The sequence below is a fragment of the Cryptomeria japonica genome, chromosome 1 (assembly GCF_030272615.1).
Source record: "Cryptomeria japonica chromosome 1, Sugi_1.0, whole genome shotgun sequence".
NCBI lineage: Eukaryota > Viridiplantae > Streptophyta > Pinopsida > Cupressales > Cupressaceae > Cryptomeria > Cryptomeria japonica.
Genome location: NC_081405.1, coordinates 451320316 through 451392404, shown reverse-complemented (window position 1 = coordinate 451392404; position 72089 = coordinate 451320316).

Here is a 72089-nt window from a genome sequence, read left to right as displayed (position 1 = left end):
AATGCATCCTTCCTTAATAACTTAATTTATTATGGCTCCTACTAATTATCTTAATACGCTAAACCTTGATTCAATGATACGTGGCAGCTCAAGTATCGACACTTTCATGTCTTACACACTCGGTTGATAGTTCGGTACAAAATTGACACTTGTTTACTTAGGACCACTAAGGATTTGTATAATGTAATCATATAATTTTACTAGGGACATCATTTGTTTTTCTTAGCATCTTATGCCAACTCCTTATATTTTCACCTCTAATATTCACTTGCTTTCATTAGGTGGGAGCTTGTTGCCAAAATTACTAACACTTATGGTTAAGAGCCATTTGGGGTGGAATTATTGTTAAGTAAGGTCAATAATGGTTGACAACAATTCCAACCCACACATTTCACGACATAATTCAAACAACTCGAAGAGTGGACTTATTCTCTCCTACTTTACTTAAGCAACTTTGAAATCAAGGGGGTGTGCACCCGAAAAGTGGCCAACACCCATCCTTTTAATTAAAATTTAGTAAAAAGGGAAGTTATCTCATTCCATATTACTTATTTATATTTACTTACTAGCCAAATCCAGCATATCACACCTTCGATCTCTTCAATCTAAATAAACCATCTTACCATCCTAATATCCAGCTACCCATTTATGGTATAACATAAGGATGTCCAATAATTACCAATGTCTTAGGACTCCCGTAACCTTCCTAGCTCTCCCTTTGCTAACCACATAATCTGGTTCCTTATCAATGTTCTCATAAAATATTTTATACTGCCAACTAATTCTCATTAAAACTTTAGTATTATATTATCGTTATACAATCTTTCCATAAGCCATTTCTATCTGCATGTTACTCCATCCATACTTAATGTGTTTCGCGTACCTTTACATTGAGTGCCATTATTTTCAAAACTTCTTCGATGGTGCCTAGTAGTTAAATTGTGGTACATACTGTCTTGTACCTAGCGACTAACCATGATTGGGTTGCACTTTCCTTCTTAGTTTCTGAACGACATCTAGTTACACATTCCTAGATTATAGGATCCTAATACTTTTACACTCCTTGCACTTCAATGGGGATTTTTTTTTGTATGATTCCTAAGTCAACTCTACTCTCTCTTCCATTATTTACTTTCTTCAAGATTATCTTCTCATAAAGGAACTATTTGAGGTTTTTACTTGCTTGTTCCCCAATTATATAACCCTGGATGAACTTAGGGTTTATTGTAAATATGTGTTTTTACCCAAGAAGTTCATGCCTCCTTTCTTCTTATTTAACTCACCTATAGTATTACTAGGGTTTTATGATCAAGGGGATTGTCATACATCAGTTTAGTTCTTACCTGCAGGATTATCCAACTCTAGCTCCACTATATTGCTACAATCATTATCTAACAAATGCTCTTAATAAGAAATTTATCATGACCACTTTCTTAAGGTACCTAGTCATTTGGATAGGTTAATGCTTCTTTCGAATATTCGCAAGAGTACCTCTTAACTCTCCTTCCTTGTTGTCTCCAATGGTGGCCTTGATCTTTTTAACCACCATAATTTCACATAGCCTAAAATTTTATTTTGAACTGTCTCGATTCTTATTTATCTTGTTTATGGTGCCTTCATCTTAGGTCTAACTACCTTACTTGACTTGCCATGTCAAGTACATATCTCGATTGATGGCATCCTGTTAGTTTACCATTTGAGGTATTTTATTGAAGAATTAACTCCTCATATTGATTTGATTAGGGAAATCATTGCGTTTAGGTTCAAATTGAATGGTAACCTCATACGTACTAAAGAACTAAATTCCGTTAATAATACTGAAATTACTTCATATGAATAAATAGTTGAATATTTTGCAGCCTTTGGGGTTTTATTACGCCATAAACCTTATGACTAATAAGTTCAAATTTTAGGGCTTTTAGTGACCCTTGGAATCCCCTTGAATTGATATTTGTTGATTTATTGATTTACAAAATTTTTTACTTATGTTTCACTTTGTTACTTTCGCAAGTTTTCCACCTATGTGTTATACTTCAAACCATAGTTTGTTTTCAACTAAGTTATGAATGCAGCCCATGTTCACCAGTGTATGAACCTAAGGCTCTGATACCAAAATGTCATGCCCAAAATTTAGGGGCAAGAACGGGAATTTTTTTTTTTTTTTAAAAGCGAGCTTAAGACATTAAAGTTACGAATATGAAATGCATTTGCAAGTCTGTCTCAACTATGTTTGAGTAACTTAAAACATTAACTCAAGTAGACGAGAATAATTTGAAAATTAAAAGCGGATTTACTATAAGATATCAATTTATTGACTCATCAAAGCTGGTCATTGGTTAATTAAATTAAACTTCCCAAAATATTTGGCGACGGTATTGTTAATCTCTAATAAGTCTAAATTGCCTAAAATACATTTTAATCAATTATTAAAATAAATCGACTAATGAGACAATTAATTTCAAGGGAATATCTTCCACCAGTTCATTACTAATATCATCTAAAAGCATCCCTTTAATTTTATATCCTTATGTTTAACAACAAATTTCTAATAAAAAAATATTTGACCTACCAGTTGCCCTTTAACAACAATATTATTAATGTTTAAAATAACCATTAATATATTTAATAAAATATATATAAATTATATAAATAATTTTTCTTAAACAAAAATTATACAACTAACTCAAATTTGCTCATAATATAAAAAAAACTCTACAATTTTGCCCAAACCATATTCATAACCCTATATATTTAATATGCATATATAAATATATAAAATTTAAAGAGATATTACCATCTAAACCCTAATCTTTATTATAAAAGAATCCTTTTATACTCATTTTTTAATAACACCTTTCTTTTATTTCTACCCTAGCCCTACCCGGGCTAGGGTTTTACATTCTTATTTTCTTGCAGGGTGGCCATGGCGGATGCGGCGGCGATTTTTGGTTTTGATGGGGCGATGAGTGTGCCGGGCACCGCCACTGTGCGTCCACACAGTGGTGCGCGGGCGCCACCCACTGTGTGCCCACACAGTGGAGGCACGAGGTGCCGGGCCACTGTGTGTTCACACAGTGGTGGCGCTCGACGCCACTCCACTGTGTGTTCACACAATGGCAGCCCACGGGCCGCCCACTATGTGCACACACAGTGGGGCCCTCGATAACCGCCCCCCCCCCCCCCCCCCCCCTTTTTTTAATGATATATATTTTTTTTAATTTTGCTTATATATATATATTTTGCACAATAAAAATCCATTTGCAAAAATCTTTATAAGGAAATTTTTAATCTCCTAATTTGTCAAAATATTGTGTTAAAAGCTGGATTTAGACAGTGTGATTTTTAAAAAAAAATACATTTAAAAGATTAAATATATACATATATAGATTATGTGCATCCAAACTTAGAGATCTCTGCAGTACAACATATACAGAGGTTATAAATTTACTTTTGGTACTTTTACATATTTGTTTTAAAAAAAGAAATAACCTGATTTACAACAATGTATCAATATATATATATTTTTTGTTTTGTTTGATTTATTTACTGTCAATAACCAAATTTAATAACCTTATGACCAACAACTCTAGAGACTATTTATTTCAATAAATCTGGTAAACTATAGATTTTATATTCTACGGTAAGTAAATATCAGAGCTTAATGATTTTAACAACAACTATATGCAAATGCGATTATTAAGGTTAGATAGCCATCTAGTTCCTATTTTTAAACCTCTGCCACTAAATATGAGAATTTATCTTCTGCAACTAGATAAGTATTATATTACTTAAAATAATTAGATCATCTAACTCTAGATTTACTTTTTGCAACAAATCCTAAAACAACAACTATCTTAAATTTAGAAATTGTTAAATTAAACTATAAAGATGGTTATTTTATCTCTAGACTTTATTTTCTGCAAATAACATAAAACCGCACATAACATAGAATCACAAATTTAATAGAAGATAATTTTTACTTTTTTATGTATAGATCTAAATGCTTTTATTTTCAGCCTCCTAAATGCATGCTAATTATTTCATTATTTCTCTATTTAAATTCATAAGCATAAAGGGATAAAATTATTCTCTTGCCTTACAAAATACTATGTACCCAACAATAATTTATTTCAACTATAGGAACTAAAACCTGAAATAATCATTTCTTTGAAGCAGTATAACATAAATGAATATTACCATTCTTTAGATCATATCTCTGAGACACTCTTATCACTTATACAATTAAACTCTCATCTCTAATAATGCGGAAAATAATAGGTACATCTCCAAAAGTCTTTCTACAACAATAACTCCAGCCACACCTACTTGTCCTATTCTTTTTCTTCCAACTACCTGCAAATAAATCATAGGCTATGACCATGGAGAGCTCACCTCCCAGCCTAGGCTAACTGGTAGCCACCCCCGAGCTCGAAGAACCAAGCCCTAGACAAGTAACAAACATGCAAACACAGAAGACATAATACACACAAACTCAAAACACACTCCCAAAGCTGGGCTACACTGCACCACACATTGGTGGTGTCTTTTCAAGGGTGGTAGTGGACCAAGTACCCTGAGGAGACTGCAAGTATGGTAAAACAAATAGCCACCTCATGGCAAACCGAAACATATAGCCACTTCATGGCAAACCAAATACATCAAGTATAACATAATCAACCCCTTATTCCTTATGCCCCCCAAAGCATTCATGCGTTATTTCCCTCCTTATGACCCCCAATGCATAAACAAGCCATGCAACAAGGGTCACATAAAATCCCCTTGTGATCGCTCTCACAATGAGAGTCTCTCACTCAAGGGTTGTCACTTCTACCACCCACAAGATCCTCCTCTCTCCGAAGAGTAAAAGGTCTTGATTACTCCCAAAACATATACAATGTATAAACATAAAATACCAAATAAGTTTCCAAGAGAACATGCACGAAAACTAGTCTTTTACACAAACATTACTTTCAAAACACACGCAGTAAGAAAATCATTATAAGAAAAATACAACCAACCTTAAACTTCCCAAAGGTATGCTAGTTTTGTTGAGGATGAGCAGCCCAATTCCACGGTTCTTCTCTTTCAACCCTTAGCCAAAATCCTCAAACCAAATTCTATCTTTTTCTTTTCAAAATTCCTTTGTCTCCAAAAATGGAGAGTGGGTGATTACCCACTAATTTTCTAATTCTTTCTTAAGAAGCCCTTTGTGAGAGTTCTCACAAGTTTCCAAAAACTGAAAAGGAAGGAAAGGTAAAATGGGAAAGGGAACTCTCATTCGAAAGGGAAGGTTTACAACTCAATCTGAGCCTTCTAATTTCCATTTTCGCACAACTTAGAAAAGTCACTTTTTAGGGAGTCTAAAAGGTCACATGGGAGTAGAAGCTTGCCTAAAATTACCCCTAACCCTTAGGTATACCTTATGGGCTTTAGGAAACCCTATTAAACTACCCCTAGGTGTCCATTTAACCCTTTTTTAACCCCTCTGAAGTTTATTTTCGGGTCAAACCTATGTTGACCATCCCAAAGATTCTTTACCCAAGGCATTTATGGAATCTCATTACATTAAATGAAAAAGCTATAGTTAAACAATTCCCACCAAGAGACAAATTTAAAAATCCAAACATAAATCCACACATGTGAAGTGACACAAAGAAAATACTTTTACGAATTATACATGAAATCATCTCTTGTGGATTTTACATAAATCAATTAAATAACACCTAACACACATGCATCATTTACTGTTATGAATAAAATACAACACAAACGGGGTGTTGTCTCTCCAAATAGATAAACACTGGCTTTATGAACATATATAGGTCTAGGTTTGGTTCTCCGTAATATTTCCATGGTCACATGAATATCTTTTCCTGCGCCACTCAAATACACATTAGTAATTTCCAATAACCTCGTATAATATTAAACACATGAATTAGAATACACACCAAACACTTCGCATACAATTTACATTTGAACAATTCAATATATCTCATATCCAATTAAATCCACATAAGCAATTATCATAATTCTCATAATTTTAGTCCACACATAAAACATACATCTTAACTCTATCATCATAATTAAAGTCCTGCAAATCCAATTATGACATACCTCATCTCCAATTTGTCCTATTCTAGAATCATATAGAGTTCTTTATCATAAAGCATATAAATGAAACATCAACATTCATCAATGTTATCCAATCACGAAATCATATAAGTGCTACATCCAGACATAGCTGACATACGTTAAATCAAGATTATCAAATCAATGGATCTTTTAGGATTTCAAATTCATAACACATCAAAATGTACACCACAAGGTGCGATAACTCTATAACTTGGTTCAATTACTTTTCTCACAAATCTATCTGCTTAACACAGTCCATTTTATTGAATTATAAGACATTTATTAATAGGGTCAAACATGGTCAACTAAGTTAATCAAAGCTTGGTTTTGGGGAAGGCCTTACATCTTTCTCAATAAATTGGATTTGTAATAGAGGTTTTGATTTGTAGATTGATGAATGACTCCATGCCCTTGGATAAGGCACTGATCTTGCAGATTCAGGTGATTCTCACAGAGTTTTAATAATCAAATATCATTTTACTTTTATGTTTGTAGTTTTTCCACCTATCTCATGCTCCAATCTAGTTGAGATATCAATGTAGATCTAGCCCATCTGTAGTGACCTCCTTTTTGTTGAGCCTTTTGAGATTCATTTGCTTTTATTGATGCCATATGTCTATAACTGGTTGTATTTTATGCATCAAAAGGGTGTCCCCTCCTAGGTCTAGCAAAACTTGAAGTGTAGGAGGATCATTAGGATCTTATGTTATGTTGTCCAAGCCCTGAAGCTTTTCATTTATTGAGGTTGGCTATTTCATAGATAGATTGCTGGTGAACTTGGGTTTCTCTTTTTTGAGAACAACAAAAATGGCGACTTTGCTGGGGAAATATGAAATTTATTGAAGATATTTTCCTCCGTGAAGGAGGTGGCAATTTTGTATGAAGATCAGTGTACAATGTTAGAAGGTCTAAGAAAGATCTCACCAAATATCAAAATAGCAGCTGCAATATCCAGGTATTTGCCAAAATTGATATTAAAGATTGTAAGAAATTTTGTTCCTTACCAAGTAAGTTTCAGCACTAAGAAGAAAAAAGAATAAGTTAGGTTGCATGCTCCTATCATCTTAAAAGCATGGTTGAAGTATTTTGAATAATAGTTAAGATAGACTCTAGCGGCAATAATTCTTATTGGTTGAAAATAGTGAATGTATTTAAGCAAGGTTGCAACTAGTAATGGATTGTTGTAGAAATTTATCTATTAAAGGTTATGTGCCATTTTGTTTTGATGGCATACCTGGTTACCCGAATTAGATTCCAAGTGACATTAGGAAGTACTTACCATTGTTTAATGGGGACCAGAAACAATCAGCAAGAATGCATGTGCAAAACTTTGTTGATTTAATGAATGACTATGATATCTACCATGAGGATATTTACATGAAGTTGTTTGTGCAGAGCTTGAAAGGGGATGCCAGGATTTGGTTCTCATTTTTGTAGGAAGCTTCTATTACCTCATGGGAAGAATTAGTTGCATATTTTCTTGAGAAATTTGCTGAGAGAATAAACTTTAATGATATGCTGAGGAAGTTGATGGAGATTAGAGTTGAGGAAGGTGAATTAGTGCTAGCCTTCAATGTCAGATTTTCCAAAGCACTGGCTGAGATCCCACAAGGGTATAGACTAAATGACAAAGTGTCTTTAGTGATTTATTTGGATGCCTTTGGAAGTAAGATGAGTTACAGGTTGAGGGATAAATAGCCAAATACATTACATTAGGCTTTTGTGACAGCCATGGACATAGAGAAAAACTTAAAATATGGTATTCCTAAATGATTTTTATCTGCCGGTGTCTGCTATCATAATGTTTGTAATGCTGCAATTAAGTGTGAAGTGAGAAGCAATGTTTAGAGCTTTGGTATTGATCCTTGTGATGGCAACACCAATAATTTATTTCCAAATGCAAATCAAAGTTATTTGGTGCAAACAATGGTTGATCCCCATATAGATATTGATAATGTCAATTGTGTTGAAGATGAAGTGAGAGTATTTTCAGATTTCACTTATTGTAATCATGTTGATGATCTTTCTAATATGAAAGTTGTGCACAAAATTAATTCAGAAAATTTTAATGGTACACATGATTGCAATGAAAATACAACCCACATTGATGAACAAATTTTTAAAGAATGTCACATTGAACAACAAAGTGCAGTGCGATTGCAGAGAATTGCAAAACTTAGAAAAGCTCTTGAAGTTGTGAATAAGAAAGTTCAAATGTTGGAGAGCCTTAGAGTTATGAACGAAGACCTTCTGCAATGTGGTGAAGAGGATTTTTCAAAAAAGGATTGTGAACTGAATGCCTATACACTTGATGAACAATATGCTGATCTAACAAATAGTTTTGTGACAAAAAATTTAAGTGAACATGTTGGAAACTCATAAGATGAAATAAATGGCAGTGATATTCACTTTTATTCTTTGACCGATGATGAGTGTTCTATCCGTAAAGAAGATCAATTGTGGCAAGATAAGTATGACTATCCTGATTCTCAAAATGATAGTCATAGGATAAAATTTTATGGTTGTGAAACATGGAATGCTGAAGATAGTTCTAGCCCAGTTTCAACTTCTTCTTTGTTTGATGAAGATGATTATGATGATAGGATGGATGATGTCTTTAGAAAATTTTCTAATATTCTATTTGACGTCGATATAGATATGGACCAGCCACTTTGTTGTCACAATGTTCATAAGGGGATTCTTCATTTGGTTTCTAACCCTTTGTATGAAGAAATAATTGACCAACCAGATGTTGTACATGATGAATTGGTTCATGATGCTGATACCATTCCATGCAGCAGTGACATATGTCAGGATAAAGATTTTTTTAATGGGTTGCTTACTAGTGTGTTTGAACCCCATCTTGAAGTTTTTCATGCAAAGATGAGTGAATGTTCCAATCTTATTTTAGATTATATGCTTGGGCCAAAGGTATGTTCAGTTTTTCAAGAGTGGGATATTAAAGATGTTGATTTATTGCATTTAGTAAATGATGAAAATAATGAATATGTTTCAGTAGTTGATCATGAAAGTAAGTTTCAAAATTATGTTCATGATGAGTATGCATATAATGCTGATTGGAAAAGCATGCTAGAAGATGTGTGTTATAATAGAAACATTTCTCTGATGATCAGTGTTTGCATCAAATTGTTCACATTTTTAAGTGATGAGAATCAGATTTTTTATAAGGGAAAGAGTTGGTTTCAACTTTGGTGGCTAGGAGCCATATATAAATAAATCATATATTTGTATAGTTGCTTTGTTTTCAGTTGTGTGGTTTTCAATAAGGAGCCCATTTGTTCGGGTAGAATAAGGAACCCTAGATTTTAAAAAGAAGAGAAGTGATCTATTTTTCGATGGTCTACGTAACCAAAGATTCTAGATTCTTGTGTTGATCTTGAAATCAACCATCCCCAGTCAGAGCCATTGTTGGGAGTCATAAAATTTGAGTCAATTTGAGAGGCCCATTTCAAAATTTTTGCTTCTGCACTTAAGATCACTTAAAAAATCTCACTCAAATGGTTAGTTTGAAGAAGGGTAAAATGGAGCCAGTTGATTATCAAGGGGTAGGCTTGGGAAATGTGTCCTACACCTTTAATTTGGCCTATGCAGTGTTCTCCAACTTTCAGATTTCATTTTAGATCAATTTATCAAGTACCCATTTCAAGGGGTGAGTTGAAAGTCCATCATAGGCACAAATTCAGATTTTACCAAGTGGCCTACTTTGAGGATTTTCATGTTATGACCAGTTGATCATCATATTGAAATTAAAGGTGAATTGAATTGTATGCATATAGATGTGTCTCCATGCCAATTTTGAAGTCTCTATCAATCCATTTGTTCAGTTTGGCAAGCTCAATCCATTTGCAGTTTGTATTGTTTGCATAAGTCCTTGTTTCAACAGCTAGTCAGAGCCCTACTTTGCACATGTGTAAAAGATGCCCCGGTGAGTGTCATGTCAGGATGTTTATTCTGGGATACTACTAGTTTGAAAGACAAGTTGTCTTTCCAGTTTGAAGCTCCTGCCAATCCGTTTGATCAGTTTTTCGAGATGGTTTCTTGAGCCATTTTATTCAGTTTTCTGCACTTTGCATTATTGCATCTATTAAAGTGGCCATTTTAATGAGCTCATCATTTGCACCCTATCAGCTTCGTGATCACACTGAATTTTCCATGGTCATCCTTGTACATCAAAGTAATCATGCCCTAGATTTGGGGATCTACGAAGACCATTTGATATTTTTAATGCGTGCACTTTGAGGTCCCTGCACATTGATTTTATCAGGTTCATAGTACTGACAGAGCCATTTGGTCATCTTTGACCATTAATATTTCTTCACTCGGGATCCTTCATGAGAAAAGGATTGGCAGAGTGAATGCCCATATATCAAACAATGCGCCCATCAGTTTGTGAAGTCCAGAAAGGTGTTCTAACTAGTTTTAAAATTGCATCTTTGGGTTTAAATGCGAAAATGTGGCACAGTTGCCAGTGAGTTGCACACATCCCAAGGCAACCAAATTTTGCAGCAGAAGGGTGAATTAACCAGCATGCAAGTTCGAGATGGATCAACGACTGTCGCTATACCGCAATGTGAAGATGTGTGACAGTTAACCATCACAACTTTGTAACTAGATGGTAGGCTCGGCAGGTGAGTAGCTCATGTGTTAAATATTGAGGAGGTTCGAGGAGGATCAACGATTGTCGCTATACCGCAAGATGAAGATGCTCGCCAGTTAACCCCCGCGACATTGCAACTGGTGAGGTGGCGGTCTAGTGGCAGATGAGGTATCATCCTGATGGATCTGCAAGTGAATCATAGGGTGCCATGTGGCAGAACGCAGATGGCAAATGGAGTAAAAATTAAAATTAATCATATAGTTTAGACTATAGTGGAAATTTGAAAAATTTAAATGAAGGATCTGCGTGAGTGATTAATTCGCCTGAGGGTTATTTTTTACCCAAATATGCAAGTATTATATATCGTTGGAAAGCTCCCGTTTCAGGGAATTGATTTCTATAGTCAAGTGTAACCCATGACAAGTATTTTTGGGGTAGTTACCTTGGGATCTCAATTGGATTTTTTTAGTTTGTCAGAAAGATTGGATTTTCTATAGGCCAAGTGTGTGGGTAGTTAATGCTGAAAGATTGGGCAGTTACCATTGTTAGGAATGCAATATGATTTTGTCCTGCCTTCCTTCTTATTCGAGAGTCTTCTTATTTTGTAAGGGTTCTAGATTTTTTGTGAGCAAGGCTCTTGAATCTTGGTTTCCAATTCTGAGTTTTTCCCAAATTGGTAATACAATCCCTTTTCAAGTAATAGAGTATCTTCTTGTTTTAGATTTTTTTTGTTGCAGGTCGCATAAATGTAAGACATACATATAGTTTATTGGACTATCTCTAGGCCTTCTCTTATTTTCAATAAATCCAGTCTTCAAGGGAGTTTGGGTTTGTCCTCTCAAAGTGGGAGTGTAATGGGTGTTCTTAGGTACTCTTCAAGGAAGAGTTTAAATTCAATGAACAATCATTTTGGAATCAGGATAATGGTTGGATATATATGATCCTCTATTAGAGTTTAGAATGTATTAATGTCAGGCATTAACTCAGGGATATCTTTCTCAATAAATTGGATTTGCAATAGAGGTTTTCATTTGCAGATTGATGTATGACTCCATGCCCTTGGATAAGGCACTGATCTTGCAGATTATGGTGATTTTCATAGAGTTTTAATAATCAAATATCCTTTTACTTTTATGTTTGTAGTTTTTCCACCTATCTCATGCTCCAATCTAGTTGTGATATCAATGTAGATCTAGCCCATCTGCAGTAACCTCCTTGTTGTTGAGCCTTTTGAGATTCATCTTCTTTTATTGATGCCATATGTCTATAACTGGTTGTATTTTATGCATCAAAAGGGTGTCCCCCCCTAGGTCTAGCAGAACCTGAAGTGTAGGAGGATCATTAGGATCCTATGTTATGTTGTCCAAGCCCTGAGGCTTTTCATTGATTGAGATTGGCTATTTCATAGATAGATTGCATGTGAACTTGGGTTTCTCTTTTTTGAGAACAATAGGTCTAGTGGATGTTCTTTTTCTATCTAAGTCTAAGTACTATGTATCTTTTGTAGATGATTATTAAAGAAGGGAATTTGTGTACTTTATTAGAGGTAAATACAAAGTGTTCAGTCGGTTTAAGGAGTTTAAGAACCTTGTTGAAAATTAGACTGGGAGAAGGATTAAATGTTTAAGAATAGACAATGGTGGTGAATATTGTAGTGCAAATTTTGACAAGTACTATGGTGATCATGGAATTAAGAAACATAAGACCGTACCTTACACTCGACAAAAAAATGGAGTTGCTGAAAGGTTGAATCGGTCTCTAATGGAGAAAGCAAGAAGCATGTTGAGCAGAGTTGGGCTTGAACAAAAATTCTGGGATGAAGCAGCTGCTACAGCGTGTTACCTGTTGAATCATTCTCCTACTTCAGCATTGGTTGACAAAACATCTATGGAAGCTTGGTCTGGTAAGAAACCTTCTTTAAAGAACCTTCGTGTTTTTGGTGTAGAGGCATATGCTCATGTGCCTAATGTTAATAGATCTAAGCTGGATAAAAAAGCTGTGAAATGTATCTTCATTGACTAAGGAGTTAGTGTGAAATGATACAAACTTTGGAATCCAGTGACTGGTAAGGTTATGTACAGCAAAAGTGTGATTTTTCATGAGCTGAAACCTATGTCACTAGATCACAACATAGAAAAGCAAGGAGAAGCTGAGGTTGAAATTCCTCTAGGTAAGGAAGAATCTCCATAGATACCTGAAGCTGAGGAAAGTTCAAGTAGTTCAAGTAGTTTTGAAGAAGAACTTGATGATGAGCCTCATGTTGAACCTCAAGAAGCCTCAACACCATAGTTGAGAAGATCTACTCGAGAAAGGTGTCAAACTAATAGGTATACACCTAATAAGTACAATCACTCTATGTTGAATGTTAATTGTGCTTATGCTTTACTTGAAGATACTGATGAGCCTAGGACTATCAAAGAAGCTATTAAAATACCTGATTTAGATTCCTGGTTAGAAGCCATGAATGATGGAATGCCATCATTGGATAAAAATAGAACTTGGAATTTGGTTGTTTTGCCTAAAGGCAGAAAGCCTGTAGGCTTCAAGTGGGTATTCAAAAAGAAGTATGGTCCAGATGGCAGAAATGACAAGTAAAAAGCAAGATTGGTTGCAAAGGGGTATCCTCAAAAGGAAGGTATTGACTATGGAGAGATCTTTTCTCCTGTGGCTAAGATGACATCTATCAGATTTCTCTTGTCACTTGCAGCAACATATGATTGGGAGATTGAGTAGATGGATGTGAAGATAGTGTTTCTTCATGGTGATCTTGAAGAAGAGATTTATATGTCTCAGCCTGAGCACTTTGTGGAAAAAGGTAAAGAACATTTGGTATGCAGACTCAAGAAGTCTTTGTATGGTTTGAAACAGTCTCCTAGAATGTGGTATCAAAAGTATGATACATTTGTTTTGTCCTTGGGATTTGTGAGATCAAAAGTTGATCATTGTTTTTACTATAAAACTGAAGGTGATAGGATTCTTATCATAGCTTTGTATGTAGATGACATGTTGTTCATAGGAAATACAAAAGGAATGATCTCATATTTAAAATCTCAGTTATCTAAGAAATTTGAAATGAAGGACTTAGGAGCAGCAAATTACATTCTAGGAATGGAGATCAAAAGGAATAGATCTAAGAGGAAACTTTGGCTCAGCCAGAGAAAGTATATAACCCATGTTCTTGACAGGTTTCATATGTCTGACTGTAAATCATAGGTTGTTCCCATCTTGCAGGGAACTAAGCTGTTTGTGCTTGACAGTCCAAAATCTCCAAAAGAGATAGAAGACATGAAAGGTGTACCTTATGCAAGTGCTATTGGAAGCTTGATGTATGCTAGGGTCAGTACAAGACCAGACATTTCCCAACTAGTGGGAGTACCTAGCAGGTTTATGTTGAATCCAGGAAGGCCACATTGGGATGCTATAAAGAGGGTGTTTAGATATGTGAAGGGAACTTCATATTTTCTTTGTGCTATCATGGTCATTTTGATGATTCAAAGAAAACTCTTAGTGTATGTCGTTTTGTGGATTATGATTGGGCAAGAGACATAAACAATAGAAGATCCACCAGTGGATATGTTTTTGTCATGAATGGTGGAGCAATTGGTTGGATGAGCAAGCGACAATCTGTAGTTACTTTGTCCACTACAGAGGTAGAATACATGGCGGCCACACATTCTTGTAAAGAAGTTGTTTGGCTTAGGCATTTGAGTTCAGATATCAGTTTTGATGCAAGGAAGGTTGAAATTTGGAGTGACAATTAGAGTGCCATATGTTTGGTGAAGAATCCTACTTTCCATGCTAGATCAAAGCATATTGATGTTCAGTATCACTTTGTTTGTGACATGGTGGAAGATGGAAAAGTTTATCTTAACAAGGTAGACACTCTAGAAAATGTTGTAGATGCCTTGACGAAACCTGTGAGCACTCACAAGTTTAGGTTGTGTTCTAATTATATGGGTTTTGATACCCATGTTTCTCAGTAACTTCTGGAATGGTAATCGGTCAAGTGAATTCCTTTTCAAGTGGGAGTTTCTTAGAAATTTGCCTCGAATTAACTTTACTTGTGTTCAGATTGATCAGAGTAACCTATCCCGATGGAAAAGCTATCGGTGTGACTCTTACTAATGGGCCGATGGAACCCTCTTCTTGTGATTGGGCTATCAAGTGAGCAAGTCCGAGATGATCCAATGACTGTCGCTATACCGTGGTGGGAAGATGATTGAAAGTTATTCCCTGTAGCTTGGTGAGAAAGTACGTGCAAAAAGAAGCGAGTTAAAGTCTGAGCAGATCACAGATGATCAGATGATGATCACAGATATCCTATGGTGGTCACTAGGTCACAATGGGAAATTGCTCATTAGACTTTCCATCGTGACCCAATGACAAAGAAGAGCTTCACTCTGATGGTTAGTGAGGTCGTGCTAAGGTGGCAGGATAGGGACTCTAGATCCAATCAGGAAGTGACACGTGGCATAAGTGAGCGGCCCAGGTAAGATAAGGGTCATGCAAATTGAGAAGATCCAACGACAGATCTGAGGAAGATCAACAGTGGAGTAAAATTCTGGGACTATCAGTGGTTGTCATTGTACCGAGGTTGTGAGGTTCCCAAAATGTTATCCCTCATGGCATGGTGACCAAGTGGTAGGGTCCAATAGAAGGAGTGAGCAGCCCAGGTGAGATAACGGTTGAGTAGATCAAGGTTTATCCAATGGTGGTCACTAGGTCACGATGGGAAACTGCTTGTTAGAATATCCATCATGACCCAGTGACAAAGAAGAGTTTCCTTTTGGGCGGTTAGTGAGGTCATGCTACGGTTGCAGGGCAGGGACCCTAGAGCGAATCAGGTGGTGCCATGTGGCAGAGCCGCATTAGTGGAGTCGCTAGTTCATGAGGAGATCGAAGCAATGCTTTTGTGGTATTTTCAATGGCTAATGGAGTAGAGACTGACTATGGGTGTGCACTCGAACCAGAATCCAAAAGATAAATACTTGGACATTGAAGATGGTCTTGTCGGTGTATATGAATACAAACCAACCTGACTTCCTGGTGCATGTGGGATACTATGTTTCTCATGAATGCAGACCGACATAGATGGTTAGACTTCAAACCGTTGGTGTAATTGCTCAGGTGAACTATCGACAATTTGATATATGAAGCCATTGGATAACTATGGTGAAAGAACTGATAGCGTGAGTCGATTGTAGTGTCAAGTTCATGAGAATCTGAGAACGAATACATGTAGTTGTAGACTTAAACTTTATTGTAAATTCATTTACTAGAAATAAAGTGTTTCAACTGTTGGTGGTGGGTTTTTTCCCAAAAGAGTTTTCCCACATAATTCTTGGTGTTCTGTCTTTGTGTTGATTCTATGTGTTTTTTCTATGTTATTCTTAATGTTTTGTAAAAGTTTTAAATTTTATTCTTGTATGATCTTCCCTGTTAATTGACATTAGGAAGGCATTTCCACACTGTTCTTTCCTTACATGGATTACATAGTAATAAACTATACATTGTTCTAGACAACTTTGAGTACTCCTCGATCACCGTACATTGGATCCTGTAGCTCATCATGTATTATTCACTTCATGCTATGCATTTTCTTATTCCCAAGATAAACAATTATCTTCACGTGCCAAAATCACTTTGAAACTCATCACGTGCATCCTGCTTATGTGGCATCTCCATCTCTGATCACCATTTGATCATAGATCAACACAACTGATTCACCAAGCTTCATTGGTTAGGGTTCTGCATATCAACAAGTTAGGGTTACCGATTTCCTTCACTGCTTTATCATTACCGGTTTCTTAACAACATCACTACTGGTTTGCAATACAACTTCAATATCAGTTACAATTGACATCAATGACAACACTATACTTCGTCAATACAATCTTCATGCAATGCCAACAATCTCCACCTTTGGCATTGATGGAAATACAAATATCAATACCCTTTGATTGTGATGATTGAGAGTAAAGTATATACTCAATTATAGGAATCCTGGTTTACATTTTCCAATCATATACTCTCCTACAACTGTATCTCCATGTCTTCAGCTGGTAATTGGCTATTCAATCATATATAGTTCTTCTCCCCTATAGTTCTTCTCCACCTTTGACAACAATTCCAAAGTGAATGTTAACCATTCCATGCTTCACCTATCTTCAACTGGTTGCTCCCCCTGTGGAGTAGCTCCACACTACACCAATCTAGATTCAAGATTTTCAATAAGCTTTGGGACTGATGCCTTCCACATCTACTTAATTGACTTCATGCAGGGGTACAACCCCTAACTTACCTCTAAGATACTCAAATGTAGCCTTAGGTAGAGGTTTAGTAAATATATCGGCTAGTTGTTCCTTAGTAGATACATGCTCCAGTGACACATCTTTACTTTTCACTTTCTCTCTCAAGAAATGATACTTCAGCTCAATATGCTTTGTCCTAGCATGCAACATGGGGTTCTTATAAATGTTTATTGCATTGGTGTTATAACAGAAAATCCTTATTGGTTCTGATAGCTTCAACTTGAAACCTTCCAGAATGTGTTTCATCCAAATTTATTGGGTGCAATTTATATATGTTTCAACATATTCAGCTTCCGCAGTTGATTGAGAGATACAACTCTGTTTCTTGCTGCTCCAAGACACTAATCTTCCTCCAAGAAAGAATGCTCCTCTAGTTCTACTCTTCCTATCATCAACATTGCCTACTCATTTTGCATCTGTATAGACTTTCAAATCAAAATTTCCTGCATATGGATACCATAATCCATAACAATTGTGCCTTTTAAATATCTAAAAATTCTTTTGGTTCCTACCATGTGTGTCTCCTTCGGGCTCTTTTGAAATCTGATAACCAATCCTACTACATGAGCAATGTCTGGGCTATTGTCCACTGATGCAAAATTATCCTCCTTAGACAATTTATAGCCTGTAACCATTGTTGTTCCAACTGGTTTACAGTCTGCCATTCCAAAAGTCTTCAATACTTTTTTCACATATTTAGATTGGGTGATGAAAATGATTTCCTTCATCTGTTGGATTTGCAGACCTATGAATAATTTTATCTCACCTACTAGTGACATTTCAAACTCATTCTTCATTTCATTAGCAAAATCATGACACATGTCATCATGACCTACAAAAATGATATCATCCACAAATACTTTGCAATCAAGTATCTTATCTCCTTTTGACTTGAGATATATGTTACTATCTTCACTGGTTCTTTGAAAACATATCTTCACCAAGTGAGAGTGCAATATTTCATACCATGCTCTTGGTGCTTGCTTCAGTCCATATAATGCCTTATGTAATTTGCATACCATATCCTTTTTACAATTAAAGCATAACCATTTGGCTGTTCAATGTAGACTTCCTCTTCCAATATTCCATTTAGGAATGCTAACTTAACATCCTTCTGATATACTTTGAATCCTCTGCATGCTGAAAGTGCAACTAGAGTGCTTACTCCTTCCAAATGTCTCACCATAGTCTTCAACTTCTTCTTGTGCATATCCTTTGCATACCAGTCTAGCTTTATTTCTGACCACTACTCCATCTCCATTCAGTTTATTTCTGAATACCCATTTTGTACCTATTACATTTTTGTTCTCCGGTCTGGGTACCAATGACCATGTATTGTTCTTCTCTATCTGGTAAATTTCTTCTTCCATTGCCTTGATCTAGTCTTCATCTCCAAATGCTTCTTTTGCAATTCTAGGCTCAATGGTTGAAATCATACAAGAGTTCTCTCTAAGTCTTGTTCTTTTTAGCACACCTGCATTCATGTCTCCAATAATTTGATCAGGGCTATGATTGAGTCTTACATACCTTGGAATAACAAGTTCTTCATTTCTAGGTTCTTCTTCTTCTTCTTCACTTTCTTCATCTTCTGCAGGACCTCCCTGTCCCGGTTGAACTAGGGCTTCTCTTTTCTATTCACCAACTTCTAGCTTCACTGGTTCTGGTTCCAAAAATAATGTGTAAGGTTCTTCTTCCTCTTTATCCTCACTAGTTTCTCCTCATTTCTCAGGAAATTCATCAACTCAGACATTTACACTTTCAATGATCTTCTTGGTCCGGTTGTTGTAACACTTGTATGCTTTTCTCTTGGAGGAGTAACCAAGAAATATTCCTTCATCACTCTTAGCATCAAAATTACCAACATAATTGCCTCTCTTGATAAAATATCTACTACCAAAAATCTTAAAGTAATTGACATTAGGTGAACTACCATACCAGTACTCATAGGGAGTTTTATCCTTACCTCTTTTAACTAGTATCTAGTTCATTGTGTAAACACCTGTGCTGACAAATTCTCTCTAGAATGTCTTACCTACACTTCCTTGAATTAGCATAGTCCTAGTAGTTTCAACAACTGACCGGTTGTTCCTTTTTGTAATACCATTCTGTTGTGGTGTCCTCGGTGCAGAAAGTTGCCTCTTAATTCCATTGTCTTCATAGTATCTAGTGAATTCCTTTGAAGTAAATTCACCACCTTGATCAGTCCTTAAGCACTTTATCTTCTTACCACTTTCATTTTCAACTAAGGCTCTGAATGCCTTAAACTTGCTAAAATCTTCTATCTTGTCTTTCAAGAATGTGACCCACATCATTCTTGAGCAATCATCAATAAATATCATGAAATACTGATCAACTTGAATACTCCTAGTTTTCATCGGTCCACAAAGGTCGGTATGAACCAAATCTATCAAATTTTCTATTGAGAAATATTTTCTCTTGAAGGTTGAGGATGCCATCTTCCCTAACTGACATTCCTTGCACAAAGCATTCACTGGTTTTTCCAACTATGGAAAACCTCTTACAGATTTGGACTTACTGACTTTTACAATGTTATCAAAATTTGCATGACAAAATCTCTGATGCCAAAGCCAACTATCTTCTACTTTTGCAATTAAACAACTATTGACTTTAGAACTTAAATGAAACAAGTTACCTCTGGTCTGTTTGCTGCTTGCAATCAGCTCACCTTTTCTTCCATAAATCTTGCAGACTCCATTCTTGAATTCTAGGGGGTAACCTTTATCATTGAGTTGAGCAACACTCAAAAGATTGTGTTTTAGACCTTCAACCTAGTAGACATCATCTGCACTACTCTTACCATTCAAAGAGATGGTTCCTTTTCCTTTCACCATGCAAGGTGAATCATTCCCAAATCTCACAAAACCTCAATTTAACTCTCTCAAATTAAGAAACTTACTCCAGTCACCGATCATGTGTTGTGAACAACCACTGTCTATAATCCAATCATCAGAACTATCCATGTGAGAGACCAATGCCTTATGATCCGACGTCTCTTCTTTAATAGCAACAAAGACAATGTCCTCATTTGAATCTTCTTTAGATTCATCAGCTGTAATTCCTCCATCCACTGCAATGAGACAATCTCTTTTACCTTTGACTTTATACATCCTAAACTTCTCATGTTTTTGCTCATTATCTCCATTTGGACAGTTAGCAGCAATATGTCCAATCCAGTTACATGAAAAACACTTCAAAAGTAATTTACCTCTGTACTTACCAATACCTCTAGCTAATCGCTTGGCTAACAATGCTTCAAGCTCAATTAGACTATCTTCATCATCTACCTCTCTACTGGATCTAGATTCATGACTATAGCTCACTTCTCTGCTTTTTCTTACTAGTGGAGTAGAAACTGAGGCTCTAAATGCAGGTTTTGATCTCTGGGTACTTCCATCAAAACCATTTAATTCAAATGCAGTTAATTTGCCAATGATGGAATCAAGAGTTACCTTTGTTTTATTAATAGACTTGGGTTCCTGAATGGTTGCAACTTGGATAGCATAGACTGGTAGAAGGGTTATCAACACCTTTCTAACCATTGTGGTATCCTCCACTGTATCTCCAACACTTTTGATCTCACCGACTATCTCCTTGATCCTCTGACCACACTGTTGAATGTTTTCACCTTCAACCATCCGCATATAATCAAATTTACCTCTCAGACTCTCTTCTTTGGCAATATTAACATGCTCATCACTGCTATAGATATCATCCAGTTTCTTCCACACTTCGAATGCAGTCTCCAATCCATGGACATCAACATACTTTGAATCGGAAAAGGAACTGATAATGGCCATCAATGCTTGATTATTCTCCCATTGCTCCTTCTTTTGATCATCTCACAAAATCCCACTGGGCAAGTTATATTTAGTAACAACATGTTCCCAATATTAAACCACTTTACTAACACCAGTAATAGCTCATTTCATATCACTTTCGGTCATCTAAACATATCTAAGTGGATTTACTAGTTAACATATCAACCATATCAAAATCAAATCCACAAAATCATTCACCACTTGACACAATGATTTTTCACGTGGAAACCCAAATGGGAAAAACCATGATAGGGATGAATACCCACAAGTATTTTGAATTCTTCTAAAGTTTGCCCTGTTAGGAGCCAAGCCTTGTTATAAGCTTATAAAATAATGTCCTGTTAAGAAAAAATCCGGTTAGGGACCACCTAATTAATGGATTAACTATGTTGGCCATTTGGAGGAATTGATTATGTGTTGCATTGATGCCAACACTATTTGTTTGGATGCCTTACCGACACCCTTCTGGTCCTAGTAGGTTGAGTAGTTTATAGTTGGTTTGGATCCAACATGATCTAGTAGGCTCTGGTATGATTTGGTTATGGAATTAGCTTATTCATGATACTCATGATCATATTCAGTCATTTGGTTTTGGTCTAGTGATCGGATGCTATCTTGTTTGCTTGAAAGCTTGGCTTCTGGTTTCGATGTGTTGGTATTATGGATGTGTTGCATTAGTTTTGTCATTGATGTCAACACTTCTCAACACTTGTGAACACTTATCAGCATTGGAGATCTTTGGTTATGTTCACCGACATGTTCAGTGACTTATGCACAGTCATCTGTATCTAGTTCACCAACAGGTTATATTGTTCACCGACATTGAGGATGATCTGTTATCATCTGGAGATTACTTGGTTATGTCAAAGACATTGTTTGAACACTTGGTTTTGGCGATTTGGTTATTGGTCTAATCGAGTTTGCATATTTGCTGTTACCGGCAAATAGGTCTAGGTTATGGACCGACAAGCGTTATCTATTCCAGATCAACACGACATGTTATGGAGATGTTTTATTGATTGTTTATTATTGTGAATGCATTGAGCCAACATGATGCATCACATATTGATTCATTTGTAATTGATTTAATTGTAATATTCTTAATGAGTTGACCTACACATTTGGTCTTAGGTTTTGGTATATATGTAAGATCTCATTTGTGAGATTAATTAATAAAGAAGGTGTGGAAAGGATTGCAATAAGGTATATGCGAATATAAGGAGAGATATACATGCAGACATCATTTGAAGATACAAGGAAGGTATGAAGAAGACAATCAGAGCTTAACCAGTACTGAATCTAGCATATGAAGATTCTATTTTGAGCAGTACATTATCATTGGATTTAACCATCCAATTGTAGTCAGTGTGACTCCCATTTTGTGATTGAGCTGTGAGCTCTAGGCAGTTGGCCTTTCTGCATGTGAAGACCCCATTTGTATACACATACTATCTATAGTAGTATCATCTGATTGTGGGTAAGGTTTCCCACCATGGTTTTTCCCCTTACAGGGTTTCCACATACAAATAACTGTGTTATGTGTTGTGGATATTATTTGTCCTTTTGTTTCATGCATTAAACTTTATCAGTACTGTTATTAACTATTAAACTGTCTACTGATATTAAGTTTGGTTTACCGGTATTATGCACTAAGTTTGGTTAAGTTATATTTGGGTTGAAATTAATAGACAACTGATTCACCCCCCCCCTCTTAGTTGCCTTTGGGTCCTAAAAATTGGTATTAGAGCCAAGTCCTCTTTTTGCAGAAGTTTAACAACTTGAGGAGATTCTATGGCAACTAACTATTTCAAGAAGGACAGTCTGAAGCTTGATGGAACTAACTATGGTATATGGAAGATCAGAATGGAGACACATCTGAATTGCATTGGAAGAGAGATATGGGATGTTAGAAAGAATGGCTATGTTGGTCCTACATAGAGTCAACCTAATCCACCAACCTTGGCTAAAGATCAGGAGAATGATTGCAAAGCAAGAGAAGCACTTTTGAGCGCATTGTCAGATCAGAAAATCATGGGATTATCAGATCGATCTACTGCTAAATCTATTTGGGATAAGTTGGAGACATTGAATGAAGGTGATACCATTGTAAAAATTGCAAAACTAGAATGCTTCCGGGTCAGGTATGAAAATCTGAAAATGGAAGAAGATGAAAGGATTTTTGCTTTTATGGAAAGAGTTAATGAAATTGTTTTGGGTATACAATGTTGTGGAGGATCCTTAAGTGAAGATGAATTTGTTTCTAAAGTTTTAAGAGAATTTCCACTAGCATACAAAATGAAATTAACTATAATTAATGAATTGAGAACAATGCCTAATGCATCAGTATCTAGAGATACTTTGGTTTGAAAACTTTCAGCTTTTGAACTTGAGGAATTTGGTCTTGCTGCTACAATTACGATAGATTTGGCTTTCAAAGCTTCATCATCTGCAACATCATCATCATCTGAAAAATCTAATTGGAAAACACTCTATGCTAGAGAACTTGAAGAAATCAGAAGAGAGAATGAAGAACTTGAAGAGCTTGAAGCACTATTTGCAAGGAAAATGCCTAAAGGTCCATTTGGAAGTAAGTATAAAGGTAAAGCACCATTTAAATGTTTTAACTGCAATAAAATTGGTCATGTGGCATCTAGGTGTCCTTATAGACATGCAAGATTGAAAGAAGAAGCTAAAAGAACATATAAGCCTAACCTTGAATATCAAAGATATAGATTTAAGAAGAATAGAGACAAATCATGTTACTATGCTGATGAGGGAGTTACTGATGATTCTGATGAGGAACCAACATACAATGGATGGGCTTTTGTTGCAATAACAGAAGATAAACCGACACCTACTATTCAATTGGTAGAGAAGGTCCTAGTAGCCAAAATTAAAGAAAAGGATGAATGGATAATTGATTCTGGATGTTCACATCATATGACTGGTGATAAAAGTAAATTCTTAACCTTTCAGGAATACAATGGAGGTCTAGTAAGTTTTGGGGATGATAAAGCTTGTTTGATCAGAGGAAAAGGCACTATTTCTTTTGATGGTAAGCACAATACTGACAACATTTATTATGTTGAAGGTTTAAAGCATAATATTTTGAGTGCTGGTCAATTAGTTGAAAAGGGATTTAAGTTACAATTCAAGAATGGTAAATGCAAAATCATGAATAGAACTGGTTTGGAAATTGCAACCGGTAATCAGACTAGAGGTAATATCTTTCATTTGAATAACAATGCGAAGACATGCTTGATTGCACATATTGATGATAGTTGTTTATGGCATAAAAGACTTTGTCATGTAAATTTTGATTGCATTTTTGAAAATTAGTACAACTAAGGCAATAAGGGATTTACCTAAGATTGTTAAACCTCACAATCTGGTATGCAAGGAATGTCAATTTGGAAAACAAGTTAGAGCAACTTTTAAGAGTATTCTAGAAAAATCCAATAATGTTCTTGACTCAATTCATACTAATTTATGTGGTCCAGCAAGAACTAGAAGTTTACAAGGAGATAAATATTTTATGCTAATCATTGATGACTATTCGAGAATGTGTTGGGTTACTTTTATCAGGGAGAAATCAAAAGATTTTGGGAAATTCAAACTATTCAAGGTCATGGTAGAGAATGAAACTGGTAAGAAAATCAAATGTTTGAGATCTCTCTCAAGGAGGTGAATTCACATTTAAGGAATTTAATACATTCTGTGAAGTGAATGGAATTAGAAGACAATTATCAGCACCTCAGACACCCCAGCAAAATGGAGTTGTGGAAAAGAAGAAAAAAACTATTTTGGATGGAGCTAGAAGCATGATATGAGAAGAAGACCTACCTCATGTGTATTGGAGAGAAGTGGTGAACGCAACTATTTATACATTCAAGAGAGTTCACATTAAAGGTGAAACTGGTAAGACCCCTCATGAACTATGGTTTGGTAATACTCCTACTCTTAAATATTTCAGAATATTTGGAAGCAAATGTTATATTTAGAGAGATGATTATATTGGAAAATTTGATCCTAGAAGTGATGAAGAAATATTTCTTGGTTACTCATCTAAGAGAAAGGCATATAGATGTTTTAACAAGAGATTGCAGAAAATCATTGAGAGTTCAAATGTGAAGATTGATGAACAGTTTAGAGGTAATTCAGGGTTTGTGGACTCTGAATCGGCTATTGAGATAATCAAAAATGAATCTACAATGAGTACACCAATATAGAATGTTGATCCATTCACACCGACATCATCTGAGAATTCCACAGTGATTGAAGAACAACAACAAGTGAATACACCCAGTTATGTAAGATTAAATCATTTTGAAAGTTGAATAATTGGGAATAAGTATCAAGGTGTTATGGCTAGAGGAAGACTAACAAATGAAGAGGTATGTCTAATTTCTCAAATTGAACCAACAACTATTAATGAGGCATGTGAAGATAAACATTGGATTAAGGCTATGGAAGATGAATTGGAACAAATTGAAAAGAATAACACATGGACATTGGTTCCCCGGTCTAAAAACCAAAATGTAATTGGAACTAAATGGGTATTCAGAAATAAAATTAATGAAGATGGTAAGGTAATCAGAAACAAAGAAAGATTAGTGTGTAAGGATATTCACAAAAAGAAGGAATTGATTACAATGAACCCTTTGCACCGGTAGCTAGAATTGAGGCAGTCAGATTATTCTTAGCTTTTGCAGCACACAAGAACTATAAAGTATATCAAATGGATGTTAAATGTGCATTTCTGAATGGTGATATTGAAGAGGAAGTTTACATTAAACAACCTGATGGATTTTCTTTGATAGATGACAAAGATATGGCTTGCAGGTTAAGGAAAGCTTTATATGGATTGAAGCAAGCTCCTAGAGCTTGGTATGCTAGATTGGACAAATATCTTTTGAAGCTTGGTTACACTAAAGGTAATGCTGACAACAACTTATAATACAAAGTGACTAATGATGACATCTTGGTTATTGAAGTTTTTGTTGATGATATCATTTCTGGAGGAGAAGAAGGATTGTGTAAAGACTTTTCTAATAAGATGCGGGAAGAATTTGAAATGTCTATGATTGGGAAGATAAAATTCTTTTTAGGATTGCAGTTTTCATAGACTGATAAAGGTATATTCATAAATCAATCAAAGTACTTGAAGGATTACTTAAGAAATTTGGTATGGAAAACTCTAAACCGGTAAGTACTCCTATGACTACAATTGATAAACTATCATTGAAGGATGAGTCAACACCTGTTAATCCGACAAGATATAAATCTATGATTGGAGGTTTATTGTATTTGACACAAACAAGACCTGATATTATGAATGCAGTATGTATTATTTCAAGATTTCAGAGTAATCTTAAGGAAAATCATGAATTAGCAGTAAAAAGGATTTTCCGGTACCTACAAGGCACAACAAATCTTGGTTTATGGTATCCTAAAGATGAAAATTTTGATTTATGTGCATACACAGATGTAAATTGGGTAGGAGATGTAGATGACAGAAAAAGCACCATCGGCAGAGCATTTTTTCTCGGTAGTAGACTAATTTCATGGTTGAGCAAGAAATAGAGTTGTACATCACTATCAACAACTGAATTAGAATATGTTGCAGTAGAAACTAATTGTACACAAGTATTATGGATTAAACAAATGTTGAAGGAAATAAAGGTAAAATGCAAAGAACCTATAATCATTTACTATGATAATATGGCAGCAATTGATATATCAAAGAATTTGATATTTCACTCTAAAACTAAACATGTTTCTATCAAATTCAATTTTCTGAAAGAGAATGTTGAAGCAAAAGAAGTGAAATTCGTTTATGTGAATACTAAAGAGCATATTGTAGATATCTTTACTAAACCTTTTCCTAAGGAAACTTTTGAATATCTAAGAGAGCAGCTTGGAGTTATACCCTCATCGATAGAAACTTAGACAGTTGAAGCATGGCATCAAACCAACAGAATTAATAGAGAAATCTTTTTTCGGCTTTGATGAAGGAGAGCTACTTCTCAGGGGGAGTAGATTGAATAAATTTGGTTATAAGTTCTATGAACTAATTGTATTTGGTTTTGTATTGCTTTGGAATTTGATGTCAAAGGGGGAGATATATCTATGGAAAAATGCATTATTCATTGGGGAGAGATTGTTACTCTCTGTATTTTAATTTCTGGTTAATGATCTCTTTGGGAGATTGTAAGTTTTTGGTTTTTGGCATTTCTGCTTTGGCACTTAGATAGTTTTTCCATCTTGTGTTGCCATCAATGCCAAAGGGGGAGATTGTTGGTATAATGGATGTGTTGCATTGGTTTTGTCATTGATGTCAACACTTGTCAACACTTGTGATCACTTATCATCACTGAAGATCTTTGGTTATGTTCACCGGCATGTTCAGTGACTTATGCACAGTCACCAGTATCTGGTTCACTGACAGGTTATATTGTTCACCGACACTGAGGATGATATGTTATCATCTAGAGATTACTTGGTTATGTCAAAGACATTATTTGGACACTTGGTTTTGGCGATTTGGTTATTTGTCTAATCGAGTTTGCATATTTGTTGTTACCGATAAATAGGCCTAGGTTATGGACCGGTAAGCGTTATCTATTCCAGATCAGTACGACACGTTATGAAGATGTTTTATTGATTGGTTATTATTGTAAATGCATTGAGCCGACATAATGCATCACATATTGATTCATTTGTAATTGATTTAATTGTAATATTCTTAATGAGCCGACCTACACATTTGGTCTTAGGTTTTGGTATATATGTAAGATCTCATTTGTGAGATTAATTAAGAAAGAAGGTGTGGAAAGGATTGCAATAAGGTATATGCAAATATAAGAAAATCTATACACGCATACATCATTTGAAGATACAAGAAAGGTATGAAGAAGACAATCAGACCTTAACCAGTACTGAATCCAGCATATGAAGATGTTATTTTGAGCAGTACATTATCATTGGATTTAACCATCCAATTGTAGTTAGTGTGACTCCCATTTTGTGATTGAGCAGTGAGCTCTAGGCAGTTGGCCTTTCTGCATGTGTAGACCCATTTGTATACACATACTATCTGCAGTAGTATCATCTGATTGTGGGTAAGGTTTCCCACCATGGTTTTTCCTCTTACAGGATTTCCATGTACAAATAACTGTGTTATGTGTTGTGGATGTTATTTGTCTTTCTGTTTCATGCATTAAGATTTACCAATACTGTTATTAACTGTTAAACTGTCTACCATTTACCGGTATTATGCAGTAAGTTTGGTTAAGTTATATTTGGGTTGAAATTAATAGACAAATGATTCACCCCCCTCTCAGTTGCCTCCGGGTCCTAACACGATGAGGGTTTCACCGACAGAGATTTTGATTAAGATCTTTGATGAATTAGATAAGTGGTGTTGGAATAGCTTCTGGTGGAGTTTTCAGATACTGCTGGTGTTCATGTTCGAGATTTGGTGGATGGAGATTATTGTTGTAGTGTATGGACTGGTTTAATGTAACATGTGAATCAAACCTCTTGATATGTTTTCAGGATGTCTTATGTGTTGGATATTATTTGTTTGGTCTAAGGCCAACATGTTTTATAATTATGTAATTGGTTTATTCTTTGATGGCCGACCTGATTGTTTATGGTCAAGGGTTTGTATATATGATGTAAGATCACATTGTAGATCATGTGTAATAGATATGGTAGAGAGATAGGATATGGGATATGGATCTATAATGTGCGAATAATGTAATATCGTTCAGGCAGAGCATTTGGTTGATCATTGGGGATCAAATTGGGTTTATGTAAGAGGATTTTGTCCTTTGGTATAGAGCTTAACCAGAACTGTACTCAAGCATAAGAGGTGCTATCTTTTCAGTTCAACACTTCTCTGGATTGTAGTCTATATTTCTATGTAGTCAGTGAGACTCCTTTTTTGATGAGTAGTGCGCTTTACACTATTGGCCTACCTGCAAGTGTAAGCCCCTCTATTGTAATTCACATACTTAGTGCAGAAGTATTATTTAACTATGGGTAGGCTTCCCACCATGGTTTTTCCCTTTACCGGGTTTTCCACGTATAAATATTAGTGTCATGTGGATGGTATTTATTTTGTGATTATTTCTTATGCTTAATTGGTTTAACTACTATTCTAGTATAATTTTTTGGGTTCTGATATTAAAGTTTTCATTTCTAAATGTTCTGGTAATTTGTGACAACTGATTCACCCCTCCTCTCAGTTGTATTCCGGTTATTTGAACTGTCTAACAATTGGTATCAAAGTTTTTGTCCTCTCTGCAGAAAGCTTAACCATTTGAGGAAGATCTTATGGCATCTAATAGTTCAAGTTCATCTGGAGCTATCTTTCAAAGAGACATTCCTAGGCTTGATGGAACAAATTACACAGTATGGAAGATTCAGATGGAGACTCATCTGAGATGTCTTGGTAAGGAGATTTGGGAGATCACACGGAATGGTGTCATACGTCATAGTCCGACATCTAGAAATCCTCCTTCGGTAAACTTGGATAAGGAGCTTGAGAATGATTGTAGAGAAAGAGAAGCCCTCTTGTGTGCACTTTCAGATCAACAAATAATGGGATTAACTGACAAATGATTTGGAAAGGCTATATGGGATGAGTTGGAGACTCTTAATGAGGGTGACCCTACAGTTAAGATTGCAAAATTTGATGGTTACCAGGTGAGATATGAAAACCTGAAGATGGAAGAAGATGAAAGGATTACTTCATTCATGGAAAGGGTAAATGAGATTGTTATGGGAATTCAATGTTGTGGTGGAACTCTTAGCAAAGATGAAATTGTTTCTAAACTTTTGAGAGCCCTACCATCGGCTTACAAGATGATGGCTACTTCTATTAATGATTTGATAACAATGGCTAATACATTTGTTAACAGAGATACCTTGGTTGGGAAATTATCTTCTTTTGAGCTTGAATAATTTGGATCCTCTGGAGCTGTGAAGATTCAACGTGCTTTTCATGCATCTACATCAACAACCGGTAAGTAAGATTGGAAAGCTTTATATGCAAAGGAATTGGATGATATGAAAAGAGAAGATGATGAGTTTGAGAAACTTGAAGCACTATCTACTAGAAGAGTACCTAAAGGATCGGTAGGAAGTAAGTATGAAGGAAAAACACCTTTTAAATGTTTTGCATGTAATAAGATTGGTAATTTTGCATCTAGATATCCTTGAAGGAATTCAAAATTTGAAGAAAGAGTTATAAAATCTTTTAAGCCTAACCCTAGATATCAGAACAAGTATAAGTACAGGAAAAATTGAGACAAGTCATGCTAAATAGTGGATGAAGAAGGCATTACTGATTCTAATGATGAATCGACAAAAGAATCTGCTAGTGGTTCTGACAATGGGAAGGAATGGGTATTCCTGGCTATCAGGGAAGATGATCCAGCACTGGAAGAGAATGTACTTGAAGAGAAGGCACTTGCTACTAAAACTAAAGACAAAGATGAATGGGTAATTGACAGTGGTTGTTCACATCATATGACTAGAGATAAAGGGAAATTTCTGTCTTTGCAAGAAATTGATGGTGGTCTGGTTAGATTTGGAGATGACAAAGAATGCATGATCAAAGGAAAAGGAACTATATCTTTGGATGGTAAGAACAATACTGACAATGTTTATTATGTTGAAGGTTTAAGTCATGATATTTTGAGTGTTGGACAATTGGTGGACAAGGGATTTTAATTATAGCTCAAGGATAGAAAATGCAAAATTATTAATAGATCTGGTTTGGAGATTGCAACTGGTACACAGACTAAAGGTAATATATTTCATTTGAACTCTTGTGACAAGACATGTATGATTACACAGATTGATGATAGTTGGATATGGCATAAAAGGCCATGTCATGTGAATTTTGATTGCATTGTGAAGATCAGTTCTGTTAGGATACCCATGAATAACTGAGAGGGGGGTGAATTAGTTGTTAACAGATTATATCATTTGAACCACTTAATAACCTTAAACTAGATTAAGTACCGATAAAGCAGAAATAGATACTGGTAAACAATACAAGTTAACAATTAAACAAATAATCAATGTAAAGCAACCATACCACATAATACCATGGTTTGTACGTGGAAAATTTAGAAAGGGAAAAACCACACTGGGAAGCCTACCCACAGTCAGATGATACTTCTGCAGGAAGTATGTGTTACAATGAGGGGCCTGCACATGTAGGAAGGCACACTGCCTAAAGCATACTGCTCATTACAAAAGAGTCTCACTGACTACAGAAGTTAAAAACACCTCAAGATAAATGGAGAACAATCCAAAATAATGAACTGCCAGAGATAGAATCTACCATGCTTGATTGCAGTCCCGGTTAAGCTCAATACTAGAGGCCTTTGACCTCTTCCTTAATCCCAATTCGATCACCTATGATCGAACAAATCTCCTTCGCATATGATATTACATTCCATGACCACGAACACTTATTACAATGAGATCTTACATCATTTTATACCAACCCTAAGGCCTAAACCAATTAGGTCGGCCAACTAAAAGATATTATAATAAGATCATTACATAAATTCATATTACAATGATATGCCATGTCAACTTAAGACCAAAACAGCAATAACCAATCAATAGAACATCTTGAAACATACCGGTAATGTGTAGATTACACATTAACATGATATCGATCCATAACCTAGATAGGTACCAGACCTATTCTAACTACACCACTCCAAAGAAATGTCTTCAAGCAGTTGAAGCATGATCAAAGAACATCTTCAACATCCTAAAATCCATCTAGAGGCCGCACCAACACCACTTATGCATACTGTCAAGATTCCTCAGTAAAAGCTCTACTGGTTAAACCTTAAACCAATGCCGGTAAGGATTTACAAGAGTGTATGATAGCATCCGATTACCAAGTCAATACCAACTGACCAAAAAATTCTCAAGGAACATGTAACACATGAAATCAAACATACTCAATTGATCGAAACATATTGGAAGTGTCCAATAGATAATCTCTTCCGCCGGTAACACTAGATCTTCTACTGGTAATCAAAACCTGGCTGCCAGTAACCAACCATAATAGCTAGTGTTGACATCAATGAAAAAATATCAATGCAACACATAATCAATTCATCCATAAAGCCAACAATCTCCCCCTTTGGCATTGATGACAATACTAGATGTGAAAAACATCTAAGTACCAAGAAATGCCAAACAAGTCTCCCCCTATGGAAGACATCCAACAATCTCCTAAATATTAGTAATTATCCCCCTCTGGATGATATCTCTGAATTTATTTTTCACATCACTATCACTCCCCCTTTGACATAAATTCTAGAAAATATGACAAAAATATCAAAGCAATAATGTAAACCTCTGAATCTCAAAGCTGACTACTCCCCCTGAGTAGTAGCACCACTCATCAGTGCCAGAATGAATAATATCTCTAATAATGCATGTCAGACTGATGAAAACTACATCAATCAAGTCTCTGCTGAAGGGGTAGAAACCCCTAACCTATCTCTCAAATACTCAAATGATTCCTTAGACAGTGGTTTAGTGAATATATTTGCAATCTGTTCTTTAGTGTTCACATGAACCAATTTGACTTCCTTTCCTTCTACCCTGTCTTTCAGAAAGTTATACTTTATTGACATATTCTTAGTCTTAGAGTGAAATATTGGATTTTCAGACATGTCAATAGCTACAGAGTTATCACAGTAGATAAATACCGGTTCACTACAATTTACCCTGATATCCTTCAACATTTGCTTCATCCACAAGACTTGAGTGCAATTAGTTGTTGCTACAACATACTTAGCTTTTGCAGTAGATAAAGAAATGCATGACTATTTTTGCTGATCCATGAAACCAGTTTCTTTCTAAGAAAGAAAGCTCCACCAAAATTTCTCTTCCTATCATATTTTGTTGTTCCTTGAAAATACTGGAATATCCTTTTTACTGCATATTCATGATTTTCTTTAGGATTACTTTGATATCTAGAAACAATACTTACTACATTCATAACATCCAGTCTAGTTTGAGTCAAGTATAATAGACCACCAATCATAGACTTATACCTTGTCGAATTTACCGGTGTAGAAGTATCCTCGATAGATAATTTCTCACTTGTCACCATAGGAGTACTTATCGCTTTGGAATTATCCATACCAAAATTCTTCAACAATTCCCTCATATACTTAGTTTGATAGATAAAAATGCCTTTGTCAATTTGAGTAATCTGCAAACCTAAGAAAAATCTCATTTCACCAATCATGGACATTTCAAATTCATTTTGCATATTGTTAGCAAATTCCATGCACAATTTATCTTCTCCTCCAAAAATGATATAATCAACAAATACTTCAATAATCAGAATATCATTATTAGTGATCTTATAATATAAATTACTATCAACACTACCTTTAGTAAAACCAAGCTTCAAAAGATATTTACCCAACCTTGCATACCAAGCTCTACGAGCGTGTTTCAAACCATATAAAGCTTTCTTCAATCTGCAAACCATTCCTTTATCATTTGTAGGTAAAAATCCATCAGGTTGCTCAATGTATACTTCTTCTTCAAGTTCAAAATTCAAAAATGCACATTTAACATCCATTTGATAAACCTTATAGTTCTTATAAGTTGTATAGATAAGAAATAGTCTAACAGCTTCAATTCTAGCTATAGATGCAAATGTCTCACCATAATCAATTTCTTCCATTTGAGAATACCCTTTATAAACCAATCTAGCCTTGTTTCTTACAACTTGACCATCCTCATTCAGTTTATTCCTAAAAACCCATTTAGTTCCAATAACATTCTTATTTTTAGGTTGGGGAAATAAAGTCCAAGTTTCATTCTTCTCCATCTGATCTAATTCATCTTCCATAGTTTCTAACCAATGTTTATCCTTACAAGCTTCAATAACATATGCTGGTTCAATTAGAGAAATAAGACATACCTCTTCATTTGCCAGTCTTCTTCTTGTCATAACTCCCTTGTTCCTATCTCCAATGATTTGATCTTCAGAATAATTTAATATTACATACCCTGGTGTCTTCTGAACTTCAGGTTCACTGCTCTGGTCATCAGTCACAATTGAATTTTTTGATTGTGCCTGTGTAACTGTCTTAGTTTCCTGTACCGGTTGAGGCATTGTTAGTTCAATTATGATCATTTCCACTATCGATTCCCTATCATATGATATAGATTGATTTCTGTATTGGTCATCCACTTTCACATTAGCACTTTCCATAATTTTCTGCAATCTTTTGTTATTACATCTATATGCTTTTTTTTGAATTGAATAACCAAGAAATATCCCTTCATCACATCTAGGATCAAACTTTCCAATTGAATCAACTCTTTTGATATAGCATTTACTTCCAAAAATTCTGAAATATTTAACAGTAGGTGTATGTCCAAACCATAATTCATAAGGGGTCTTATCGGTTTCACCTTTGATGTGAACTTTGTTGAATGTGTAGACTGTTGTACTCACTACTTCTCTCCAGTAGATATGAGGCAATTTGGCTTCCATAATCATAGATCTTGCTGCATCCAAAATGGTTTCGTTCTTTCTTTCCACTACTCCATTCTGCCGAGGATTCCTAGGTGCAAATAACCATCTCTTGATTCCATTTGTCTCACAATAACTGTTAAATTCATGAGAAGTGAACTCACCGCAATGATCTGATCTTATACATTTGATTTTTAATCCAGTTTCTGTTTCAATATTTGCTTTAAAGATCTTGAATTTCTTAAAGGCTTCAAACTTCTCCCTAAGAAAAGTCACCCACATCATCCTAGAATAGTCATCAATAATCAACATGAAATACCTATCACCTTGAAAGCTTCTAGTCCTTGCTGGACCACATAAGTCAATGTGAATCAAATCAAGTACATCATTAGATTTATCATGTATGCTCTTTAAAGAAGTTCTAACTTGCTTTTCCAATTGACAGTCCTTACATACCAGATTATGAGGCTTCATAATCTTAGGTATATCTCTAACTGCCTTAGTTGAACTGATATTAACAATACAATTAAAATTAACATGACACAACCTCTTATGCCATAACCAACTCTCATCAATATGAGAAATCAAACATATCTTATTACCAGTGTTCAAGTGAAAGATATTACCTCGAGTCTGAATTCTAGTTGCAATCTCCAAACCAGTCTTGTTAATGATTTTCCATTTTTTATCTTTAAACTACAGTTAGAAACCCTTGTCCACCAATTGACCAACACTCAAAATATTATGCTTTAAACCTTCTTTATAATAGACATTATCAGTATTATTCTTACCATGCAGAGAAATAATACCTCTACCTTTGATCACACATGCTTTGTCATCTCCAAATCTGACTTGACCGCCATTGTATTCTTGTAGGGACAAAAATTTTCTCTTATCACCAGTTATATGATGTCAGCATCCACTATAAATTACCCATTCATCCTTATTTTCAACTTTTTTTGCCAGGGCCTTTTCTTCATTCATGATAGCCGATTCCGGTTCATCTTCCTTTAAACCATAGAACACCCATTCCTTTCCATTGCTAGATCCACTAGCAGAGTCTTCTGCCAGTTCATCTCTAGAGTCATCACTTACTCCTTCCTTATCCTCTATGTAGCATTGTTTACTTTTCTTGAATCTATATCTATTCTGGTTAGGCTTAAATGATTTCTTAACTCTTTCCTCAAACCTTGCATTCCTTTTAGGACATCTAGATGCAAAATGACCAATCTTATTACATACAAAATATTTAGAAGGTGCTTTTCCTTCATACTTACTTCCTGTCAGACCTTTAGGTACTCTTCTAGCAATTAAGGCTTCAATTTGTTCAAATTCTTCATCTTCTTTCCTCATGTCTTCCAATTATTTTGCATATAAGACTTTCCAATCACTTTTGCCAGTAGATGATGATGATGATGATGCATGAAAAGAAGGTTCAAACTTTACAGCTCTAGAAGATCCAAATTCTTCAAGCTCAAAAGCAGATAATTTCCCAATTAGAATGTCTATGTTAACTGAAGAGTTTGTCATTGTTCTTAACTCATTAATTGCAGTTGCCTTCATCTTATAAGCTGGTGGAAGGGCTCTCAGGACTTTGGAAACTATTTCATCTTCACTCAAAAATCCTCTACAATATTGAATTCCCATAATAATCTCATTTACTCTTTCCATAAACACAACAATTCTTTCATTATCTTCCATCTTCAAGTTTTCATATCTTACCCGGTAACCATCAAGTTTAGCAATTTTGACAGTAGGATCACCTTCATTCAGAGTTTTTGATTTATCCCATATAAACTTAGCTGATGATTTATCACTCAATCCCATGATTTGCTGATCAGTAAGTGCACACAAGAGGGCTTCTCTAGCTCTGCAATCATTTTCAATATTCTTATCCAAGTCTGCAGGAGCAGGATTACTAGATGCTGGATCATAAGTTGTGTATCATTTCTCAGTGATCTCCCAAATATCCTTTCCAAGACATCTAATATGAGTCTCCATTTGAATTTTCCATATCCCATAATTTGTTCCATCAAGTTTAGGAATTTCTCTTCTAAAAATAGTTGCCAGTGGATTGGAAGTGTTAGCTACCATAAGATCTACCTCAAGCGGTTAAGGTTCTGCAAAAGAGGACCAAAGATCTGATACCAATTGTTAGGATAACTGGTGAACAACTAAGAGGGGGGGGGGGGGGTGAATCAGTTGTTAATAGATTATACCATTTAATCCACTTAATAACCTTAAACCAGATTAAGTACTGGTAAAGCAGAAATAGATCCCGATAAAAAATATAACTTAACAATTAAACAGATAATCAATGAAAAGCAACCATATCACATAACACCATGATTTGTACATGGAAAAATCGAAAAGGGAAAAACCATGGTGGGAAGCCTACCCATAGTCAGATGATACTTCTATAGAAAGTATGTGTTACAATGAGGGGCTTGCACATGCAGGAAGGCACACTGCCTAGAGCGTACTGCTCATTACAAAAGAGTCTCACTGACTAGAGAGGTTAAAACCACCTCAAGATATATGGACAACAATCCAAAATAATGAAATGCTAGAGATAGCATCTACCATGCTTGATTACAGTCCCAGTTAAGCTCAATACTAGAGGCCTTTGACCTCTTCCTTAATCCCAATTCGATCACCTATGATCGACCAAATCTCCTTCCCATATGATACTACATTCCATGACCACAAACAATTATTACAATGAGATCTTACATCATTTTATACTAACCCTAAGGCCTAAACCAATTAGATCGGCCACCTTAAAGATATTACAATAAGATAATTACATAAATTCATATTACAATGATATGCCATGTCGTCTTAAGACCAAAAAAACAAAAACCAATCCATAGAACATCTCAAAACATCCCGGTAACATGTAGAGTACATGCTAAAATGATACCGGTCCATAACCTAGATAGGTACCAGACCTATTTTGGGTCCGCCACTCTAAAGAAATGTCTTCAAGTAGTTGAAGCACAATCAAAGAACATCTTTAGCATCCTAAAATCCATCTAGAAGCCGCACCAACACCACTTATGCATCCTATCAAGATTCCTTAGTAAAAGCTCGGCCGGTTAAACCTTAAACCAATGTCGGTAAGGGTTTACAAGAGTGTATGATAGCATCCGATTACCAAGTCAATATCGATTGACCAAAACATGCTCAAGGAACATGTAACACATGAAATCAAACATACTCTATTTATCCAAACATGTCGGAAGTGTCCAACAGATAGTCTCTTCTACCAATAACACTATATCTTCTACCGATAACCGAAACCTATATGTCAGTAACCAACCATAACAACTAGTGTTGACATCAATAACAAAACATCAATGCAATACATAATCAATTCATCCATAATGCCAACAAGTTCAACTAAGGCAGTTAGAGATATACCTAAGATTGTGAAGCCCTATAATCTGGTATGTAAAGAATTTACAATGGGTAAACAAGGCATAACCTCTTTTACGAGTATACAAGATAAATCTAATGATGTTCTTGATCTTATTCATACTAATTTGTGTGGCCCTGCTAGAGTTAAAAGTTTTCAAGGTGATAGATATTTCATGGTAATCATTGATGATAATTCTAGAATGATGTGGGTTAATTTTTTGAAAGAAAAATATGAAGCATTTGAAAAGTTTAAAATCTTTAAGGCTAAAGTGGAAACTAAAACAAGATTGAGGATGAAATGTTTAAGATCAGATCATGGTGGATAATTCACATCCGGTGAGTTTAATAACTTTTGTGAGAAGCATGGTATAAGAAGACAATTTTCTACTCCTCGGACACCTCAATAGAATGGAGTTGTGGAAAGGAAGAAGAGAACTATCTTGGATGCTGCTAGAACAATGATGATGGAAGCTATTCTACCTCATATCTACTAGAGAGAAAAAGTGAACACAACAATTTATACATTCAACAGAGTACATATCAAAGGAGAAACCGGTAAGAGACCTTATGAATTATGGTTTGACAATACACCTATAGTTAAGTATTTCAAAATCTTCGGTAGTAAATGTTATATCAGGAGAGATGATATCATTGGAAAATTTGACCATAGATGTGATGAAGGAAGATTTCTTGGTTATTATAATTAAAGCAAGGCATATAGATGTTATAACGAGAGATTGCAGAGAATTGTGGAGAGTGCTAATGTCAATGTGGATGAGCTGAGTAGAGATCAAATCAGAGTTTATGCGAAGGAACTGATAGTGGAAATGATAATATCTAAACCAGTAGCACCTTTATTGGAATAGAGTGTTGAACCAGTCACTTTGGTGGTATCGAAAAATTGTACAGTAACTGAAGAACATGGAAGAGGAAAAGAGAGTCAGAAGACTCCTAGGTATGTGAGATTGAATCATTTAGAAGATCAGATCATTGGAGACAAACACAATGGAGTGATGACAAGAAGAATACTGGCAACTAATGAGGTATGTTTAATTTCACAAGTTGAACCGGTATCAGTAATTGAGGCATGTAAAGATGAATATTGGTTGAAATCTATGGAAGAATAATTAGATCAGATTGAGAAAAATAACGCATGGACTTTGGTTCCCAAGCCTAAAAATAAGAATGTTATTGGAACTAAATGGGTTTTTAGGAATAAATTGAATGAGGATGGTCATGTTATAAGGAATAAGGCTAGATTGGTTTGTAAAGGATATTATCAAAAGGAAGGAATTGATTATGGAGAGACTTTTGCACCTGTAGCTAGGATTGAAGCTGTAAGATTATTTCTTGCATATGCTGCTCATAAAAACTACAAAGTTTATCAGATGGATGTTAAGTGTACATTTTTGAATGGGGATCTTTATGATGAAGTTTATATTGAGCAACCTGATGGTTTTTCACTATCAGATGTTACAAACATAATTTGCAAGATATTGAAAGCTTTATATGGATTAAAACAAGCACCTAGAGCTTGGTATACAAGGTTGGATAAATATCTTTTGAAGCTTGGTTTTACTAAGGGTAATTCTAACAGTAATTTATATTATAAGATCACTGATGATGATATACTGATTATTGAAGTATTTGTTGATGACATTATTTTTGGAGCTCAAGATAAGTTGTGTAAGGAATTTGCTAAAAATATGAAGAATGAATTTGAAATGTCTATGATTGGGGAAATGAAATTTTTCTTAGGTTTGTAGATTACTCAGATTGACAAAGGTATTTTCATCTATCAAACTAAGTATGCTAGGGAATTGTTGAAGAAATTTGGTATGGCAGATTCTAAACCGGTAAGTACTCCTATGGTTACAAGTGAGAAATTGACAAGTAAAGATGTTTTTGCATCCGTAAATCCTACTAGATACAAATCTATGATTGGAGGTCTACTTTATTTGACTCAGAATAGGCTTGACATAATGAATGTTGTTTGTATTGTATCAAGATTTAAAAGTGATCCTAGAGAAAATCATGAGAGTGCGGTGAAAAGGATGTTTAGACACTTGCAAGGTACATCAGAATATGGTTTGTGGTACCCTAAGGATGATGACTTTACTTTATGTGCATATACAGATGTTGATTGGGTTGGAGATGTTGATGACTGGAAAAGTACTTTTGATGGAGCTTTCTTTCTTGGAAAGAAGTTGGTTTCATGGATTAGCAAGAAACAATCATGTACTTCTTTATCTACTGTTGAAGCTGAGTATGTTGCTACTGCTACTAATTATACACAAGTTTTATGGATGAAGAAAATGTTGAAGGATATAAAGGTGGATTGTGATGCACCAGTAGTTATTCACTGTGATAACTTTGCTGCTATTGATATATCAAAGAATCAGGTATTTCATTCTAGGACAAAGCACACATCTATCAAGTATAACTTTTTGAAGGAAAAGGTGGAAGCATATGAAGTGAGATTGGTTAATGTGAACACTAAAGAGTAGATTGTAGATATTTTCACTAAACCTTTGCTTAAAGAATCATTTGAGTACCTGAGAGATAGATTAGGGGTTTCTGCCCCTCCGGTAGAGACTTGATTGATGCATTTTGGCATCAGTCTGGTATGCATTATCAGAGATATTTTTCATTCCAGCACTGATGTAGGGATGCTACTACTCAGGGGGAGTAGTCAGCTTTGTGATTCTATGGTTTATGTTTTTGCTTTGATATTTTTGTCATATTAAGCATTGATGTCAAAGGGGGAGAGATATTGATGTGAGAAAGGAAATGTAAAGAGGAGAGATATTCAGAGTTTTACAAAGATATCATTCACAGGGGGAGTTTGGTCTTTTCATTGCTATATCTTTATGTGGGAGATTGTTGGATGTCTTCCATTGGGGGAGACTTGTTTGGCATTTCTTTGTACTTAGAGATGTTTCTCACATCTAGTGTTGCCATCAATGCTAAAGGGGGAGATTGTTGGCCATTTGGAGGAATTGATTATGTGTTCCATTGATATTTTGTCATTGATGCCAACACTAGCTATTTGGATGCTTTATCGACACCCTTCTGGTCCTGGTAGGTTGAGCAATTTCTGGTTGGTTTGGATCCAACATGATCTGACAGGCTCCGATATGATTTAGTTATGGAATTAGCTAATTCATGATACTCATGACCATATTCAGTCATTTGGTTTTGGTTTAGTGATCGGATGCTATCCTGTTTGCTTGGAAGCTTGGCTTTTGGTTCCAGCGAGGGTTTCATCAATAGAGCTTTTGAAGAATATCTTTGATGAATTTTATAAGTGGTGTTGGTACAACTTCTGGTGGAGTTTTCGGATGCTGTTGGTGTTCATGTTTGAGACTTGGTGGATGGAGATCATTGTTGTAGCGTATGGAGCTATATTGGGTCCTAGTTGATCAAGGTTATGGACCAGTTTAATGTAACCTGTGGCTCAGACCTCTCAATATGTTTCTGAGATGTCTTATGTGTTGGATATTATTTGTTTGGTCTAAGGCCGACATGTTTTGCAATTATGTAATTGGTTTATTATCTGGTGGCTGACTTGATTGTTTATGGTCGAGGGTTTGTATATATATGATGTAAGATCTCATTGTAGATTGTATGTAATAGATATGGTAGAGAGATAGGATATGGGATATGGATATGTAATGTGCAAATAATGTAATATCATTCAGGCAGAGGATTTGGTCAATCATTGAAGATTGAATTGGGTTTATGTAAGAGGATTTAGTCCTCCGGTATAGAGCTTAATCAGAACTGTACTCAAGCATACGAGATGCTATCTTTGTAGTTCAACACTTATCCGAATTGTAGTGTAGATTTCTATGTAGTTAGTGAGGCTCCTTTTGTGATGAGAAGTGCGCTCTAGGCTGTTGGCCTTCCTGCGAGTGCAGGCCCCTCTATTGTAATTGACATACTTAGTGCATAAGTATTATCTAATTATGGGTAGGCTTCCCACCATGGTTTCTCCCTTTACCGGGTTTTCCACCTATAAATCTTGGTGTCATGTGGATGGTATTTATTTTTTGATTATTGCTTATGCTTAATTGGTTTAACTAATATTTCGGTATTAATGTTTTGGGTTCCGATATAAAATTTTAATTATTAAATGTTCTGGTAATCTGTGACAACTGATTCACCCCTCCCCCCCTCTCAGTTGTCTTTCGGTTATTTGAACTGTCTAACATACTACAATACCCTGTTAAATGCAATACCCTGTTAAGAGTAACCTCAGTGAAGGATTTCAAATCCAAGCTAATGGATCACCTGGTTAAAGGATTTAAACAAGAAGCCTATTAAAGCTTACCCGGTTAAGGGATTTAACTATTGCAATGATTAGAGAACAACAGATTCTTTTCTGATCTGGAAATAGCACTATCTTGCTTAGTCAGATCCTTTTTGCTCCTATCTGCCTTTACAACATTCTACAGACACTTCTTTTGGTTCGGTAACAATCACACTACCACACTTAACCAAATTTACCAACATAATTACAAACAACTCATCGACCTTAAATATAATAGGTTGATAGCACATCACAAAACCTACAAATCTCATAGAGATTACAAACATATCAGTTCAATCATGACCGTTGGATTACATAAAAATCAACTACACATTGTTCTAGACAACTTTGACCCCTCCTGGATCACCACACATTGGATCTTGTAGCTCATCACATGTTCTTCACTTCATGCTATGCATTTTCTCATTCTCAAGATAAATGGTTATCTTCACATCCCAAAATCACTTTGAAACTCATCAAGTGCATCCTACTTACATGGCATCTCCATCTCCAATCACCATTTGATCATAGATCAACACAACCAATTCACCAAGCTTCATTGGTTAGGGTTCTACATATCAATGGGTTAGGGTTACCGATTGATCTCTGCTTTCATAACAATATGGGTTTCCTTCACTACTTTACCAATACTGGTTGCTTAACAACAACACTACCAGTTTTCAATACAACTTCAATATCAGTTACAATTGACATCATTGACAATACTATACTTCATCAATGCAATCTTCATGCAATGCCAACAAAACATAGGGCTTATTTCTAGCTCGCTCAAATGACCTTGTATTGACCATTGCAAATCCATTATCATGTTCAATAACAGTTCTGTCAGGATGATTTTCATTCAATCGTCCTGTACCATTAGATGATGAAAATAACTAATTTGAAAGACCCAAAGTCACAATCAATTATATCATCCAAAATCCCATAGTATCGATTTTCTGAGACTTGAGGATGTATGTCGCTTCTAGATGAAACATTAGTCACCTAAAATAATGCAGTTATCCTAGAATCACAAGTTTTCTTCATGTCATCCAACTTTTTGGTACGAAATTTATGACCATTGTACCACATAGCCTTGTGGTTTTTCACCTGCAATATGTCGAACATGTAAAAATTATTGCATTTCTAGTTGATAAACATATTTATTCTTGGTTGTATGTATGCAAAAAACAACATATATATATATATATATATACACACACACACATCATTACAATGGAATATATATATATACACACATCATTTCCCTTGGTATAACATTGGAATCTCCATTATGATGAGCTTCTTTAAGCAAAGAAGCCACACCTTCCCATGTTAATGCGCGACCAGATTGTTGACATCGTTCAATCCGTATCATCACCAAATCAAGATTGTTTGCGACATACAAATGTAGTGCATCCCACTCTCAAGAAACTGTAGAAAAAATAACTAGAAATTTATAAATGATGTATATTGAAGATTAAGAATTAATTAACTACAATATATATAAATACCAAATATAAAATGTATTCAGATTAATGTCCATGAACATCTAATAATTACCTCTCACTTTCCTCAATCTACCTTTCCCCATTAGGTACTCCCCTTCGAATTTGTTAATGGAGTTGGGATCTCAAATGCAATCTACATGGATCTTTGCCACAAACTTAGGAAGATATTTAGTAAACTAACCCATAGTCTGGTATACCATATATCCCTCCACCATATAACCCTCAAGATATGCTCTTTATCAAACCAAAGCATTAAAAAAATTCAAGTGCCTCTCAGCCATCCACATTGACCTTGTGTGTACAGGTCCACACAATTCAATCTCCTCAACTTGGTGTGTGAGGTAGCGTTCTTGTGCATTGAAAAATGTCGAAGGTAGACACTTTCACATTTCACACATTAGACGAGGAATTTTTGTCTTCCAATATTTTATATCTTCATAATGGATTTCTTTAGATGACAACCATCTACAAGTGATTTGAGACACAAATATATTAACAAGAATTAACAAAATATTATACAATATATTACATAACAAGTAAAATAAATGGAAAATATAATACCTATACAACAAATTGAACAAATAACACTACTTACCTCGTGTATTTTCCAAGATCATATATAAATTGCTTGACATTATTGTCGAATTGGTCTAGGAGAGATAGAGGTAGAATGTACTGCAACAATTATAAAATGATCCTTTCATTGTTTTTCCAAAACTACTACTAAACATCATACGATGAAAAGTACATGCAATATACAAATATATAAGAACATAAATTACCTTAATGAAGGTATGCCAATCATGCGTTTTCATTCTTGGCCCAAATTCACTTTTTTTTGTTATGAGATTGTTTATGTTCGTAGCAAATCCTGTGGGAAAACAAATTTTTCGTATGACCTATTTTATAACATTGCTTTTCTGCTCCGTTAATAACCAAGGAAGGGCACTTATATTAATTCGGTCTCCATCGCTATTTAATTGAATGACATTTTTCATTGCATGATTGGATTGCTAAATGCCACTACAAATTTTGACAATTTTTTCTTTGTCACACCTTCCATCCAATATTTTCCATAACATCTTTGTTATATTCTTTCCAATATGCATAGTATCAAACAAATGCATACTTTGTAGCTGCTCATAGTAGGGCATCCTGTTGGCATATACACACTCCAATGAGACATTGTAGGTGATTGAAGGTTTTGTCATTGATGGCAACCTTACAATCCTATGACACTGGCAAGATAGTTCACCGGCACTAGCAAGATTAGACTCTACACTGGCACTCACATCACCGGCACCGACAGTGAAAGGAAGCTTACTGGCACAGAGGCTGATAGGATATTTTTTGTAATATATTTTGTTTATTATTTGTAAAATCATTGTAAGCCAACTTGGAAAGTTTTAAATGACTCTTATATATAAGAGATCATTGTAGAACATTTATAAGGAAGGAAGAAGATTGTATTTAGGTGAAATAAGGCAGACCTATTATGTGAATTATAGGTTAAGGGTTTATGTAAGAACCAGAGTAGAAACCGATACTAGATCTAGCATTACAGATGCTATTTTGAAGCAGTACAAGATACTGGATTTGTTTAATCCATTTTGTAGGTCAGTGAGACTTCCCATTTTGTATTTGAGTAGTGAGCTCTAGGCAGTTGGCCTTCCTGCATGTGCAGGCCCCTCTTGCAGCAATAATATTCTATTATTGGCCAATAAGTGAATATTGTGGGTCACAAATCCCACTGAGGTATTTCCCACATCGGGTTTCCTCGTTAAATCCTTGTGTTATGGTGTGTTTTTCATGTGGATTCTTTTAATTCCATTTATTGCATTATTTCTTGCATACCGGTACACTGTTAAAATATGTTCTACATGTTTTAAGTTAAGAAATTCAATTCACTAGTTAGATACTGACTCACCCCCCTCTCTCAGTATCTGTGGGAATCCTAACAATTGGTATCAGAGCTTGGTCCTCTATTTTCAGAAGCCTAATAGCTTGAGGAAGATCTTGACACCGGTAGAGATGGAAAATCTAATGAAGCAACTAGAAGCAACTCTCTCAGACTATGATGCAAAAAAATTGAAAAATATCAAACTTGAAGATGATCTAAAGGCTGCTCAGGATATTATTCAAGAACTTCAAGAAAATCTTACTATTTCAAGAAATAAGAGAAGAGAACTTTGTGAAAAGATGCAAAATGAGAATGATGAAAAAGAAACTCTTAATGATATGATAAACAAGCTGAAAGAAGAGAACATGACAACAAAGAATGAGATGCAGGATATGACTATGAGATTTTGTAAAGAAATTGAAGATAGAAAAAAGAATGAAGAAGATTTGACTAGAAGACTAAGTGATGTTGTAAATGAGAACACAAGACTTAGCTATGAAAATGATTTGTTGAAGACAGATCTGATGCATACTTAGAATGACTCCAATGAACTAATGAGGTAAAAATAAGTCTTAGAAAGAGAACTAGTTACTGCAAATAAACATAAAGAGAAATTCAAGAAAAGCTCAGAAGAACTTGGTAACTTGCTAAAGAATCAAAAACCTAAAGGTGACACTTCTAGAATTGGCTTTGAAGTTGGTGAAAGCTCTGGTACTGCAAACACACAGGATCATAGCAAACTGGTAAGACAACCTACTGCTTATAAATTTAATGGAAAATGCTTTAACTGTAATAAGTATGGTCATAGAGAAAATGAATGTAGATCTAGAAATTATCAGAACACCAATGCACCCACTGGTCAATGTTCTAAATGCAACAAAGTTGGTCACAACTCTGAAAATTGTAGAGTGAATGTGAGATGTTATGTTTGTGGAAGATTTGGACATTTATCTAATCAATGCAGAACACAAACTGACATAGGTTATGGGAAAGCTATTCAGAAGAATAATGTGACTTGCTATGCATGTAACAAGATTGGGCATATTGCAAAATTCTGTAGAAGTAAAGGATCATCGACAAACAACAAAAGTTCTAGTTTGAAAGGAAAAGAAAAAGTTGAAGAGGTTAAGCAAGAATTCTCCAAACAATGGATTAGAAAGTCAGACCTAAATATTGTTGGGAATACTCCTCCACCGGTAGAATGAATCAACACTCCACTGGTAGGACAGAGTAGTGCTTCACTAGCAGGACATAGTAATACTACATCGATAGGAAGCTCTTCATCAAATTGAAGAAAATTTTCTTGAGGGTTTGGCAATCAAATGAGACATATGCTATAATTCCCTTGGTTAATGGTGAGAAGTTGAATTTACTTCTATATTGACAGATATGTTAAGTGATTACTTAACCGGAAAGCATTAAATGTGGTAGTTGGTAGTTCGACATTATAAATTTGTGGTTTTGGCTCCATTTCATTTCACCGAGATTTCAAACATTCGAAGAGCGTGAAATTTGTAGAGCTAAGGCATTTCGAGCAAAGAGGCAAAGCATTTCAGCAATCAATCCATCCAAAGGTGGAAAAAGGTATTTATAATCATGGCATCCTCCTCTGCACCTGAATTCATACCAAACCCTACTGTAGTCGAGGTTATAAAACTCCCTAGGCCCATATTTCAGCTAGTTCTCAAGGTAGCTAAGAAAGATGATAGTGTAGGTGCTTTTTCCCAAATTCCAAAAGGAGTTGTTTTTGCAGAAGATCCTAGAATATACATTCATTGCAACATAGAGGAATTAGGAGATGAAGAAATTAAAAGCATGTATAAGACTATTATATGTGACAATTCCAAAAATGTAAAACCTGAACATAAAGTTGTTGAAACCCTAAGATTCATTGAAATCTTCTGCATTCCTAAATTTCCTAAGGAAGTGATTAGGATAGTTTTAAGCATGGTACATGGTTCATTATTTTGGCTTGATTTAGTTCAAAAAATTATAAAAGAAGCTGTGAAAGCTATAACAGGGTTACCTTCCACTGGTAACAGACCAAACAAAACAAAGAAGGTCTCAAATGACCTGGTAATGAACTTAACTGGTGCAACATCCGATAGAAGGTCTCTAAGGGTTAATGATGTGACCGATATAAATGTTATATTTGTTAGCATGATTTTAGGGTACAAAACAACTCATGCAAACATACTTAACTCAGTTTCTAGTTTATGCATTAAGAGTGCTTATGACATGGTTAAAGACAATGTAAAAATTGATGTATGTGAATGGTTAAAAGATGAGTTGATTGATAACTTAGGCAAAATCAAGAAGGATAAAAAAGGAACTTTTAGATTTGGAAATCTACTTGTATGCTTGATGCTACACATAACCAAACAGGTTCCCGGTATAGGCAATAAGAACCTTGGATTTGATATACCGGTAGGAAAACAATTATCAGACCTATTCAACAACATGGGTGAAAACAAAGAAAAGAATATCAATGAGTATTTTCAAGCACTAAAGGTCAGAATGAACAAAAGAATCAGACTATCACAGGAAATTGTCAACAAATACAAGGATGAAATATGTTTCGTGATCAAAAAGGATGAGATATGGATGGAAGGAGTCATCCCAAGAACAATTTGGGTAACAGAGATGGGTTATGAGACCGATGATCATATCATTGAAACTTATGCTAAAGCACTTCTGGAAGCACCCAGGGAACCAAAGGAAGAATTATTTGGTAGTGCAGAGACCATAGAAAGTCAAATTCAATCTAAGAAGAGAATGAAAAAGGTTGAAGTAGCTGTGAGAAGAGGTTCTAGACAGGCTAAGGCTATTAAAGAAGATGTACCAAAACAAATTGGTATCACTGAGGATGAGTTAGGAACTCTACAGCCTGAGACTCACCTATCACCGGTAGCTACTTCTTCGGAGAATGACATGCCTACAACTTTTAAAAGAGTTGTAAGGAAAAGGGATCCTTCACCAGCATCCACACCCTCACCTAGAAGGACTAGACAAAAACAACAGGCAGTGAGGTCTCTGGTTAGAAAGACAACACCAAAGAAAAAGTTGACACCAAAGAAGAAGAAGACTAAACAAAACATGGCCTGTCTTGACAAATTGTTAAATGAAATCACAGAGGAAGGGAAAATCAAGAACATAGGAAAGGTCTATGATACACTGTTAGCAGATAAAAAAGAACAAGTTGAAAATAGTGTCATTTTACACATGGACATCTATAAGAAATTCTTAATGGAAGTGATAGATGAACTACCAAATGAATTATTCAAAAGACTGGAAGCAAGAAGACAAGCTATTGTAGAGCTTGATAAGAAAATCAAAATTAAAAATTTACTTGCTATTTACCCAGTAAACTCACCTAAGGAGATAGATGACTTAATTGCAGAAGCCAACCGGTCAATATTCTCTACTCCACACTAACATATTGCATTAATGGTTGGAAGAGTGAATGAAGTAACAGAGGAAACAAAAAATGCATGGGACATATTCCTTGTTGAGAAAGAAAAATAGGAAGAGTACATGAACCCCAAACCAATAAAGGTATACTAGAAGGAGAAGGACAAAGGAAAGGGAAAGGTTGGTGGTCCTCTGAGCATCAAAGTAAAAGACAACTTACTCCCACCGCCTCTAATTACACCACTGGTAACAACTACTGAAGATTAATTGATAGATGAGAGTATGGACATAGAGGATACAAATCCTAACCCTGAGGTATTATACACAGTTGATGTTGATACACAAAAGGTCAACATTATGATAGACAAAGATACAACCGGCAAGACAGATATGGCTAGTGAGCCACTGGCAGCTGACAACACTGTTAACACTGAAGATAAACCGACAGATGATAGCACAAGGAAACAGAAAGAGACACAGACAGAGAGACAAGCAGAGCAATAGGCTACATAATAGGAACAGGTTCATGTGGAAATAGTGCCACCGGCAACAGGAGAGAAACATAAACCCTTGCTTAAGGAAATGGAAATACAGACTGACCCACCAGAGGTTACTACAAGCATGGTTACTTCCTCCATCGGCAGAATTCAAAATGTTGGTTCCTCCTCAGTAGGTTACAAATCAACAAATGTTACTGAAGTACTTTTGGACTCCATCAAAAGGATAACAGATTGTAGTTCACAAGCTTATAAAGCTATAGATGACACAATCCCAATTTTGAGGATGATAGCCCCAAAATGCAACATAGACAATAAGGATTCTTTAAGCCAACTTGATACTTTGTGTAAATACATCACTGAGAACACAGTGACTGTTGAGCAAATAAAGGAAGAGGTATTGAAGGATAAGTTAGAAATTGAAAAGAAAAAATTCTTTGAAGATCAGATAAAGAAGTGTACTAGGGAATTTGACACACTTCTACCGGAACTGTGTAACTTATTGAAGGAATTTAAAACTCTGTACAAAGATACTTGCAAGACAAATTTTTTGACAGTAGACATAGATAAGAAAATGAGAAAGATACAAGAAGAATTAAATAAACTTGCTGACAATTTTGTTAATTCACTTGATACATTATCAGTTTTTGAGCAAAAGATAACTAGTTTTGAGGAAGAGTCACTGAAGCTAGAGAGATAAAAGGAAAGATTAATAAACAAGGCTAAGAATCTGAGACTGAGACTGAGTCCAAGACTGGACTATCTAGCATCCTTGAGAAAGGAAATATCTGAGGCATTAGTACAAGGATAGAAAACACCGGTAGAGCACATGCAACACCTCACCGGTACAGTTCAAAGAATAGAGACAGCAATAAAGGACAGTTAGAAGTTTATGGAAAGTATAAACTTGATTTTGGCAGATCTTTTTCAAATTGTAACCACCCAGTTACAAGGTTGAGACTACAAGTCTACTGACATCTTGACAACCTTTGTCATTAATGCCAAAGGGGGAGTAGTAGTATGAGAAAATAACCAGCAGAAGACTTATCTACTCAGGGGGAGCTCTTATATTTTTGGTAACATATTTCTAGAAACATTTTTGGATTACAAGTTTTGGATATGTGAGGCCCTACCCTGACTCATCCTAGCATTTCTGTTATTTTCATGATGAGACTATTATGGATGCTTTATTTTTTTATGCATTATGGATTTAGAACTTATATGATTCCATGATTTGGATAACATTGATGTATATTGATGCTTCATTTTTATGCATTATGGATATGAAACTCTATATGATGCTATAATAGAATTACTTTGAGATAATGTATGTCATTATTGGATTTGTAGGACTTTATTATGATGATAAAAATAGGAAGCATATATTATGAAAGGATCAAATTTTGAGGATTATAATAATGGCTTATGTGGATTAATTGGGATATATGAGATATTGATTTATTACTGTCAATTGTATGAGTGGTTGATGTGTATTCAAATTCATGTGTTTAACAATATATGTGGTTATTTGGAATTACTAATGTGTAAATTGAGATGCGCAAGAAAATTATCCATGTGACCATGGAAATATTATGGAGAACCAAACCTAGACCTATGTACGTTTGTAAAGCCAGGGGTTGTCTATTTGGAGAGACAACACCCCATTTGTATCGTATTTTATTTGTGAAAGTAAATGATGCATGTGTGTTAAATTGATTTTATTAATTTGTGTAAATCCAACAAGAGACAAATTCCATGTGTAATTTTTATAATGTATTTTATTGTCACTTGACACATGTGCTGACTAGAGTCATTGATTTTGACTTGCCTCTTGGAGGGAGTTTGTTTCTACCAAATCCGATTTCAAACATTTGAGTGTGGTCCCAAATTTTCCTTGGGTAGGGAGTCTTGGGAGTGGTCAACTAAGGTTTGACCCGTAGGTTAACTTCAATTGGGTTTCTAAGGGGTCAAATGTACTCCTAGGGTTAGTTTTAGGGCTTTTCCAAAGGTCCAAAGGGTATACCTATGGGTTAGGGGTATTTTTAAACATGTGACTACTCCCATGTGACTGTTTAGTCACCTCAAAAAGTGGTTTTCCCAAGGTGAGCGAAAATTCAACTTAGAAGGTTCCTCCTAGGATAGACAACCTTTCCTTTTGATGTCAGACTCTCTTCCCCATCCTCTCTTACCTTTTATCTTTCCAATTTTAGCAACATGTAAGAGGTTGGGAACACCAACCAATGGGAACTCTCACTCTATCCAAGGGGTTGGGAAGAGTGAGAGAGGCCTTCTTAGGCAAGGATTAGGGACTTAGTGAGTTAATCACCCACTCTCCATTGTTGGAGATTATGCAATTTTGAAGAATAGTTGTAGGATAGAATTTTGGCTAAGGGTTGGTGAAAAGATTGTGTGGATTTGGGCTGCTCATCCCCAACTAGATCTATCAAAACCTTTCGGCAGATTAAGGTTGGTTCTTACTCTCTTTTTTGTTTATGTTGCATATGTATGTTTGAAGAAATGCTTGTATAAAAGAGTTGTTTATTTGTATTTTACTTTGTGAAAGATTATGTTATTTTTCCCTTCTTTTCTTTTATGCATTTCCTTGTATTGGGACTATCCAAGACCTTCTACTCTTGGGAGAGTAGGATGGTCTTGGGGTGGAAGAAGTTTGACAACCTTGGGTGAGAGGCTTTCCTTTAAGGAGAGTGATCTCAAGGGTGTTCTTTTGTGACCCTTGCTGCATAGCCTTGTTTATGCATTTGGGGGTCATAAGGACAGATGATATGGCTTATATGCTTTTGGGGGGCATAAGGATGTGGGGATGGACTTGTGTTGTATTTGGTTGCCATGAGGTGGCTTGAGATGCTCCATGCTTGCAGTCTCCCCAATGGTATTTGGTCCACTTCCACCCTTGGAAAATCATCACAAGTTGTGGTCAAGTGTAGCCTTGGTTGGGAAAATTGTTTGTTGTGTGTTTATCCCTTACTTGTTGTGGTTGTATGTGTGTAACCCATCCAGTGCTTGGTTCTCCAAGCTCGGGGATGGCTTCTAGTAGGCCTAGGCTGGGAGGTGAGCACTCTATGGTCAATCCTTATGTTTTATTGCAGGTTGCTTGGGATGGGAAGGAAAAAGAAAGATAAAAGTTGCTGGTTTTTATTTGAGTTGCAGAAAAGATTAGGAAAAGAGATGATGTATTCATGTTGTAGCTATGTAAAGGAAAGCTAAATGTTGTATTTATTTTTTCAAAAAAAAAAGATATGTATTCATTTTTATTTCAAGTACTCATTTAATGGAATGAGAGACTAGTTGTAATATTGACTATTTTGTATTCTAGATGCTCTTGAAAGAAATATGTATTTTCCCTATTAAGTTATTTTTGCAAAGAAAATGTCATTTATGCATTAAGTTCCTATAGTTGTTGAGTTAATAAAATTGTTGCTTTCTTGTTATTGGGAAAATAAAAGGTCATTTTATTCCTTCATGCAAAAAGAGATTTTGGGAATTGTAAAAGCTACATCTAAAGTTATTTATTTAAAAAAAAGACAAATACAAATCATGGTTAAATAGGACTATTATGCATATCTCTAAATTAGTATTTAAATGTTTTTTAGGTTAATATAGTTGCTGTAAAAGTTTATTTCATTCTGTCATTTTATTTATTGCAGAAATTAAATCTGAAAGAATAGTATATTTCTAAAGTTAGCATCTAAGCGAAAAAAAAAGTACATTAGAGCTTGATGTTAGTGTTCTTTTTAGAAAGGAAAGAAATGTATAGAATGCTTTAAACAATAAAAAAAATATAGTATTTCCCTCTATGCTAAGTTAATGTGCTAGGGAAATAATTAGTTTATGATTTGAATTAAAAAAAAAGAAATAAGGACAGAGATTTAAGCCTAATATTAGCATAATAGAAAATGATTATTGCACCAAATGCATGTTGTCATTATTTAAACAGTTTTCTACATGGTTTTTTATATAAAAAAAATGATACAGAAAATATATAGATTGCTTAAGGGTGTTATTATAAATATATATATATATATATATATATATATATATAAATATTTATACATTTATATATTTAGGAAAACTACATATTTGTTTCATTACTTAGGCTGTGGAATTTATCTCTTTGATTAGATGTTAACCACAAAAAAATACAATATATATATATTTATGTATTTTTGATATATTTAAAAAAAAAAAAATTAAAAAAAGCTAACTATTAAAAATATATATATATATATCTTTGGGGTGCCAAACCCTACCCCGAAATGCATGGAGCCGAAGCTCTTTGTGGGAGGGTCTGGGTAGCACGGGGTCCCCTATGGGCCACGACCCACAGAGGCGCTGAGGCACCACTGTGGGCCGAGGCTAACAGGGGCGCCGTGACGCCGCTGCAGGTCGTGACCCACAAGGGCGGCCTTGGCCGCCACTACGGGCCGCGTCCTATAGAGACGCCGTTGCGTGGCGCAACCTGCAGTGGTGCCTAGGCGCCATTGCGGCGGTCCGTAAACCCTCGCGCCCCCCCCAAAAAACTCTTGGCCCGTGCGAAAATTTTAAAACGAGCACGGTCGCCATTGTTAATCTCGTGGCCCCCGTGGAAAGTTTCGCCTCCACCATGGCTCCTCCAGCCTGCACAAAAGAAAAAATAAACACACACACTTCACACACACACAAAAAAATTAAAGAATACCTTTGTTAAGCCCTAACCTGAAATTAGGGTTAGGGCAAGATAACAAGTTGGTAGAAAATGGGTAGAGGTGAGTAAGTTTATATTATTTAAGTTGGGTTATATGGGGTTTTTTTTTTATAATAAAGTTTGTTTAAAAAACAAATACTCTCATCTTCAGATATAGATGTGTTCATTTAAAAAATATATATGTGTGTCTAACTAAAATATGTATTTATATATATATATATTTTATAATTAAAAATATAAAGGCATAAGTCCAACTTTAAGAATTTTAAAATTATAATTTAATATTATAGGGAATTTTAAGGACTTGTAAGTTAATTTTGGCTATAAGGGCATTAACTTTATCCTCCTAACTATAGGCTCTTCAAGATTAAATGTGATAGGGTTATTTTGTTTAAAGATTTATTTGGCGCTATAGTTGAAAATTAATATACAATATATCTATTGTTAAATTAAAATATAGGTGTGTTTTAGAATCTAAGTGCTTGAGTTAATTTAACAAATTCCTATAACGATTGAAAAGATTAATTGAGAGGAATAATATCTCTTGCAAATTATTTTAGGGATTTTTATCTAAACTAGGTTATTAATTATAATTTGATGAGATAATAATAATTCTTTTGGAAAATTAATATTCTGTATTTAATTTAGATTACCTCGCTTGTTTGATCTAGTGTTTAGATTATTATTAGTTGAAAAGAAATCAAACGTAGTTAAGACAAGACTTGTTAATGTGTTATTTAGCAAATTTAGTTTATTAGTTTATGTTTTGAAAAAAAATTATTCCGTTTGTGCCCAAAAGTTTGGGCACGACATTTTGGTATCAGAGCAAGGTTTCCAACACTAGGAACCTTTCTCCATTACGTTTTGCTTAAATTATTTAATTAATTAAATTATATTTATTTTATTTATTTATTTATTATAGTTAATTTTAAATAAATTAAAAAATTTCTCCAAAAAAATTATTTATTTATTTCATTTTATTTTGTTTTCTCATAAGGATGGCTCCAACTACGCGACAAGCTCGCAAACGCGGTAGAGGCCCTAGGCGTGAACGCATGGCACACGAAGAGGTCGATAGAGAGGAATCAGTTCTGGAAGGGAACCTAGAGGCTCCTCTCGAAAGGTCGGTTGACCCGAACCGAGACATCTTGTTAGCTCTACAGAACTCGATTGGCATAGTCCAGAATAGGCTTCCGGCAGTGGATCATCATGTTGAAAACCAGAACTCAGGGAGCCATAGAACAATAGAATGGGAACGGAGGAGTCCACCTCCTAATCCCATAGAGAGTCAGGCTGGGCATGAGCCCGAGTCTGTTCACCTACCAGAACCACCTCTAGTAGTAGCACCAGTGTATTATGAGAGGGCACGTCGGGATCCAGGGGATCTAATCAGGGAGGTTATGCACCTTCAGCCACCATCTTTTGGGGGATCTACCGATGGGGTAGAAGTAGAGGCATGGCTTTTGAGCCTGGATAGGTGCTTTGCATTGTGCTCCTACAAGAGCAATATAAAGGCACGTGTATCAGTCCACCTATTGAGAGGAACAACCTCCACATGGTGGAGATAGGAGGAATACAAGTGTGGCTTAGTGGCAGATACTCTCACATGGGAGATTTTCACAGAGAGATTCAGGGAGAGGTACTTATCAGAGCACTATAGACAGCGTAGGGTGGATGAGTTCCATGACCTCTAGCAGAAGGGTCTTTTAGTGACCCAGTATGAGAGCAAGTTCTTCAAGCTCTTACTATACGTGGACTACCTGAAAGATAAGAAGCTTCTCGTCAACTGATTTATCAAAGGGTTGAATGTTGGCATAGCAGGACCGGTGAGGATGGCCACTCCAAGGAGCCTTCGGGTTGCCATGGAGAAGGCCTTGATAGAAGAGGAGATTCAGGTCAGGCCCCAAGATACGAGAGATCGGTCTTAGAGCTGAAACCCTATACCCCAGACTTACGGATTTTAGAAACCCCATTGGAAGGGTAACAATAGACACACATCGGGGTTCTCCAAACCCCCTCCTCCATAGAAGTCACAATAGAACCAGAGGCAAAGGCCTCCATAGAGTCAGTAGGGCGTAAAGCCCAAGTAGTGGCTGTCTTAGGGTCAAAGGCGAGATCAGCAATCTCAGGTTCCTTACACACCTCTGACAAGGACTCAACAGTCCTCTAGGGGTGGGTACAGTGGTTCTAGCAGAATAGGGGGACAACCTTTCTCCAGACCATAGGGCATGCAGTTTCAAGCATGTGGCGCTTGCTTCACATGTGGAGCCATGGGACACATGGTGAGAGAGTGTCCTCAGGGTCAGATGGGAAGCAGTCAGAGGATGGCAGCATCAGAGCCGACAGTTGGGGATATGGGCAAGTCTCATAGGGTCTTCGCAGCGGTTGACAACCGCCAGGCAGAGCATCAGGCCACGGTTATTGAGGTTGCAGGTATGATCAGAGGTAGCAGTGTATCTATATTATTTGATTCAGGAGCTACTGGCTCTTATATATCTCCATTGGTTGTGGAGCATTGTGGGCTAGTGGCAATTAGATAAGAGGTCAGTTGGGAAGTGGAGTTAGCTTCAGGGGCTAGAGTGTCAGTGGAATCAGAGGTTAGGGAATGTCAGCTTCAGATTGGTAATTTCACCACTTTAGTAGACCTTAGAGTCACACCACTCGGATCATATGGCATCGTACTTGGCATGGATTAGCTTTATGCCCACAAAGCCAAGATGGATTGTCACCTGAAAAAGATCAAGCGTGAGGATGATCATGGTTCCCCCATAGTAATCACTAGAATTCAGAGACCCTTGTCTCTTTGTATGATTTCCACAATGTAGCTTAAGCGAAGCATGCGAAAGGGATGCCAGTTATTTGCCATCACCATCAGTGATAGAGAAGAAGGAGATGAAAAGGAACCATCTATTGATGACCATCCTATCCTTAGGGATTCTCAGACGTATTTCCTTCAGAGCTACCCGGTATGCCGCCCCATAGAGAGATTGATTTCCATATAGACCTTGTACTAGGAGCTGAGCCAGTTTCAAGAGCACCATATAGGATGACCACAAATGAGTTTAATGAGCTCAAAATGCAGCTTGAGGAACTCCTTGAGAAGGGCCACATTCATCCTAGTGTATCCCCTTGGGGTGCAGCAGTCATCTTCATGAAGAAGATGGATGGATCTCTCCGATTGTGCATGGATTACCGTCAGTTGAACAAAGTAACCATCAAGAACCGATATCCTTTTCCTAGGATCGACGATTTATTCGACCAACTTCAGGGTGCCAAAGTATTTTCCAAAATTGATCTGAAGTTAGGGTACCATTAGTTGAGGATAGTGGATAGTGATATCCACAAGATGACTTTTTGCACTAGATATGGCCACTATGAGTTCACCACGGTTCCATTCGGTCTTACAAATGCCCCAGCTATTTTCATGAGTCTCATGAATGGAGTATTCCGCACATTCCTTGACTATTTTGTGATTGTGTTTCTCGACAACATATTGATATGTTCACGGAATGAGAAGGAGCATGAGGAGCACCTGAGACAGGTTTTGCAGTGTTTGAGGGATAATCAGTTGTATGGCAGTTTGTCAAAGTGTGCTTTCTTTAGAATAGAGGTCAAGTACCTTGGTCATGTTATATCTGGTGATGGGATCTTAGTTGACCCATCAAAGATCAGAGCCATTATGGATTGGCCAGCGCTAACCAGTGTGACAGAGGTCAGGAGCTTCATGGGCTTAGCAGGTTATTATCGACATTTTGTTGAGGGATTCTCTAGAGTCGCACATCCTATTACTTCTCTTCAGCGTAAAGGGAAGAAATTTGAGTGGATGGAGAAGTGCGAGAAGGCCTTTCAGGAACTTAAAAAGGCACTCACTAGTGCACCTATCCTTGTAGTGCCAGACCCCTCAGCTGACTTCATGGTTTGCATAGATGCTTCCCTAGAGGGTTTAGGAGTAGTCCTTAAGCAGGATGGTAGAGCTATAGCTTTTGAGTCTAGGAAACTTAAGATTCATGAGCTTAATTACCCTACTCATGACCTTGAGCTTGCAGCAGTAGTACATGCACTTGTGAGGTGGAGACATTTCCTTTTGGGTCATCATTTTGAGATTCATTCTGACCATTAGAGCCTTCAGTACATATTCACTCAGACAAATCTTAATGCACATCAGAGGAGATGGATGGAATTCTTGTGCGAGTATGATTTTGATGTTCACTACATCAAAGGGAAAGAAAACGTAGTTGCAGATGCTTTGAGTAGGAGACGTCACGAGGTATACACCATATCTATGGGCACGGACTTGAGAGATCGGATAATTCAGTAGTTGCCAGAGGATGGATGGTATTTAGAGGTTTTCCAAGCTATATGATCTCAGGAAACTTTAGAAGGGAAATATGTGGATTATTCCTTAGAGTTTGATGGGTTATTATGTCATAGAGGGCGCATCTATGTACCTTCTTTTGGGGGATTGTGGGATTTCATTATCACGGAGGCTCATAGAGCTCCTTATGCAGCACATCCCAGAGTTAAGAAGATGCATGCAGGCTTGAGGCAGTTATATCATTGGCTAGGAATGCGGCAACTTATTGTTGAGTTAGTAGCCTAATGCCTCGAGTGTCAGAGAGTCAAGGCGGAGCACCGCCATCCAGGTGGGTTACTCCAATCTCATGCCATACCAGAGTGGAAGTGGGATACTATATCCATGGATTTCATTATTGGTCTCCCTATGTCATCTCGTCGCCATGATGCCATCTTGGTGACGGTTGACAAGTTGACCAAAGTGGCCCACTTTTCACCAGTTCGGACCACCTTCATAGCACCAGTAGTAGCACATGTGTTCTTGCGAGACATTGTTAGACTTCATGGCATTCCCCGCAAGATTATTTTTGATAGGGATTCCCTCTTCACTTCTTCCTTTTGGAAGGCATTACAAGTAGCTATGGGTACCAAGGTCAATTTCAGTACAGCCTATCATCTAGAAATGGATGGTCGGATAGAGAGGATTAATCAGGTGTTAGAGGATATGCTTCACATGTATGTCATGGATCACCAGACTAGATGGGAAGAGTACCTTCCCTTAGTGGAGTTTGCCTATAACAATGGGCACCACACATCCTTGGGGATGCCACCCTATCAGGCATTATATGGCAGACCTTGTAGGACATCGTTGAGTTGGGACCGCATAGAGGATAGAGTTGCTATTGGTCCTAAGATAGTTCAGGATATGGAGCAGTAGGTGGATTTGATTAGGCAGCGTCTTAGAGAGGCACAAGATAGATAGAAGAAGTATGCAGATGCGAAGAGGATAGATCGTAGCTACTTGGTTGGAGACGGAGTCTTCTTGAGAGTGAGACCACATAAGAGTCCAATCCGTTATGGAAAGGGTTCTAAGCTCGCACCTCGTTTTGTAGGACCATTTGAGATCCTTGAGAGGATAGGACTAGTTGCCTATCGTTTAACATTTCCACCTAGCCTGTCACGCATCCACGATGTGTTTCATGTTTTAGTTTTGAGGAAATATATATATGATGAGTCTCATATTGTAGATTGGGATGCCTTGCTCGTGGAGTCGGACGGGCAGCTAGCTTTGGAGCCCATTCGCATTTTGGCATGCTAGACGCTGGCCCTTTGAGGTTGAGAGTTGGACCAGGTTAGGGTCCAGTGGGATTACTATGATGAGGTTACAACTTCATGGGAGGATGCATCACGTATGAGATCACAGTACCCCCACCTTTTTGATGAACTCCAGGAAGAAGTTCATGCCTAGAGGGGGAGGGTGTGAGGCCCTACCCCGACTCATCCTAGCATTTCTATTATTTTCATGATGAGACTATTATGGATGCTTTATTTTTTATGCATTATGGATTTAGAACTTATATGATTCCATGATTTGAATAACATTGATGTATATTGATGCTTCATTTTTATGCATTATGGATATGAAACTCTATATGATGCTAGAATAGAATTACTTTGAGATGATGTATGCCATTATTGGATTTGCAGGACTTTATTATGATGATAAAAATAGGATGCATATATTATGGAAGGATCAAATTTTGAGGATTATGATAATGGCTTATGTGGATTAATTGGGATATATGAGATATTGATTTATTACTGTCAATTGTATGAGTGGTTGATGTGTATTCAAATTTATGTGTTTAACAATATATGTGGTTATTTGGAATTACTAATGTGTAAATTGAGATGTGCTGGAAAATTATCCATGTGACCATGGAAATATTATGGAGAACCAAACCTAGACCTATGTACGTTTGTAAAGCCAGGGGTTGTCTATTTGGAGAGACAACACCCCATTTGTTTCGTATTTTATTTGTGAAAGTAAATGATACATGTGTGTTAAATTGATTTTATTAATTTGTGTAAATCCAACAAGAGACAAATTCCATGTGTAATTTTTATAATGTATTTTATTGTGTCACTTGACACATGTGCTGACTAGTGTCATTGATTTTGACTTGCCTCTTGCAGGGAGTTTGTTTCTACCAAAGCCCATTTCAAACATTTGAGTGTGGTCCCAAATTTGCCTTGGGTAGGGAGTCTTGGGAGTAGTCAACTCAGGTTTGAGCCGTAGGTTAACTTCAGTTGGGTTTCTAAGGGGTCAAATGGACTCCTAGGGTTAGTTTTAGGGCTTTTCCAAAGGTCCAAAGGGTATACCTATGGGTTAGGGGTATTTTTAAACATGTGACTACTCCCATGTGACTGTTTAGTCACCTCAAAAAGTGGTTTTCTCAAGGTGAGCGAAAATTCAACTTAGAAGGTTCCTCCTAGGATAGACAACCTTCCCTTTTGATGTCAAACTCTCTTCCCCATCCTCTCTTACCTTTTCTCTTTCCAATTTTAGCAACATGTAAGAGGTTGGGAAGACCAACCAATGGGAACTCTCACTCTATCCAAGGGGTTGGGGAGAGTGAGAGAGGCCTTCTTAGGCAAGGATTAGGGACTTAGTGAGTTAATCACCCACTCTCCATTGTTGGAGATTATGCAATTTTGAAGAATAGTTGTAGGATAGAATTTTGGCTAAGGGTTGGTGAAAAGATTGTGTGCATTTGGGTTGCTCATCCCCAACTAGATCTATCAAAACCTTTCGGCAGATTAAGGTTGGTTCTTACTCTCTTTTTTGTTTATGTTGCATATGTATGTTTGAAGAAATGCTTGTATGAAAGAGTTGTTTATTTGTATTTTACTTTGTGAAAGAATATGTTATTTTTCCCTTCTTTTCTTTTATGCATTTCCTTGTATTGGGACTATCCAAGACCTTCTACTCTTGGGAGAGTAGGATGGTCTTGGGGTGGAAGAATTTTGACAACCTTGGGTGAGAGGCTCTCCTTTAAGGAGAGTGATCTCAAGGGTGTTCTTTTGTGACCCTTGCTGCATAGCCTTGTTTATGCATTTGGGGGTCATAAGGAGAGATGATATGGCTTATATGCTTTTGGGGGGGCATAAGGATGTGGCGATGGACTTGTGTTGTATTTGGTTGCCATGAGGTGGCTTGAGATGTTCCATGCTTGTAGTCTCCCCAATGGTATTTGGTCCACTTCCACCCTTCAAAAATCATCACAAGGTGTGGTCAAGTGTAGCCTTGGTTGGGAAAATTGTTTATTGTGTGTTTATCCCTTGCTTGTTGTGGTTGTATGTGTGTAACCCGTCTAGTGCTTGGTTCTCCAAGCTCGGGGGTGGCTTCTAGTAAGCCTAGGCTGGGAGGTGAGCACTCCATGGTCAATCCTTATGTTTTATTGCAGGTTGCTTGGGATGGGAAGGAAAAAGAAAGATAGAAGTTGCTGGTTTTTACTTGAGTTGCAGAAAAGATTAGGAAAAGAGATGATGTATTTATGTTGTAGCTATGTAAAGGAAAGCTAAATGTTGTATTATTTTTTTCAAAAAAAAAGGTATGTATTCATTTTTATTTCAAGTACTCATTTAATGGAATGAGAGACTAGTTGTAATATTGACTATTTTGTATTCTAGATGCTCTTGAAAGAAATATGTATTTTCCTTATTAAGTTATTTTTGCAAAGAAAATGTCATTTATGCATTAAGTTCCTATAGTTGTTGAGTTAATAAAATTGTTGCTTTCTTGTTAATGGGAAAATAAAAGTTCATTTTATTCCTTCATGCAAAATGAAATTTTGGGAATTGTAAAAGTTGCATCTATATTTATGTAGTTAAAAAAAAGACAAATACAAATCATGGTTAAATAGGACTATTATGTCTATCTCTAAATTGGTATTTAAATGTTTTCTAGGTTAATATAGTTGCTGTAAAAGGTTATTTCATTTTGTCATTTTAATTATTGCAGAAATTAAATCTGAAAGAATAGTATACTTCTAAAGTTATCATTTAAGCAAAAAAAAAAATACATTAGAGCTTGCTGTTAGTGTTCTTTTTAGAAAGACAATAAATGTACAGAATGCTTTAAACAATTAAAAAAATATAGTATTTCCCTTTATGCTAAGTTAATGTGCTAGGGAAATAATTAGTTTATGATTTGTATAAAAAAAAAAATAAAGACAGAGATTTAAGCCTAATATTAGCATAATAGAATATGATTATTGCACCAAATGCATGTTGTCATTATTTAAATAGTTTTCTACATGATTTTTTATTAAAAAAAAATGATATAGAAAATATATAGATTGCTTAAGGTTGTTATATATATATATAGGAAAACTACATATTTGTTTTATTACTCAGCCTGTGGAATTTATCTCTTTGATTAGATGTTAACCATAGAAAAATACAATATTTATATGTATATATATATATGTATATATATATGTATATATATATATGTATTTATGTATTTTTGATATATTTAAATTTAAAAAAAAAAAAAAAAAGCTAACTATTAAAAATATATATATATATATATATCTTTGGGGTTCCAAACCCTACCCCAGAATGCATAGAGCCGAAGCTCTCTGCGGGAGGGTCTGGGCGGCATGGGGTCCCCTGTGGGCCACGACCCATAGAGGTGCCGAGGTGCCACTGTGGGCCGAGGCACACAGGGGTGCCGCGGCGCCGCTGCGGGCCGTGACCCACAGGTGCGGCCTTGGCCGCCACTGTGGGCCATGTCCCGTAGAGACGCCGTGGCACCGCTGCGTGGCGCGACCCACAGTTGTGCCTAGGCACCATTGCGGCGGTCCGTAAACCCCCGCGACCCCCCCCCAAAAAAACTCTTGGCCCCTGTGAAAATTTTAAAACGAGCACGACTGCTGCTGTTAATCTCATGACCCCCGTGGAAAGTTTCACCTCCACCATGGCTCCTCCAGCCTGCACAAAAAAAAAAAACACACACACACACTTCACACACACACACAAAAAAAAATGAATACCTTTGTTAAGACCTAACCCGAAATTAGGGTTAGGGCAAGATAACAAGTTGGTAGAAAATTGGTAGAGGGTGAGTAAGTTTATATTATTTCAGTTGGGTTATATGGGTTTTTTTTTTTATAATAAAGTTTGTTTAGAAAACAAATACCCTCATCTTTAGATATAGATGTGTTCATTTAAAAAATATATGTGTGTCTAATTAAAAAATATATATATATATATATATATATATAATTAAAAATATAAAGGCATAAATCTAATTTTAAGAATTTTAAAATTATAATTTAATATTATAGGGAATTTTAAGGACTTGTAAGTTAATTTTGGCTATAAGGGCATTAACTTTATCCTCCTACCTATAGGCTCTTCAAGATTAAATGTGATGGGGTTATTTTCTTTAAAGATTTATTTGGCACTATAGTTGAAAATTAATATACAATATATCTATTGTTAAATTAAAATATAGGTGTTTTTTAGAATCTAATTGCTTGAGTTAATTTAACAAATTCCTATAACAATTGAAAAGATTAATTGAGAGGAATAATATCTCTTGCAAATTATTTTAGGGATTTTTATCTAAACTAGGTTATTAATTATAATTTGATGAGATAATAATAATTCTTTTGGAAAATTAATATTCCGTATTTAATTTAGATTACCTCGCTTGTTTGATCTAGTGTTTAGATTATTATTAGTTGAAAAGAAATCAAACATAGTTAGGACAAGACTTGTTAATGTGTTATTTAGCAAATTTAGTTTATTAGGTTATGTTTTGAAAAAAAAATTTATTCCGTTTGTGCCCAAAAGTTTGGGCACGACGGGATACACTTTTGAATTTTCTCATGAGTGTTGCCATCAATGCCAAAGGGGGAGATTGTTGGCATATGCACACTCCAATGAGACATTGTAGGTGATTGAAGGTTTTGTCATTGATGGAAACCTTACAATCCTATGACACCAACAAGATAGTTCGCCGGCACTAGCAAGATCAAACTCTACATCGGCACTCACATCACTGGCACTGGTAGTGAAAGGAAGCTTATCGGCACAGAGGCCAACAGGATTTTGTTGTAATATATTTTGTTTATTATTTGTAAAATCATTGTAAGCCGACTTGGAAAGTTGTAAAATGACTCTTATAAATAAGAGATCATTGTTGAACATTTTTAAGGAAGGAAGAAGATTGTATTTAGGCGAAATAAGGCAGAACGATTATGCGAATTATAGGTTAAGGGTTTATGTAAGAAGCAGAGCAGAAACTGGTACTAGATCTGGCATTACAGATGCTATTTTGAAGCAGTACAAGATACTGGATTTGTTTAATCCATTTTGTAAGTCAGCGAGACTTCCCATTTTGTATTTGAGTAGTGAGCTCTAGGCAGTTGGCCTTCCGGCATGTGTAGGCCCCTCTTGTAGTAGTAATATTCTCTTATTGGCGAGTAAGTGAATATTGTGGGTCACAAATCCCACTGAGGTTTTTCCCACATCGGTTTTCCTCGTTAAATCCTTGTGTTATGGTGTTTTTTTCATGTGGATGGTTTTAATTCTATTTATTGCATTATTTCTTGCATACTGGTACACTATTATAATATGTTCTACATGTTTTAAGTTAAGAAATTCAGTTCACCGGTTAGATACTGATTCACCCCCCCCTCTCAGTATCTGTGGGAATCCTAACACATCCTACTAAATTGTTTGGGATAACTTTTTAGTCCCTTTGGAAGGTGGTAATTAATGCCCTGACGACCTTCATGAAGCATATAAGTGTAAAAAGTTAACAATGACAATCATCGTGAATTATAACATGAGTAAATAAAACACAATATAAAAATATAAATTCCAAACAAATCATATATGATAGATAAACAATTAGATTGAATGACATTACCTTGATGATTAATTCTATTATATTCCAACTTCCATAGGCGAGGTGTCATTCTTCGTGGTTTTGATGTAGTCTCTGATTTCCCATTGAAAAAATATTTTTCAGTAGTTCGATACTTATGATTTTTGTGGAGGAAGTGCCTATACTCATCAAACACCTTCTTTCCTAAACTTGTTGAATGATGAGATTTTATCTTTGAACCACAAATTGGACATGCAAATTCTCCCTTTGTTTGAAGACCTGCAAGACCATGTATAATTGGATTAAGTATGTTAACTTTTATAATTATATATATTGAATGGATTTTAAAAAAAAATCCATGATTTATACTTTAAAAAATTAAACATTATTAAAGTGCACAAGTTGAACATTATAACATACCACAAAAATGTGTTAGCCCTAGTGCATCATAAACTGTCCATACAAGCATTGCATGGAATTGAAATTGTCTTTGTCCTATTGGTCTAGAGATGCCATACATAGTGACACCATTCCATAACTCCAACAACTTGTCGATAAGAGGCTTGATATATGCATTCCTATCTATAACCTTGTACTTACCTAGTTGAATGAACAAAAATATTAGATAATTATTATAACCATTTTACTGCAATATATATATAATTTAATGTACATGAATATAAAATGAAAAAAATCATTGGAACAATCATTGGCAACATTATGTTCTCCCTCTTTATTGACATCCATGGAGGATTGTTATTGTTGATAACAAAAATAGGCCACATCGAGTAAATAGATCTCAGCTCTCCAAATGGATGTAGAACCATCCATAGAAATTCAAAGAATGTCATCTCTAATTCCATTGTGTGCATGTTAATCCATCAATTGCGCCAAGCTTTCACACCTAAATAATCATTGCAAACGTGGAATAATGGGAATATAACAAAGAACCTTGTGAGGCACCTTTTTTGTTAGTTGATCTGTTCGAATCTACTGATATGACATTTAGGGTATTCTATTGCAAATTCATATTGTTTATGATATTGTTGGTAAACAAATTTATCACTGCAGTTGTTTATCTGAAACTGACACTATTTTCCTGAAGAGCAGTGACAAACTTTCCAATAGTTGGAGATATTGTCGTAAAACCACAATCTTCCTCTGTGTTTGAGAGGGGAAACTCCCTCATATGATGGGGGTATTTTGGGATTTTTGTGTACTTTTACCTGAAAGTACAAAAAGGAGACAAAACTAAAGAAAGGTGAATCATAGAAACCCCAATGGCAAACATACAAACACCAAATAGGATTTCACAAATGATGACAGATACAAAGTGGGGGGGTTTAAGCAAAAAAAAAGGTTTTAGATATGCAAAGATGATGAAAGAAGGACAACAAATCTCAACATACAAAGAAATAAGTTGTACTAACACATATAATTCCAGATACCAAGAAATGATGTGATTCATCAATTACATAAATTTTGGAATAGAAAATCAATGGATTCCACCATTACACAAAAGGATTATCAATTTAACATATGAAAAAGAGATAATAATAACACATAAACACATCCAATATATATGAATCAAATGCATTCTTTGTTATTCTTTTAAAAATATATAAGTCCAAAAGGTTTGAGTACCAAATGTGAAAACCAAAAGTTCTTTAAAGTTTCTCTACAAAATTCTGTAGAGTTTCCCCTCTCTCCAAAAAGTTCCCCACTCCAAATGAAAAGGCCATGTATTTATAGGCCAACAATCCATAACTACTTAGAATAACCACTTAGGTTAGCTAGTTAGGATAACTACCCAAGTTAACCACTCCTAGTAACTACCTTTTTGGAGACATGTTAGAATTTATCTAACTTTTACAAAAGTAAGTCAAAAAGCTAACTTTAATTACAATTGGTGACATAAATCACTTTTACAAAATGATAACTTAAAGCTCATTACTTTGAAGAAAGACTCGTTGTTGATTTTGTTAAGGTGGCCTCCATGTCTTCATCTAATCTATGACTTGCTTGTTCATCAACAATTTGATCTTCAAACATAAGTGATTTGATTGCATCTACTAATCATCTTTTCCTCTCAAGAATGTGATGAATTCTCGAATGATGAGACACTTGAATAAGACATCTTTACTTTTCACATACTCATCTTTGTTGTATCTAATCAACCATGTTTGATGGAATGTTTATCATTTCAAAATATATTTCATGTCACTTACACTACTCCATGATCTCTTTAACACGATATTAAATTAGAAGAATCATCACCTCTTCATTGAGTGAAAAACCCATACCCATCAATACATTCTTTACATTGGCAACATCCCATGACTCGTCATAAGTTGCAACTATTAACCTATTTAATACATTGACCAATGTCTTCTCCCATCTTGTAAGGGATTAAATAATGACATCCTTTGTCATATTGATTTCTCAAAACTTTAAGTTATCTCTCGAGGGATGTAATTGGCATGAATTTGATCCTCAATCTATTCATTTTATGCCAAAATAGATATTTTAGTGTGAAGAAAAAATAAGCTTACAATACACCCCATGAAAAGTATGCATTACATCTCTCCATATCAATATCTCACAAAATTATTATTATGAGGATGGCCATGGTGTACATTTTTATCTTCTAAAACCAAAGTAAAATGAATGTTTGTTTCATATAGGAGGTTTTGCTCATTTTTCTTGTGCGATGCCTTTGACTGCTCATACGAGGGCTTCATAGCCTGTCATCTCTACACGAGAAAGAAGGATGCTAGTAAAGGTTGTGGAATTTGGCTTTACACCCGCTAATTGCATTTTTTTCTAGTTTCTAAGACTTTTAAATGCATCCATCTTATGCATTCACCTTGTCATGGGTTCTACTGCATGACCATGGTTTCTAATGGCTTGTCATCTTGGGTTTGTCTGAATGGGCACCTTGCTCTTACTTGGGAATGATCCTGGTTTGGCTGGGTACTCTTGATGATCTGAATTCCTAGGAGAAGCTAGAGGGAGGGTGCACTTGGGGTATGGTGAAGGAAATGAGGCAACTGGTCATGTTGTGATATGCTACCATAGGTAACGATGATACATTTCTTTGAGGAAGACTGTCAACGTCCATCAAAGGAGATCCCTCAGTGCTCCCCTATATAGTATGATGCTTCATGTAGCTGCTATGCACTAGGTTTTGGAGTTGTCCCACAAATAGAGATCGGATTCACCAAAGGGTCTTGGATCAACACATAGTCGGGACACACAGGTGGCTAATCAATAGGCCACATCTACTCCACTCCGTTCTAGATCTCTGATGGAAGGGGTTGACAAGCGAATAGATAGAATGGCTAGAGATTGTGGCTCCTTCAAATATTATGTGCTCATCCATCCCACATTAGTTAGTACCGTAAATTCGAGGAGTCTAGTGCCCTGTTGCCATAGGTCATGTATTGATAAGGATGCAGATGTAGAGTTTTTGTCTTACACCAACCGATCACATTCACTTGAAAGATTATCAAGCATGTTCTAAAAATTCATTTTGTGCATGAGTGTGAAGTGATTCCATTCCATTGAAGGATTCTGTCAAATGGTGAACATGCAATGTTGTCTATGGCCACATGTTTTGCATTAATCATTCTGTCAAACAACTCGCATGCATGCACATCCCACATTCTGTCAACTTGTGGCAATTGAAATTGCAACATTGGATAAAGATTAATATGCTTTGATAGATGTTTATAACCTGTCCAAGAACTTTTACCTCCATATGCATGGGCAAAAGGGTGCTAGCAAAGGTTGCGGATTTTGGCTTTACATTGGCTGATTGCATTTGCTTGACAATTTCTAAAAGTTTTTTTTTGATAAATCCATCTTATGTATATCTTGAATTCATGGAATTTAATATTTCTTTATCCTAGATCCACTACCTTTGTGCAACCTCTTTATGCTAATGGTCAACTTGCTGCTAATAGGACATGAAGGTATGTAGGGTCATATGCTAGGACTCAAACTTGCACATTCATTGGTGATAGATCAACCAACACCCGCTCAATTGTCTTTTCTTGGGGGTCTTCTTTTCTCAACTTAAGATTTTTGAGAAAGGGAGGTTAGAAAGTTAGGATTTGTAAGCAAGTGAGCATAATAGGTTAGGATTGCTCACTTTTTGATCATTTCTAAGCTTTCAAGGCTAGAAATATGAAATTTTTGAGCAACAAAGGGCATTGAGTAAAGGATCACTTGCAACTACTCCATCTGAACCTACATAAAGGCTTTTGATTGATTTTCCTCTTCAAAAAGGGAAAAATGGGATATATATTGGAAACAATTTAAAACATTTGAATTATTTTTAAAAGAATAATTCAAATATTTCCCATTAGACTTTAATGCCTTGATTTAGGAAAAATAGCCACAATTTTCAATTGGTATGGAGTTAGGCTCTAAAATTTGAAACACATGTTGATGGTAGGGAAATGAGAAAATAGCATCATTTATTCCTCATGAAAATACCTAGGGTGTGGAATTTTAATTGATTTAAAGTGAGGAACATCAAATTTTGAAAGTTTAAAATATGACAAACTGTGAACTGGGTTCAGGCAAAAATTGATCATATGACACAAAATGATTCTCAGGACATGTTCACAAAACGATTTTCCTCAATTATTTATAATTTTTAAAATTCATCCATTTTTCACATTTTGACTAACAATAACCTTGGGTCACATGCACACTCATTACGCATAGACACATATTTGGGCCTTCATTCAACATTGGGACCAATTTGAGGTTCAAATTTTGGGTATGTCAAATATGGGGCAACAAATATATAATATGATCATTGGGACATGCATCTATTGATTGATACTCCATTCCAATATATTTCATAATGGAAGATAATTCTCAATATGAGTGAGGTAGAATATTTGATGGTGTTAACAAAAAATCACCTATCAATCTAGAACAAAAAAAATAATTTGTTAATATAAAGAATATTAATGGTACATATTTCACCTTTTATTTACTAGTGATGAAATAACAATAAAAATAGATGAGAAAAGACGACATATATGGAATACCTTAACATACGTGAGATTGTTATGTTGGATAAACCATTCATAATCTTCAAGTTCACCAAGAACAATACAATAGAGAGATGATTTGTTTGGGAGCCTTTGTAAAGGGGCTTGTATGCCTTCTCAAGTACAGGAAAATCATGAACAACATCAAAGTCATCTTGATCATCATGATCAGCTGTGTTAGTACTAAATATGTCATGGATCAATGTATTTGTACCATCATCAGTGCATGATCATCTTCTTCCATAAGATCATTATCTTCAACTTCGATATTCACACCTCCATGTTCCTCCACTTGGAAAACCACATTCTCTGGGTCTTGGTAGTCTATATCATGTGCCCTAGAGCGCACCACCTATATAAAAATGATCAACATAAATAAACCATGATCATGATCTCATTAACAAGTGATTTTGTATGAATATAAATTGTTAAAATGATATAAACATTTACAAATGCAATCAATATAAACACATATAATGAACAACTTACCAATGGACGATAATCATGCCCCCTTCAATGTGACCATGTTGCCTACAATTTTTCTTAGTTGTTGTGATTAAAAGTCTTCTAGTGTTTAAGCCCTTAAAATTTTTGTAGGGAAAATAAAATTTCCCATCACCTTTTCTTTTCAAGCTAGACCACAATCTAGCAAGTGTCTCCTTATTTTGTTCTTCACTGATATTATCTGGCATGATTTTTCTTCATAGGCAAAAAAATTGGGCTATAGAAAATTTGGTCTATAACCTTCACAAACCAAGCAAAACGATGTTGCAAGTATGAAAAACATTGTTTGCGTGTTTTTTTTTTCACTTTTTTGTTTTTCATTAGAATTCCGAAAAACATCGGGCATGATTCCGACGATAACTAGTTTCATCGAAATTCTGATGAATGTTAGGAAAAATTAAAAAAAAACAAATTTGACACAAATTGCCTTGTAAGATCTGACAAAATAAAAGAAATCCCATAGTTCATCAGAAATTGCACCCAAATGAGTTAGTGTTTCCCCCTTCCTTTTACCGGTCGTATGATTTTTGAACGTAGCAAGCAGAGGCCTTGGGATAATAATTTTCAAAGGTGAGGAAGTATTCCTCCCTATCCCGCAGAGTAGAATGATGACAATAGATGGGCTGCGGGATAAGAAAGCAAAGTGAAAGGCTTTTTTCTTATCCCACGAGGTTACAACAACGCAAAGCTGATGCCACGGGATAAGATATGAGGGGAACAAAGGATCCTTATCCCACGAAGGAAAACAAAGACAAGAGAGATCCTGTGGGATAAGGAGCAAACAAAAACTACAAAGCATTTTCCTTATCCCACTAGGTAAATTTGAAGAGTGCAAAGTACCATGGAATAAGGAACAAGGAATAATAGAAGAAAATGTTTATCCCATGAGGCAAAGTTAGGCCAGCAGGGGCCCTATGGGATAGGAATTCAGAGGCCATTTTGTGATCAAATAGAGTAAGGATACATGGACACGTTGACCAATTGTGGTTGTCGGATCTTCATAAAGGCCCGATCCGATGATCATGTTTTAATCATCGATTGGGCCTGCTGGAGACCCAGATGGAGAGATCTCATGCATCCATCTTCATGCGAATATCTTATATCAATGATCAAAATTTGA